General features: G+C 44.2%; 1 protein-coding gene across 3 annotated transcripts; it reads left to right on the top strand.

Moving 5' to 3' along the window:
- Window positions 1–27,292: 27,292 nt before the first annotated feature.
- Window positions 27,293–65,348, top strand: RUBCNL (rubicon like autophagy enhancer). 3 transcript variants are annotated; one of them, XM_022574856.3, is made up of 14 exons: window positions 27,293–27,419; window positions 40,803–41,433; window positions 44,847–44,929; window positions 45,389–45,599; window positions 49,405–49,506; window positions 49,963–50,023; window positions 50,829–50,958; window positions 52,918–53,063; window positions 54,532–54,596; window positions 59,748–59,986; window positions 61,061–61,122; window positions 62,729–62,882; window positions 63,846–63,936; window positions 65,118–65,348. In XM_022574856.3, the coding sequence occupies exons 2-14, from the start codon at window positions 40,896–40,898 to the stop codon at window positions 65,237–65,239; spliced, it is 2,004 nt and encodes a 667-aa protein (XP_022430564.2). In that variant the 5' UTR covers window positions 27,293–27,419; window positions 40,803–40,895; the 3' UTR covers window positions 65,240–65,348. The 3 variants fall into 3 exon arrangements, with proteins under 3 accessions (XP_022430564.2, XP_022430565.2, XP_022430563.2); XM_022574857.2 differs by lacking the exon at window positions 27,293–27,419 and adding an exon at window positions 38,096–39,213 and having other exon boundaries at window positions 61,061–61,110; XM_022574855.2 differs by lacking the exon at window positions 27,293–27,419 and adding an exon at window positions 38,099–39,213.
- The last annotated feature ends 6,442 nt before the right edge of the window (window positions 65,349–71,790 follow it).

The following is a 71,790-nucleotide window of genomic DNA, read 5'->3' as shown; positions in this document are numbered from 1 at the left end:
CCCTCCCCTATCCATCCTCCCCAGGAAACCACTAGTTTGCATTTTCTAGAATTTTATATAATTGAAATCATACAGTATGTACTCTTTTTTAATCTGGTTTCCTTATTTTGAGAATTGGCCTGATTATTTTGAGATTAAGGCTCATCCATGTTGGAGCATATATCAAATAGTCTCTCTCTCTCTCCCCTCCCCCGCCCCGTCTCTCTTTCTTTTTGCTGAGTAGTTTTCCACTGTGAATATACCATGGATATATGGGTATATCTCTATTTGTTTATCCATTCTCCTGTTGGTGGACATTTGGGTTGTTTCCCATCTTCAGTTACTACAAATAAAGCTGGTTTGTATATTCATGTTCATGCCTTTGTGTGAACATATGCTTTCTTTTCTCTTGGGTAAATACCTAGGCTGGCTCATATGGGTATGTGTATATTTAACATTTTTAAGAAATGGTTGTACTGCTTTTCAAAGCGGTTGTACCATTTTACCTTCCCGCCGGCAGTGTTTGAGAATTCCAATTCCTCCATGCCCTTCCCAGCACTTGGTACAGCAGGCTTTTTAACTTCAGCCATTCTAATATATGTTGTCCATGAACTCTGACGATCGAACGTTCTGATAATCTTCAGAAGCGTCTGCATTGTGGGACTTCCCTAGTGGTCCAGTGGGTAAGACTCCGTGCTTTCAATGCAGGGGGCCTGGGTTCGATCCCTAGTCGGGGAACCAGATCCCGCGTGCATGCCACAACTAAGAGTCCACGTGCCACAACTAAGAGTCTGCGTGCCACAGCTAAGACCCGGTGCAGCCAAAAATAAATACATATTTTTAAAAAATGAAACCATCTGCATTATGGCTGTGGGTCCACAAACCAGACAGCAATGGAAGGAGGAGACAATGAATACAGGCAATTTTCAGAGACTTCTTGTTACAAGGGAAGGCTCCAAGTTCATGTGAAAGTCATGGTTATATACTCAAAACTGATCCACTCTACATCTGAATTACAACATTTTAAGGTTTATTATTTGCCAGTTCACAGTGTGGGCAGTTAGGTGGGGCCTTAGAGGATAAAATATTTCTTTTTAAATTTTACCAAATCATAAGGCCACGCTGCTTCTTGAACAGTATCTAAGTATTAAGGTTGGATAAAAATCAGCTGGAGGTCCTCACAGCCCTTTAACCAAGCTATAAGTGTCACATGTGTCTTTATTCTTTTCAACAGGGCACACCCAAACAGAAGACAAACAGGGAGGCTGGAAAGGAGAGACAAAGACAGAATGAGAAACAGGGTGACTGACCATCTGTCCCAGTTTGTGGGGACTGTCCCAGTTTTAGCACAGAGTGTCTTGAGTCTGTGTTCCACTTTAGTCAGAGCTAAAGTGAGTATCAAATCAATACAGCCTGAGGGCTTGAATGGAGGAAAGGAGATGTCACACAATCTCAAACTGGTTTAGAGAATATTTCTCATTGCTCCCTAAAAATGAGAAACGTCACTTTCACAAATCACCAATGTGCTACGTGTGGAAGTCATACAAAAGCTAGGGGTTCATAAGGTGGAAAAGGTTTCAAACCGGTCACTCAAGTGAATTGACGTAGTGGGAGCAGGGACAGGCTGAGTTCAGGGCTGCTCCCCCGCCCACCTCCCTCCATTCTGTGACCACCAGCTTCTCCTGCCCTTTGGGATGTCATTGTGGGTTGAACTGTGTCCTTCCCCCACCTCCAAATATGTCCAAGTCCTAACCCCAGTTACCTGTGAATATGACCTTATTTCAAGATGGGGTCTTCACTGATGTAATCAAGTTAAGATGAGGTCATACTGATTAGGGTGGGCCCAAATCCAATGACTGGTGTCCTTATAGAAAGAGAGAAATTTGGACACAGAAACACACACAAGGGGAGAAGTTCGCGTGACAATAATGGCAGGGATTGGAGTGATGCATCTAGAAGCTAAGGAATGCCAAGGATTGCTGGCAGCCACCAGAAGTTAGGAAAGAGGCATGGAGTCGATTCTCCCTCAGACTTTCCAAAAAGGAAGCAGCCCTGCCCAACACCTGGATTTCGAATTTCTGGCCTCTAGAACTGTGAGAATAACTTTCTGTTGTGTTAAGCCACCCAGTTCTGAGTACTTTGTTGTGGTAGCCTTAGGAAACCAATATAGATGTGCTTCCACATATGAACCCCAGTGATCATTTATGTCCTGAACATTTATTTAACAGTGGTTTAATTGAGTAACTACCATGTTCCAGGGTCCATGTGGGCATTACGGAAGGAGCAAAGTAGAATACCAAGGCCTACCCTCCTCCTTTGCCTGAATTATCACGTGTACTTTCCTAGTCTCCATGCAGCTGTTACCTCTGCTAGAAAGCGATTCCCCCATTATATCTCCCTAGGTGCGTTCCAATGGTTTTCAAGCATCTCTGGGTATCAGAATCACCTGGGGAGCTTTTAAAACACACTCATGCCCTGAGAGCTGAGATTCTGAGTCCCTGAGCTTGGGAGAGAGCCAGGGCATTTTGTAAATTCCACAAGTGCTTCTAACATACAAGGTTGAGACTCTCTGGAAGGGTGCTTCACCTCTGGGCTTTCACAGCACCCCAGGACTGCTTCAGCCATAGCACCCTCCACATTATATTGCAATGATGTGCTTCTTTTCATCTACTAGAAGAACATTTCTCAACTTGGGCTGCACAATCAAGCCAACTAGAAAGTTAAGATTCCCCATGTGCCTGACCAATCCCAGACCAACTGAATCAGAATCTCCCCAGGTGACCGCAATTTGCAGCCAATCTGGAGAATTATTGTACTGGATCACAAACTCCTTGGGGGCAGGCATCTAGCCTTCTTGATCCCAGTAACTCCATTGCCAAAACACTGCTGGTGCTTGTAGCCGCCATTAGCACACCAACAGATGTTCCTTAAGTAACTTAATTCTACCGGAAAATGAGTTTATAACCTAGCAGGGAGGCTAAGTGACCCTCCCAGAATGCATACTTGAATGGCTAAGGGCTCATTTTGAATATGTAAAGAAGCAGGCCATGAGGTAGACAAGGCTGTAAGAGATCACCAACCCTACCCTGTTCGGTTACATGGCTTTCCAAGATCAGTGTTCTAAAAATGTCTTATCAAGAGACTCTGAAAGTAGACGGCTGACAAAATGTGTCTGGACTTCTCTGGAGGCTCAGGGGCTCTACTCTGCTCTTGTCTGTCTCTGTGTGCTCAGGACAAGTGGAATATGGCAGCCATCCTAAGCGAAGAAGAGAGAATCCGGTAGCATCCTCCAACTTTCACGTGCTTTGATGTGCTTCAAGCAGTATGTGATACATCACAGTGAACGCTCCAAATCAGAGATCTGAGGTTTCATTGGGGAAAAGGCAATGGGCTCAGGAAACAGAATCGTGTGACTTCAGTGGAGAATTTTCTGGTTGTGTGGACTGGCTCTGACTTCTGACACGTCCCTGGGATCAAGCTCCAGGTCGACCCCCCTTGAAGTCATGTTCTCTGCTGGGCTTGGCCAAGCCTGGCCCCCTGCCTTGATCATGGGTCCAGTAGTCTCAGCCCTTTTAGGACCAGGCTGTTCCTGATCTTTCCAATTTTCCCAGGTGCTTAGAGTCCTGACCCTGAGCCAAGTTCAACAGCTGAACCTCACTCAACAGGCCTCATCTCTGCTTCTTTTCTGCACTTGACAACTCCTTTCAGAACACGGGTAACGTCTTATCTCGTGGTCTTTCTACTTGCTCTTGTTCTAGGTGAGTATTTCTCATCAGTCTTGAGTACTGCCCCCTCCCCAAGCCACTCTCTATCATCCTGTCTTATTTTCTTGATAGTACTCTGTGGAATTACCTGCTTAGTTGTAGAATTACTTACTTATCAACGGTCTGTCTTGCTACTTCACTACATCCTAGAATATAAGTTCCAGGAATGCACGGATTATTTTGTTTACACTAGATTTCTAGATAAGCATGTTAATGAGGGAATTCCCTGGTGGTCCAGTGGTTATAGGACTCCGCGCTTTCACTGTGGTGGCCTGGATTCAATCCCTGGTTGGGGAACTAAGATCTCACAAGCTGAGTGGCCAAAAAATATATATATAAGTATTTTAATGAATCCTTAGGCTAAACTACCTGTCGCTCTTACAGAGTCTGTCTGCGACCCCAAGTGCTGCTGCCATGACAGTAGGTGTGTAATTTCCAGTTCCCACCTCTCTCTCCCTCCCCAGCTCAGTTGGCCCCATGCCAGGAGGCTCAGCGTCACATCTCCTGAGCACTAAGTTTCCATTCTGACAACTTGCCAATATTCATAGATGTCTGGACCTCTGCTTGCCTGCGTAGCCTTGTTCTTACCAGCAATAGCTCTGCCCAGTGGACCTTCAGCCCCCATCGTGACCTCTGGTCTCCTTGGCTGCACTGTGATTTCTGCCTCATTCACTCCCTCACCTTTCTGCCAACCCTCCTCATTCCAGCTCCTGCCCTTGCTGCCTGGGGTCCCAGGATGGCCATGGAGAAGACGACATCAAGGTCAGTGTCAGTCTCAGCCTCGAGTCCTAAGTATGAAGGGCTTTCAGAGATCTCCAAGTGAGAGCTTCTCTCTGGTACAACCCAAAGTATGTCAGTCACTGAATAGTCAATGGTCTCATCCTTAAGAGAGTGTTTACCTTCCTAGGGATGATTAAAGCATCCATCTGTTTCGTATTCTTTTTTAAAATTGTGAAGTAAAACACACACTCAGAAAAAAATGTATAAAGCACACGTGTCATTTAATAATAATTATATAGCAAACACCTATATGGTTACCACCTAGATTAAAAAATAGAACATGACCAGCAATCAAGCAACCCTCTGATGCTTCTACCCAGTTGCAACCTGTCCCCACCCCAAGTCCTAGTGGGAACCACCACACTAGGTCTATTTCTTCATTTTCCTTTGTAGCTGTACCACTTATGTATACATCCCTAAAAAATAAAGTTGAGTTTTGTCTATTCGGAACTTTATATGAATGGAAACAAAACATATGTATTTTTTATGTCTACTTCTTTGATGGTCACAATTTTTTCTGAGAAAGTTGTTCTTAAAACACATTTTCCTTTTTTGCCATTCTGCCTGTACTAGCAGAATCTAGCAAGAATCACTATTGCTACGTTCACCCTTTTCTCAGTCCAGGCTTCCTTGGAATGTGACCTGCAGTTTCCAGGCGGGGTTTATTGCTACGCTCTCCAGATTGCTTGGTAATAGTAAACCCAGTTCTGCAGCAGACTCTAACTCCCTCCCAGCTGCCTACTACTCACCCCTTCAACCAAACAAAGAACATAAGACGCTCTACATCTGCACATTTGTAATAGAGATCCAAATGCTCAATGACTTGCATTGGCACCTAGTATGTAAATATACAAGCTCTTATTCTGTGGACAAAGAAAGAGAATTCCTGAGGCCATTGTCCTGAGGTAGGAAAAGAATATTGAAGAGTTAGCCAATCTTGGATAAAAACAATCAACGTGGAGCAGCTAACAATTCATCTCTTATAAAGAGGAGCTTTTCTCTAGGGCTTTCAAAGGGAACACACTAATGCATTTTGAAGTACCCCAATTCTAGAGCACATTCATATCTCTTAGAATTGAGATCATCTAATTCTAGACTATAACAATTTTTTTTTTTTTTTTTTGCGGTGCGCGGGCGTCTCACTGCCGTGGCCTCTCCCGTTGCGGAGCACAGGCTCCGGACGCGCAGGCTCAGCGGCCACGGCTCACGGGCCCAGCCGCTCCGCGGCATGTGGGATCTTCCCGGACCAGGGCACGAACCCCTGTCCCCTGCATCGGTAGGCGGACTCTCAACCACTGTGCCACCAGGGAAGCCCCTATAACAATTTTTTAAAAGTAGTGATGTTAGTGAGTTTTTTGATTCAAGCTAAATCTTTTGGGAAGCCTGTTTGCGCAGTTGTATTTATGTCACACAATCTTATAAATAGGGCCTGAGTGTATTCTCTGGGTTGCCATGAGTAACGAAAGTCACGCCTCTTGACCTTGTTCCAAACGTGGCTTTCTGTATCAGTGGTGTCACCCAGAACTGACTTAAACTCTGAGTGTGATCATTCTGAGGCAAAGAATGAATGAATGAATGAATGAATGAATGAATGAATAAAACCCTCTTATGTTGGCAACCAAGTCAGACGCTTCCATTGTGTTTCCAAGAAATTGTTGCATAAATCCACCCACTGCTCTGAGCTCATTCATGCTCTGCACTCGGGTAGTCTGGCCAGTGTGCGGTGGTTACAAAGGGCTGCATCAGCAGGTTCTGTTTCTTACCCAGGCTCCCAGCTGCTGAAGAGTTGGATTTATGCAGTCTTAGCGAACTACTCTTATCCTCAGGCAGACTCGCACAGCCCAGTTGCCTTCGTGTTTCTACCCCTCGCACAGCCAAACATTCTCCTACCAACGAGTTATGGAATGGGCGAGATTAGCTCTCACATAACCATTTGCAGGATACCAAATACAGGAAAAAGGAGGAAATGAAACACGAAGTTTAGACGACCACAAGGTGCTCAGCCAAACTTCCTGTCAAGACCTCTCCTTCCTGGAGCGAAGGCAGTTGGGTAGCTCCATGCGGAGGGAGATTGGGTGACTGCAAAAAGCAGCTGAAGGCTGTCTCCGGCAGCCACAGGTCAGGGTGCCATGGCTTCTGGAGACTGCACGCGGCAGAGTTTAGCGTAAAAAATACCCTTCAAAGAGTCGATGCTGGGAGTTCAACTTCGGAGCTGATTTTACCTCTGCAACCCGGGAACATACCCAGGTGGGGCTGGGAGGTATGTTTTCTCTGTTCTCTCATTTGCAGCCAACAGATTAAAAAAAGACAAATCCCGGACTTCCCTGGTGCTCCAGTGGTTAGGACACCACGCTCCCAATGCCAGGGGTGGGGCGGGAACTAAGATCCCACATGCTGCGCGTCTAGGCCAAAAAAAAAAAAAAAAGAAAAAAAAAAATCCCAGCACAAAGTTAAGTGATTAGACGTCCTTCCTTGCCTCCGCCTACTGCCTTCTCACCCCTCTCCCAAACAAAGTCTCATTTTATTTCCGTTTGCCCTGGATACAATCTAGTCCATGTATTATACATCCCCGTTCCACCAGAATGTAGTGCAGCATTTTTTTTTTTTTCTTAATGAAAGATTCCTTAAATTCTGCAGTGCTTTACAAGTTTCGAAAGTAGTCAGCTTGGTATATGACTTCCTTTTAGTGTTTTGGATATAGGATACTGAGATGTTTGCAGTTATTATGGTTTTAGGGTCAATTCTCATCCTCAGCTGCTCTGTGAATAAGACACGATTATTAAAATGAGAATAGCAGTGAGCAGAGGGCTCCTCATAAACCCATCCCCAGAGGGCCAGGCAGAGCTCACAGCTGAGGGTGCCAGGTATACGGGGCTGGCGTGGGCCAGAGAGTGGGGCTGGCTCAGCGGCAAAGTGGGGCAATGCCAGAAAAAGAGTTTTTATGGAAGAAAATCAGTCCACACCTCACCTTTTGAAAATAAAAGGAAGAGCTAGATATGTTTAGGATTTATGGGAAGAGTTTACATTTTACTTAGTTTTTTTAAAGTTTTGCATTGCTTTTTTAAAAGATATTTTAAAATTTTTATACAATTTCTCAAGGTTACTTTCCATTTACAGCTATTCCAAAATATTGGCTATATTCCCCTAGTTGTATAATACATCACTGAGCTTCTCTTACATTCAGTAGCTTGTACCCCCTACTCCCCCCCTCCCCTGCTCCCCATCGGTACCTATTAGTTTGAGAAGATGTGGTATATATACACAAAAGAATACCAGTCAGCCATAAAAAAAGAATGAAATTTTGCCATTTGCAGTAGCATGGATGAATTTGGAGAGAATTATGCTCAGTGAAATAAGTCAGAGAAAGACAAATACTGTATGATATCACTTGTATGTGGAGTCTAAAATATACATTTCACTTAGTTTGAATATCCCTTTCTTTCAACTGTAAATACAAATCTCCTCTCACATTAGAATTCATTCATCTACAACTCGGCATGGCCAAGAGGAATAGCAACACATGGTAGGAGTTAGTTTATCAAATGAACAAATAATTCATTCACCATCAGGGCTTTTATTCTTTGGGATCCTCTGGGAATATGTGAGTGAAAAACTAAATATGGGAATCAATGTAAAAACTTACCAAGTGTTTATCTCCATAGACGCACACATCGTTCATCATGTGACCCCCTTCAAGGCAAAGTTTTGGGGTTGTGAAAAAATGAAGACCCAGTCAAAGTACTTATTTGCTGTCATTTCTTGTACATCTTCCACTTCAGATATTTAAACCATTAAGGTATCCTTTGGTCTCTAACTATACAAATAGAGCTTGACCCACCCTTTGCATTAAAAGAGCAAATTATATCCCCAGAAAGAGAATATATATTAGGCAGTACCTGAGATACATTTCATTCTTTCTATAAGATTCCCTGTGGTAGAATGATAATTTTATCAGCTGAAGCAGTGAGTGTTGGTTAAATAAATTGTGGATCAGTCATGTGATGGACTATTAACCAGTCACTCAAAATCAGGTTTTTAAAAAGATATTTTTCATGAATTGTAAAAACGCTGATGCTATAATATTATTTTTAAAAACTGGATAATACTGTATATACAAGATAAGTTCCCATTTTGTAATGTGTGTGTATACATATACATATGTAATATAACATATGTACATATAGATGCAAAAATATAAAAGGAATATGACAAAATACTTAGAGTGGCTGTCTATAAGTTGTAAGATTATGTATGATTTAGAAATTTAGAATACTTTTCCATTCCAGCTATCCTACAATGGATATATTTTACTTAAAATTAGGGGGGAAAATTCATGTTTTGAACATTTCAAAGAACTGTAAATCCCAAAGTGTCTAATCTATTTTCTGGAACACTAGTGAAGGTGATTAAAGTAGATGTTGATAAGGCCAGGAAGATAAACTTGATCATTTTTCAAACTATTCCCTTTGGTTTCTCAGCCACATGCTACCCCAAATCTGCAGAGTTGTCTCTAAACAAAAAGCTACTGAAAAGTGCTGGAGAAGCAGCTCGAAGCCTTTTTCCTTTAGTTGGTCAGTGGCATTATCACTGCCAGGAGGTAACTGATGCCCAAGAATAACCTGAAGGTGTTCACTTGCTTACAACTCCATTGAACACCCTCTGTAACTGGTGAACCGCCATGTGCTGGCATTGAGGGGGTTCCTGCCAGGAAGCCTAAAGATCTCAGACTTGCACTGACAGAGTGGGCTTAGACAGGAACTGCAGGGACCTGGTGGCCCTATGCTCTACTTCAACTCTACCTGGATCTACACAAAGGATTGCAGAGTGCTGGAAATGGAGACCACAGGGATAAATGTGTGTTAACTCTATGGGAAATAGGAAGACTTTTTTTCCTATGATTTAGATGCCTTTAATAGATAATTAGTCATCTAAAGAAAAACAGGACTGTACTAAATATTCATACTATCTATTTTAACTTTCAAACTGAGGTTTAGAGACCTTAACCATCTCGCCCAAGATCAAACAAAGACATCATTTGTACTCCGTTGCTTTGTGTCATTGACAAAAAACACAGTTCCTTTCCTAAAAGTATGTGGAGGGGACAAAAAATGTATTGAGTAATTACTCTACTTAGCTGCTTAAACAAATACTTCTTTGTTTAAAAAAAAAGACATTTATTGGGACACATTACCAAGTTACTCATAAATGTAAATATAAAAGTCTACGAAAAAGGATGATGTTGATTCCCTTAGAGGGAAATGACCTGAGGTCTGATGGACTGGGACAAAGACCACACCAGTTGGGCTTTATGAGAAGTTAGATGGGAAGTGACTGGCTTTTTATGACAATGGCTTGAGGAGAGAGAACAGTACTACAGGGAAATGTGTGTTTCAAACAGATTATGTGGTTTATGATTTCCATTTGGATTAGGGAAAAAAATCAATGGACACAGGATAAATAGCTCTAAAAGAGGAAATCAACAGTAACACAATAATACTGGGGACTTTAACACCTCACTTACACCAATGGACAGATCATCCAAACAAAAAATTAATAAGGAAATACAAGATGTAAATGACACAATAGACCACATAGATTTAATTGATATTTATAGGACATTCCATCCAAAAAGAGCAGATTACACTTTCTTCTCAAGTGCATACGGAACATTCTCCAGGATAGATCACATAATCATTTGGGTCACAAATCAAGCCTCAGTAAATTTAAGAAAATTGAAATCATATCAAGTATCTTTTCTAACCACAATGTTATGAGATTAGAAATCAATTACGGGAAAAAAACCCATAAAAAACACAAACACATGAGGTTAAACAATACGTTACTAAATAACCAAGAGATCACTGAAGAAATCAAAGAGGAAATCAAAAAATACCTACAGACAAATTACAATGAAAACACGATGATCCAAAACCTATGGGATGCAGCAAAAGCAGTTCTAAGAGGGAAGTTTATAGCTATACAAGCCTACCTCAAGAAACAAGAAAAATCTCAAGTAAACAATCTAACGTTACACCTAAAGGAACTAGAGAAAGAACAACAAAGAAAACTCAAAGTTAGCAAAAGGAAAGAAATCATAAAGATCAGAGCAGAAATACATGAAATAGAAACAAAGAAAACAATAGCAAAGATCAATAAAACTAAAAGCTGGTTCTTTGAGAAGATAAACAAAATCGATAAACCCTTAGCCAGACTCATGAAGGAAAAGAGGGAGAGGACTCAAATCAATAAAATTAGAAGTGAAAAAGGAGAAGATACAACAGACACCGCAGAAATACAAAGCATCCTAAGAGACTACCATAAGCAACTCTATGCCAATAAAATGGACAACCTGGAAGAAATGGACAAATTCTTAGAAAGGTATAAACTTCCAAGACTGAACCAGGAAGAAACAGAAAATATGAACAGACCAATCACAAGTAATGAAATTGAAACTGTGATTAAAAATCTTCCAACAAACAAAAGTCCAGGACCAGATGGCTTCACAGGTGAATTCTATCAAACATTTAGAGAAGAGCTAACACCCATCCTTCTCAAACTCTTCCAAAAAATTGCAGAGGAAGGAACACTCCCAAACTCGTCCTATGAGGCCACCAGACAAAGATACTACAAACCAGATACCAAAGATACCAAAACCAGACAAAGATACTACAAAAAAGGAAAATTACAGACCAATATCACTGATGAATATAGATGCAGAAATCCTCAACAAAATACTAGCAAACAGAATCCAACAGAACATTAAAAGGATCATACACCATGATCAAGTGGGATTTATCCCAGGGATGCAAGGATTCTTCAATATATGCAAATCAATCGATGTGATACACCATATTAACAAATTGAAGAATAAAACCCATATGATCATCTCAATAGATGCAGAAAAAGCTTTTGACAAAATTCAGCACCCATTTATGATAAAAACTCTCCAGAATGTGGGCATAGAGGGAAACTACCTCAACATAATAAAGGCCATATACGACAAACCCACAGCAAACATCATTCTCAATGGTGAAAAACTGAAAGCATTTCCTCTAAGATCAGAAAGAAGACAAGGATGTCCACTCTCACCACTATTATTCAACATAGTTTTGGAGTCCTAGCCATGGAAATCAGGGAAGAAAAAGAAATAAAAGGAATACAAATTGGAAGAGAAGAAGTAAAACTGTCACTGTTCACAGATGATATGATACTGTACATAGAGAATCCTAAAGATGCCACCAGAAAACTACTAGAGCTAATCAATGAATTTGGTAAAGTTGCAGGATACAAAATTAACGCACAGAAATCTCTTGCATTCCTATACATTAATGATGAAAAATCTGAAAGAGAAATTAAGGAAACACTCCCGTTTACCATTGCAAGAAAAAGAATAAAATACCTAGGAATAAACCTACCTAGGGAGACAAAAGACCTGTATGCAGAAAACTATGACACTGATGAAAGAAATTAAAGATGATACCAACAGATGGAGAGATATACCATGTTCCTGGATTAGAAGAATCAATATTGTGAAAATGACTATACTACCCAAAGCAATCTTCAGATTCAATGCAATCCCTATCAAATCACCAATGGCATTTTTTACAGAACTAGAACAAAAAATCTTAAAATTTGTATGGAGACACAAAAGACCCCAAATAGCCAAAGTAATCTTGAGGGAAAAAAATGGAGATGGAGGAATCAGACTCCCTGACTTCAGACTACACTCCAAAGCTACAGTAATCAAGACAATATGGTACTGGCACAGAAACAGAAATATAGATCAATGGAACAGGATAGAAAGCCCAGAGATAAACCCACGCACCTATGGTCAACTAATCTATGACAAAGGAGGCAAGGATATACAATGGAGAAAAGACAGTCTCTTCAATAAGTGGTGCTGGGAAAAATGGACAGCTACATGTAAAAGAATGGAATTAGAATACTCCCTAACACCATACACAAAAATAAACTCAAAATGGATTAGAGACCTAAATGTAAGACCATGCACTATAAAACTCTTAGAGGAAAACATAGGATGAACGCTCTTTGACATAAATCACAGCAAGATCTTTTTTGATCCACCTCCTAGAGTCATAGAAATAAAAATAAACAAATGGGACCTAATGAAACTTCAAAGTTTTGCACAGCAAAGGAAACCATAAACAAGACAAAAAGACAACCCTCAGAATGGGAGAAAATACTTGCAAATGAATCATCTGACAAAGGATTAATCTCCAAAATATATAAAAAGCTCATGCAGTTCAATATTAGAAAAACAAACAACCCAATCCAAAAATGGGCAGAAGACCTAAATAGACATTTCTCCAAAGAAGACATACAGATGGCCAAGAAGCATGTGAAAAGTTGCTCAACATCACTAATTATTAGAGAAATGCAAATCAAAACTACAATGAGATATCACCTCACACCAGTTAGAATGGGCATCATCAGAAAATCTACAAACAACAAATGCTGGAGAGGGTGTGGAGAAAAGGGGACCCTCTTGCACTGTTGGTGGGAATGTAAATTGATACAGCCACTATGGAGAACAGTATGGAGGTTCCTTAAAGAACTAAAATTAGAATTACCATATGACAGCAATCCCACTACTGGGCATATACCCAGAGAAAACCATAATTCAAAAAGACACATGCACCCCAATGTTCATTGCAGCACTGTTTACAATAGCCAGGTATTGGAAGCAACCTAAATGCCCACTGACAGATGAATTGATAAAGAAGATGTGGTACATATATACAATGGAATATTACTCAGTCATGAAAAGGAATGAAATTGGGTCATTTGTAGTGACATGAAGGGATCTAGAGACTATCATACAGAATGAAGTAAGTCAGAAAGAGAAAAACAAATATCATATATTAACTCATATATGTGGAACCTAGAAAAATGGTACAGATGAAGCAGTTTGCAGGGCAGAAGTTGAGACACAGATGTAGAGAACAAACATATGGACACCAAGGGGGGAAAGTGGCTGGGGGTTGGGGGTGGTGGTGTGATGAATTGGGAGATTGGGATTGACATATATACACTGATGTGTATAAAATGGATGACTAATAAGAAAATAAATAAATAAATACACATAATAAAAAAAAGAGAAACCATAAAGTGAAAGAAACAATTGCAAAAATGTAAAAAAAAAAAAAAGATGAAACTGCCCTTCCGCCACCAAGTATAATATTTTTGTTGGTTCCAGGAATTAATTAATTAATTTGTATTGAAGTAGAGTTGATTTACAACATTGTGTTAGTTATATATATATACATATATATATATATTCTTTTTCAGATTCTTTTCCCTTATAGGTTATTACAAAACCCCCAAGTATAATTTTATTCAAGGAAAAGAATACATTAAAAAGAATACTCATTTTTATCTACCCAATAAGTTTGATGGCACAAATCACTATGACTGGACCTGAGCCTTTCCAAAGACCTCAAGCATTACACAGGTTCATGAAACAACGTGCAGATTTTTCCTCCTTGCTCAACAGTATCAATGCTGACCAGGGGAAATGTGCATGTGTGTGTGTGTGTGTGTGTGTGTGTGTGTGTGTCTACATGGCTAGTGAAGCAAACAACTTACAAAAATTTACTTTAAAAAGCTAACATTTATTAAGTTCTTACAGTGTATCAGAAACTGTACCATGCATATTTTAAAATAGTATCTCATCTAATATTCATAAAAACCTATATAATAGGTATTATTATCCTCTTTTACAGTTGGGGAAATTAAGTTATAATGAAATTATCATCATTAGGAATCAATAATGTTTTGAATGTTTATTATATGATAGGCTATACTAAATATCCATATACCTATTTTAATCTTCATAATCACCCTATTGAAGTAGATACTCTTCTCATGTAGTACGGTTTACAAATAAGAAAATGGAGGCTTAGAGACCTTAAATGTCATGCCCAATGTCAAATAAACATACATCATTTTTACTATTTATTGCTCTGTCCTTGACATAAAAAATTTAGTCTCCATTAGTCCTAAGCCTATCTCAGAGATATACATTCCAATACCAGATAGATAAATTTGGGCAAGTTACTTTTCCATTCTTGATAATCAGTGAAAGGCTGGGTTAAAGAGGATCCCATGTCTTCAAACTTGCATCTCAGTCTATTAAGGCTGCCCATTTTTCTTTAGTTTCCATAATAATGTGATATACACTATTGTTTGGGACACTGGGAAGCATAGATTCTAGGCGTTAAGGAGAGCCTGATTAAACATGAAGCATTTGGGGGGGTTGAATCTTAAGGAGTATGAGTGTAGGGCAAAAATAGAAACATAGCTCTGGTGCACAAAAGAGGTATGATCATCATACGAATAGTTAACTCCCCCTTGCTGGACCCTGTGCTACGGTCTGGATGTCTAATGCTACGTGCTAGATGGTATTAGTATTATGTTCATTTTGCAAAGAAGGGAAGTAAGGCTCAGAGAGAAGTATCTCGCTCAAGGCACGCAGCTGGTAAGTGGCAAAGAGGATGGGAACCTGTAGATGTCTGTCTCTGAGCCCCAGCACTAAACACCCAGCTTAGCATTTCAGAAACTGAACTGAGGGGAAGGCTGCTGGCCGAGGAAGAGGGACTGCGTTTCTATACCAATCCTGTTTCAGCTTCTTCTCATTGTTACCTTCGAAAAGATTTGAGTCAGGAACCAAAAACCATAAGAGGAAGATGAGGATTTATGGAAGAAAATAAAATGGATAAGATGGTAACTGAAGTCAATGAACCAAATGTGTGACATAAATTTTTAGCTTGGAAAAAAGCAGTTAAAGTAATAAAGAATCGGACTTCCCTGGTGGTCCAGTGGTTAAGGCTCCACGATTACACTGCAGGGGGCACAGGTCTGATCCCTGGTGGGGAGGTTCCATATGCCGTGTGGTATGGCCAAAAAAGAAAAAGTCACAGGGCTTTCCGAAATTATCTACCTTATTATCCTCTTTTTCTGATAGAGGAATCCAAAGTACATTGCACAGATGATGGTCTCGCATTTTATTTAAAGACGTCCCCAGAACTACCAACCTTTAAGGTCAATAAGTTCATCCTTACATCTGATGGTGAATCACCTGCTGAAAAAAGTTTGAGAAAAACAAGATCATCACTCCAGTAGCTGGGAGGGTCCCATGACTCAAGTTATGCTGACACTTTCATCAAGAGCTCTATGCACTGAGAGCCTGTTTTCTTCCTATCCTGTGGTCTTTTTAAGGGGATTCTAAAAGCACAACCAATTCCTCTTGTATGTTCTCTCTTGTAAATCATGAGTTGGGAAAGGGTCTGGTATTTTGCAACTGTAATGCAGCCACAAAATCAATGTGAAACGTAAGGCTTTGTGTGTGTGAGCATCTGGGTCCATCTGAGTAGTCGTTCACAATACATTGTGAATCTCTAATAAATACAAACCATAGCTAATATAAAAGACAGCTAAATTGTAGGTATTACTGAATATATTATTTCAAATGCCAATCATATCTTTTATGATTAGTGCCTCTTGTGTCCTGATTATGTAACCTTTGTTCATGTGTTTTTTAAAAGAAGGCTTATTGTTCTACCTTTCCCATTAAGGTCTGTGATCCACCTCAAGCTAATTTTTTGTGTATTGTGTGAGGTGGAGGTCAACGTTCAGTTTGATTCCACATGCAATCAAATTGCCCAGGCACCACCTATATTTATCTGAAAGGACCGTACTTGCCCCACTGAACTGCAGTGGCACCTTTGCTGTCAATCAGGTGACCATAGATCTCTGAGTCTGTGTTTGGACTTTCTCTTTTGTTCCCTTGATCAATTAGTCAATGAAAGCCTTTAGCATTCACTAGTGAGTTATACTGTTTTTCTGAGGTTGGAAGGAAAAGAAGACCTAAGTTTAACACAGTTTAATATAGTAACTAAATTATAAAGCCACATAAAATTTTAAGAAAAGTTCCTGGGAGGTGAAAACGTATATTGAATACAATAATATCTGATGGACCAAAAAATTATCAGCATGTAAGTATTCTGGTCTTTCCTCACCATATGCACCCTGTAAAACAAATCCTGTATTTGCCTGTTTAGTTTCTCCCACTTTGTCACTTATACAAAGAGTCTTGCTTGTTTGGAAAGTGTCTAAAAAGGTTTATATAATGTAAAAGAGAGAAGCCAAAAGTTGTTTGGCTAGTGTGTTGAGAGAGAGTTTAGGTGACCTTTGGAGAGAGAGCGGGCTGCTTGGGAGTAGATTCTGGGTGTAAATGTATTGCGGGTGGTGAAGGAAAGCAATGAAGGGGGTGGATCACCTTTGATGACCCTCAAGAAATGCAAAGAAAGGGTTTTGGTTGCATTACAACTTTTGCTGGTTGTTGAAATGTGTTGAAGTAAATTTGAAGCCATTTAAATTTTATAAGAAAGAAAAAAACAGAGTCACAAGCATATAAGCTGATTTAGGGAATTTGAGCTGCTTTTAGAATTATGCCCATTGGCACTTCAACGAAACCCACACGGGCAAGGTAGCCTTGTTTCATGGATATTCCAGACAAGTGCGATTAAATTCTATTGTTTTCTTTACAATAAAAGCAAATTAGTATGTGTTTAAGCAAGTTTAGCTCAATTTTTATAACTTTATGAATTCTATGATTACAAATCAGAAAATGTCGTTTATCAGACTGTAACTTGATTTTTGTTACCATCATATTTAAAGGGATTGTAAACCTCTCTTGAACTTCCGAATAAGTTTTTTCTTCTTTTTTTTTTTCAGAAGTGTTATCTAATAGCCTACTATATTTGCCTTAGAGACAAATGCCTCTGAGGATTCTGCTGTTGTAATGCGATCCGCGGAAGCAGCGACAGGAGCCTTCTCTCACCAGAATAGCGAGAGTAGGTGTATATGTGTATCTGGGTTGATAGAGGTGAAGAGGAGAGGTTAATTTGCACGGTGGGATTCAATTCCCCTTGGTAAAAACTAGGGGAAAACTAGGTCGTGCACTTTTGGGGAAGAACATCTCATTCCGTCCTAAGGAGTTAGGAGAACTCCAGAGCCGGAGAGCACACAGCATGCTGACTTTCACTGAGGTCACTCCCTGGTCACTGTCTTATTGAATTAATCCAGTAGGATGATAGGATGGGGAAGGACTGATGTGTCATTTTGTCAGGGAGACACCCACGTCCTGTTCCTCGTGCTCTTTTCTGTCTTGGATGGGTGAGAGAGGTGACTGAAGTTGAAGGGTTTATTTTTTATTTTTTTGGTAAGAAATAGCCATTTACTCTAGTACTTTTGGAGTAAGAACTCTGTATTCTGATAAAACTCCATTCAATTTTGCAATTGTTTGCTGAGCCCTCACTATATGATGTGCTCTGTGTCAAACGACGGAAGCCACAGTAAGTTGAGTAACTCGACCCAAAAAGTGGCCTTTGGAGAGAGAGAGGGATGCTCGGGAGTAGATTCTGGGTGTAAATGAATCGGAGGCGAGGGGGAAAAGGAAGGCAATGAAGTGGGGGTGGAGAGTTATGAGTTGGATCACCTTTGATGATGCTCAAGAAATGCCAAGAAAGGGTTTCGGTCATGTTGTGATTATTGTTGGTTGTTGAAATGTGTTTAAGCAAATTACCTTACTTCCTTAATCCTCCCAAAATCTCATCCTAGGGAGGGAATTCTACTGACAGAAGAGGGGACAGAAGTCCATCATCATCATATCCTCTTCCTTCTCGTTATCTTCCTCATCATCACGATTGCTATAGCATGATCGACATCTGCCTTGTGCCGTTCTAAGCGCTTTTCACGCGTTACTTTACTTAACTCTCACGACCTGTCTCTCAAGTATATATTTTGATAATAATAGCTACCATAACAGGGAACTCTACCTAATGCACTGTGGCAACCTAAATGGGTGGGAAGTCCAAAAGGGAGGGGATATCTGTGTGTGTATGTCTCACCTTGTTGTGCAGTGGAGGCCAACACAACATTGTAAAGCAACCACACACGGATAAAAATTAATAAAAAAAAATAAACAAGCTCCATCCCCCACTCAGAGAAGAAAAATACTCCAACTCTTATGGTCACTACTCACTCTTAAAAGATTAATTTAGCAAAACTGAATACCCACCACAGTAATGAATGTAATTCAGCGGGAGAGTGGCTTGAGAAGGCTAGCCATGCTGGAAAGCATTACGTCTTAAATGAATGACAGATCTGAAGATTATTTTCAGATTTGGTCAGCATTTTTGAGAAGTAATGATTAGCCAGGGTGGGAAAAATCCAGATTTGTATTAAGTGTTTGCATGTCATAAGGCAGAATAAGCTAAATCCAAGGCTGGGACTTAATATTCAGCCTCTCACCATCCGCTTTACTCGCCAAAATGGACACACAAGGTCAGACTGTGCTGTAAAACTGGGAGAGTTAATGGCGTTGGTACGTTAAGGCCTCAGTGACGTTGGATCCGTCACAATAAGAGCATGTATGCCACAAAACTATACAATAAAGGAGGTATTATTACTATTATTATTATTATTATTCTCACTTTTAAGATGAGTGACAATATTTAGGAAAAGAGAGGTTGAGTAATTTGCCAATAAACACAGCTGGTACCTGTGGATCCAGAATCTGATTCTGAACAGTATAGCTACAGAGCCCACACCTTTAAGCACTATTCATTGCTGTGGCGAGGATAAAAATGCACACACCCACACGTATACACCTGAAGCTTCTCCTACATTTGTGCAATGTGACAACTCATTTTCACGGGTGTTATCATAGCTAATCCTCCCCTAATAATAATGATAGTCAACATTTACAGAGCCTGACTTTGTTTCAGTCTCTGCTGTAGCACTTCACAGCTATTCATTCACTGAATTCTTAAAACAACTCTATGAGATACCTATTCTTATTAGCCCCATTTCACATATGAGGAAACTGAGGCACAGAGACACTAACTTTCTTGTCCAAGGTCACAGAGCTAAAAGTAGCAGAGCCAGAATTTGAACCCACGAAGTTATGTGAACCTGAAGATGCAAGTAGTATTATGCTTATTTTACGGTTGAGGAAACAAATTCGATAAGACTGGATGTGATTTGTTTCAAAAAGGTGGTGTTAATCTATTGTTGCAAAACATTGAATAAACTAGTATGTCATTGTGTAAAAATAATAATAATAGCCACCATATATTGGATGCTTCCTTTGTGCTAGATAGACACTGTGTTGAAATACTTTACATTTATCATTTCATTTATAGTGTACAATGGTGTGTATATATACTATATTGACCAAGCAAAGGCTCTAAGAGTCCTGTATTTCTCTCTGTAATGTCAATTTAAAGGAACCTAATTTATTTATCTTCAGCCTTCCTTCACATCCCTCAATTATCCAAACCACAGCACGGTGGTCATTTTTGAAGAATGTGATGTTCTTGGCTTGGTGTCATCCTCAAGAATTTGAGAAACCTATCCTGCTAAAGACATCAGGAAAAAGGAATTTCAATGCCTATTTGGTAACTATGCATACAGACGGCAAGATGAGACAGAGAGTTCTGAGCTAAAAGTGCAGAGAGTCGGAGCAATGGTCCAGAACAAGCGAAGCACTCAGAATGAATGACCAAGGAGATTTCCACAATGTTCTCTGCCCGGGCTATTAGGTCACCCCAGGAAAACACACAGGCATTTTGAGGGTGGAAAAGAGCTTTGTGTGTGCCCTTCAGCTGCTCCTTCGTCTTCCTGCAGGCTCTGAAAAAAATCAATGGTGGATGCAGACAAGAAATTCTGTTTAGGCCTTTGCTACCGAAAGCGTGGTCCATGGCTCAGCAGCTCTGGCATCACCCACGAGCTTGTTGCAGCATCTGGGGCCCCACCTGAGAGCTACTGGATCCAAATCTGCATTTTATGAAGATTCAAGGTAATTCCTATGCACATTAAAGTCTGAGAACTTGAGACATATTAGATCACCAAGGAAGGAAAATGCAAACATCAGTCCCATCATTCAGAACCCTTTAGTAGCTCCGACTGCCATGAGGATAAGGCTCCAACTCCTTAATGGGGCTTTAGGCTCAGTCTCTAGGCGCCTCTCCCTCCTCTTCCCTCTTATATTCTCCCCAGACTCAACTTAGAGCAGCTGTGCGAACCAGCCAGGCTTTCTTTTCACTCTATGTGCTGCATATATTTCTGCAAACTGAAATAGGAGCGTTCTAAAGCCAAAGAAATATAGTACCGCTTAGGAACAATGAACACACAAAAAAGCTCTCCCGGCCCGTAGGAGCCTGGCGAGTGTGACTGTGGCCAAGTCAGGGTATCAGCTCCGCACACAGCTCAATGTGAGAAGCACTTCTCTTCCCAGAAGGGTTCTTGAGTCAGCAACTTTCAACTGATGGCATTTTCCAAGGGACCTTTTTATTTACCCTTGGTTTGACTCTCTGGCAGCAGCTCCAATACCGGAGAATGACAACAGGATGCTCCGGAGCTCTTCTTAGCCCACCAAAGGTTGTCATGACTCATTGACATGCTGTACTTGCCTTTCCTTCTTCAAATAGGCCTAGTGTTTAGTGTTGGACATGATACGGGTGTCAGCTGTGTTGACAAGAATGTCACCAGCTCTTTCACCAGCCAGCCTGAAGAGCTTCCACGTGCCTCAGAATAGAAATGAAGCTTCCTCTTGCAGGAGGGAAGTTACTACCCGAGGCTAAGACTAAGCTTTGATTTTTAAATTGAATTCACATTTTCCCTGTAAGTGGAAAAGAGAGCTGGGTATTCTCATCCCAAATTCTCTGTTACTTCAAGTCCGTATAATTTAACTACCAATTTCCTGATAATAGAGGCATTCACTCACAACTAGTTACAGAGAGAGATGGTTAAGCCTTAAATTTTTCAGACTATCAATAACACACCAGTTATGGCTCACCGTCTCTATATTTTGCCAAAAACTCATTGATTCAACAAATATTTTTAAGGGCCTATATTAAGTTCAGAGCACTTTGTTGATCAGAGAGAGGGAAAAATATTGAGATATTTTCAGGGGAGTGCAGGAACCCATTTGGCACGGATACGAGACTGCAGCTCCAGGAACTGCATTTCATCAGTGCAATCAAAATCACTTAATCTCGGGCTTCCCTGGTGGTGCAGTGGTTGAGAATCTGCCTGCCAATGCAGGGGACACGGGTTCGAGCCCTGGTCTGGGAAGATCCCACATGCCGCGGAGCAACTAGGCCCGTGTGCCACAACTACTGAGCCTGTGCATCTGGAGCCTGTGCTCTGCAACAAGAGAGGCCGCGATAGTGAGAGGCCCGCGCACCGCGATGAAGAGGGGCCCCCGCTCGCTGCAACTAGAGAAAGCCCTCGCACAGAAACGAAGACCCAACACCGCCATAAATAAATAAATAAATTTAAAAATAAATAAATCACTCAGTCTCTTGCGGTCTGTACTATAGCAGTAACAATTCCCTATCATAGAGCTGTAGCAGTCTCCTATTGCCGATTCACAGTATTAAGAATTTAGTGGCTTAAAACAATACAAACTTGTTATTGCACAGTTTTGGGGGTCAGAAGTCTAAAATGGGTCTCACAGGGTTAAAATCAAGGTGTCAGCTGGGCTACATTCCTTCTGGAGGCTCCAGGGAAGAATCCATTTCCTGTCTCTCCTAGACAGAGAGGCTCTCTTTGGCTCATGGCCTCCTTTCATCTTCAAAGCCTGCGATGGCTGGTTGAATCTTTGTCGCTTGCATCACTTTGACTCTCCTGCCTCCCTTTTTTACTTATAAGGACGCTCGTGATTACAATGGGCCCATGGGGAATCATCCAAGTCAGCTGATCAGCAGCCTTATTTCTTTTTTTTTTTTTTTTTTGTTGCGGTACGCGGGCCTCTCCCTCTCGTGGCCTCTCCCGTTGCGGAGCACAGGCTCCAGACGCGCAGGCTCAGCGGCCATGGCTCACGGGCCCAGCCGCTCCGCGGCATGTGGGATCTTCCCGGACCGGGGCACAAACTCGTGTCCCCTGCATCGGCAGGCGGACTCTCAACCACTGCGCCGCCAGGGAAGCCCCAGCAGCCTTATTTCTATCTGCAACCTAAACTCCCCCTCGCTATGCAACATAACATAACTACAGGTTCTGGGCATTAGGATGTGGACATCTTTGGGGGGCCACTGCTCTCCCTATCACAGGATCTGATGAAACTCACTGGAGATTTATATATAAGCAAGAACGATAATTTATTACTATTTACTGTGAGAAATGTAACTCTGGGGAAATGGAGTAGGTGGGAATGCCCATATTGGCTGGTCAGCATCTCATTTCCCTGTAGGCAAATTGACACAGAAAATCAATTTTTAAATAGAAGATAGCTTGGAGAGCATGAAATCAGAACATCAAATAAAGCTGAATGATTTTAATGGCTGCTGAAATGAATCAGTGAGAGAGAAGCTGTTGGTTGGATCCATCTATGTTATAGAGACGTAACTTCCGTTCATCCATTGGTATTCATTGTACTGGCACGTTAAATGTTTTTAATTTTTAAATTTCATGTGGCAAAATAATTTTTTAAGAAACTCAGTTTTTCTGTTCTTACTGCTTTGCAGAAAAATCTGAATGAATGAGACCACTTTTCTCTTACCTCCCTGGAAAGGGCCAGCAGGGCTTTGAATCCCCCGGGTCAGAGATAAGAGATTTTTGTATTTGGTGTAATTGTGGTTTTGTCATACGATAAGCAAAAAGGCAGGAGTTGCCTGAGTGGGAAGTAGCTTCTTCAAGTAGGAGCTAAGGAAAAGAGATTCTTTTTATTTACTTTTGACTTTTATTTTTTTATTTTTGATGGGAAGGACAGAGAGGACCTGTGAGAGAGGGTCAGACTCTCTGAAGGGACGTTTGGATGCTGAGCAAGTGCACCCCTAAGAGCTTGGTGAAGGATCCTTGCACCCACGTTTGGTACAGAGTGATGGAACTTCCCAAATTAATAGACTTCAACAATGAGAATCATGCAGTGACCATGATGGAACAAAGACTAGAAACGTCCATCTTTCCTCGGACATTACGTAAGCATCTGGGCTCTTGAGAAAATCTAGGGAGGCAGCAAGGCTCTCTAACACACGACAGATTTTTCTTGCCACTTATTCAGGTAGAGATACCAAGTTAAACTTAATTTAATTTAGAAAAAAAATTTAGAAAAATAAGGTAACTTTGTTATGGTAACAGAATTTTGGAGAAAAATTCAATACCAGCCATACAGGATTTTATTTAGGTGTTTCGGCCTTTCCTTATCAAACCGTCCATGTGGAAAAGAAGGCTCCCACAGAAACTAATGAAATGTCAGGCATGAAACACTGAAGGGTCAGCTCTGGGAAGCAGGTGTGAAAAATATAAGACGTGGTTAATGGCTTGAGTTACAAAAGGTAGGAAAATATGAAGAATTCTCCCAGAGCAGTTGGTGGGCCATTGTGGATCTCAGAGTAATTGAGGCAGGGGTGAAAGAAGAGACTGAAATTTGGGTTGAGACCACAGTAAAGAACACTTTAAATGTTGACTAAGACACTGAACTTTGGACACACTAACTGTCCCCAAACATGGGATAATCTTAGCTGAATGTCTTCCTCTTTTGTAGGATGGCATTCAAATTATACCCCACAAGCCACATGAACAGTTGGAATTTTAATGAAACACCTAAAACATATGAAGTACAGGACTGGGTCCTGGGGAGGAGGCATCGTGGGGGAAGGAATTCAGAAATAAGTAAGGTCCTCTGGGTCCACAATCTAGTGGGCAAGACAGAATGCAAACAACTTAATATTTTTAGTTCTAACGCAGATAACCGTTTACCACTGCACTCATGCGAGACCTCAGAGTTTTGTGCATACCACATTTTTCATCACGAAAAGGGACCAGAGAACAGGTGCAGCTTCCGGTTCTACTCGTCCAGCTGAGAGCATCTTCAGAAAGGAAAAGCAGGAATTGCATGATAAAGAGAGAGAGGAGGAGGAGGAATAGAGGGCAATATTTACTCATTATCTGTCAGGCCAAGGGCACAGGCCCCTCATCCTGACATCTCCGTGGAACAGGCTGACCCTGGGCATCGGGGTTTGCCTGAAGCTGTGGGACTGTCGGTGCCTGGTATTCCTTGAAGCAAAGATTATTTTCACCTGGGGCCACAATCCTTTTGTTTTAGCTGCCTCTGTCTCTTACAGGTAAAGAGGCTCTTTCAGGGCGTGGTATCTCTGAGTATGCCACTAACAAACCCCAGGCTACCTATCACAGCAGAAGCAAATAGCAAAATGGCGGGACTCTTCTTCCTTCCCCAAAGCTGGTCTCTGACACCCCTGAAGGAAAGCAAAAGAGAGCAAGATTTATTAAAATTTAAGAAACTAATCCCCAGAGGTCGGGGCCCCTCTCTTAGCATCGTGCTTTCACTTGGGCTTTTACTCCAAAGAAGTGTCACATCGTGATAGTAGATTTTCAATACGTACGTATGTATTTATTATAATAAAATACATATATATTTCATTATGGTAAATATACATGACACTATTTTAAACATTTTTTAAGAATATAATTCAGTGGCATTTAGTACTTTTGCAGTAATGTGCAACCATCACCGCTATCCATATCCAGAACTTTCTCAGCATCCTAAACAGGTACTCTGTACGCATGAAACAACTCCCCATTTTCCCTCCTCCAGGACCTGGTACCCTCTATTCTATTTTCTGTCTCCATGAATTTGCCTATTCTAGCTTCCTCATGTAAATGGAATCATACAGATTTGGGGTTTTGTGGGTTAAAAAAAGTGGGTATCTCTCAGATCCCCTGGCGTGTGTCCCGGCTTCCCTCCCACACAGGATGGCCCCTTCATCCCTGCACGTCTGCATGGTGACCATACCATTAGGTGCCTTCCTGAAGCTCCTCCTGCTGTTCGTTTCAGCTCAGTTCCTCCCTGCTCTGTACAGAAGCTGATTTCCCCTTTGCTGGCTCTGTCAGCTGAGCTCAAAAGCAGGGTCGCGTCTCTGCTCCCGGCACAAATAACTCCTTGTGCAGCCCGGCTGGGTTTGGACGGGCAGCTGCCAGGCTTCTAGTCTCCTACAAGGCTGTCCCGGTCACAAAGGAGCTTTGTGTGTGACCAACGGGTGCTGGGGGGGAGCCCTGCTGGCTGAAGCGCTAAGTTGTTCCTGGTACTTGTTCTCACTGCCCTTGAGACCTGGGGCCTGGAGGGCACTATGACCTGGCAGATGACCTTCCCCATGAAAAATAAAACTTGCCTCTGCTTCTCCTGCATGGTTCTTGGTTTGTAATTATCTGTGACTTTTTCAGGACTGACCAATCAATAAGGCAGTCTTGGAAAGCCTATCCCTCAGCATTTAGCGACTGGAAAATTCTACTTCCAGATCCCTGAGGGGCCAGGGCAGATTTCCAGTGAGTATTCCTAATTTGAAAAATCTGTCCTCGAATTTTCTTAATTCTAGAGATACTCCTCCAGAACATGGGCTTCCTTTATCTGTGATTAGATGTGGAATGTGTACATTCAAATTTATAGAATGCCCCACACAACAGTGCATAGGCCGGGCTATTTACCTCTTTACCTGTTAGTAAAGATGATTTCAAAGTGGCTTCAGAGGGAACTGACCAAACCTTATCGTCTTGGTGCAAAATCTCCTGGTCTCTCTACAAGAATACTTTTCTTGCCTGAGACTCTGTGCAGTCTAGTACCTACTCAGTTTTTCTTGTTGTTGTTGTTTTTTGTTTGTTTGTTTGATTTTGACTAGTAGACTCTCTGATTTACTTTGCATGACATTTGCCCTTGTTTTAAGATTCTTTCTCTCAGCTTCCTCCTGATTCCTCCTTTAAATATTCCTTAGAAAGGCTCTGGCTTGGCCCCTTCTGTGTCATTTCATTCTTCCTCTGTGTCTTGCTAGTGGCACAGTGGCAATTGGACATGGGGTTTTGTGTTAGATACATCTGCTTTCAAAGCCTGACTGTGCTACTTCCTGGCTGTGTGACCTTGGGCAAGTGACTTAACCTCTCTAAGCCACAGATCCCTCCTCTGTGAAATGGGAATAAATGATTTGTTATTCCCGGGGATGTTGAAAATAATCAGGAAAAGTACCTGGCACATAGCAGAGACTTGGCAAACGTTAGCACACATCCCATGCCCTTTCCTTTCTTGATCTAGTTTAGTGTAAGCCCTTCCCAGTCGGCCTTCAGCAGACGTGAATTCCTGAGACAGAACCCCAAATGTCTAGAGCTCTTCCAGGTCTAAGCCAAACTAGGCTCCACACCGGCTGCCCTCAATGGAAGCGGGTGACTGACAGCTAGCGTTCACCGGGCTTTTGATCTTGATTCTCCCTTAGGTCTTCATCAGAAGAAGCAGCGTCTACGCGGCGCCGCCCCTTAACTAACTCCACGCCAGGCTGCGCCAAGGAGGGGGATGTTTCAGAGAGACCCCCGGCAAATAAAGCCAAAAATACCTCTGACATGGTTCCACAATGTCACTTCCATGTTCCTGGAAGTGACAAAGGACAAAGCCAAGGAACCAAAAGGATTGCGGTGCGGGTTTGGTTCTACCGAGCAGAAGGGCCAGGACTGGCTCACCTGCGTGTTGTTACCGGAGCAGGTAACTGGGAGATTCTTTCCCCTAGAGACGTTAGGGCGCTGCTGGAGCGCGCTGAAGCTCCCTAGGGGCCGAGGGACGCCGTGCACTCAGCCGTACTGTCAGGGCTTAGGTTTCTATTTGTGAAAACTTTCTGTATTGGTTGGCTGCTTCTCGCCAGCCTCCACCGCGATCTGCGTGCTCTGCGCGGCACAGCTGTGATGGGTTTCCAAACCCTCGCTGCAGGCGGACAAGGACGATTAGGTTGAACGAATGCTGGCGGTGGCGTCCTCGGAGTGGGGTTCCGCGGGGAGCAGCCCGCTGAGGTCAGAAAGACGCGGCTCGCGCTCCGGGTAAGTTGCAGGTCCCCGCTGGGCCCATTGATTGCAGTGCAGACTTGAATCCAAATTACTAAGGAAGATCATTTCAGGCCATAGCACTGACGCTGAAGATGAATGCTTTGAGCTTTGGGGTTGGACATCTAAGTCCGCAAGGTGTGTGATTATCTCGTTTCGACCCCGGAAAGCGCGGTTCCATCTGGGCCCCCAGCGAGGGGTAGGGTGGGATTTCCGGAGGGAACCGAGGGAGAAGGGAGCACAGCTGCTCCGGCGGTCCCCAGCCCGCATCACCCAGGGCCCGGTGTCGGGGGGAGCGCAGGGGGCCCGAGTGGCTTCCAGCTCGCCTCTTTGGCGTCTTCCCGCGAGCAGCAGGCCGGGGAGTGGCGCTTCGCTTCCCTGGGGGGCTTCTCGGATTGCTGCCGGAGCCCCGGATTTTTTGGTTGGCGCGGGGAGATGGGGGTGGCGGCGTCAGGGCGCCGCTTCCCCCTCCTCGTTCCCTCTCTCGGCCGCTTGGGGGCGCAGTGACCGCGCAACGCGGCTCGGAGCCGCGCCAGAGACGAGACGCCGCGCGGCGCCCACATGGTTTTCCGCCGCTTGGTTGAGCCAGGCGGGGCCGGGGACGCGAGAGCTGCGGGAGGTGCGGGGAGAGGGGGAGGGACGCCAGATAGGCGAGCACAGAGCGGAGATTCGAGGGACCCCAAGGTAGGTCAGGGAAGTGCCGAGTCCCGCCTCCCCGCCCCGCCCCCGGGAGAAGGTAGGAGGGGGCATCTCGGTAAGGGTGGCGGATTTTTGTGGAGTTGCCTTGCAGGGGGTGGGGGTCGGGACGACCCTGTGCTCGGCTTGGGTCCGAGGGGCGCAGGAGCCGGATCACCAGGCACTTTTGCGCAGGGCGACTCTCAGTAAGCGCGAATCCTGCGCCCTGCGTGGTCCCGGACGCTGGGCTCCGGACTCGGTGGCTTTTCCCGGTTCCACAAAAAGCGCCCACACAGCAGGCGAAGGTCTGCGGAGGAGCACCCGCCTAACACGCCCAAACCTGGTGGCAAGCAACTTTTGGCTGCTTAACTGAACTACGTTAGAGTGCGAAAGCGCCGCGCAAGGTTTCGTCCGGGCGCCAGGTGTGACATCCACCTGCTGAGATTGCAGCGGGGATAGCGGATGCTGCGTTTCACCCTCACCCCGCCTGCCCGTGGCCGCGCGGGAGGTTTGCTACCGACCTCCTGCGAAATTGATGCTGTCGGCTTGGAGAAGGTAGAGCACCTTCAGAAGAGGGGTCCTTTAGCCTTAATGGGAACGAAGACTCAAAGGAAAGGGGATATTCAAGAGCTTCCCTGTGTTATGCCAGTGCAATTTGGAAGGATCTTTAAATTGAAGATGTGCAGGCAAAGTGCAAAGGACTGAGGGTCGGCAGACTTGGGTTTCTTAGACCCTGTCCTGAGGCCGAATAGCAGAGGTCTCAGCAAGTCAGGAAACCTCTTTGAACTTCAGTGTGAGAAGCGTGGGGATGGTTCCTGCCCCACCTCACTGGGTGGTTTGGAAGAGAATTGGAGGGAGGGTGGTATTTTGAAAAGTATAAAGTGTGGTTTGTACAAATTAAGCATTGCTGCCCACACCTTTTTCCTGGACACCGACGGAACCTTGCTCATAGCCGAGTTAAGGCAGGAACTTCGCGGCAGTGAGGGCCTTTTCCTGGTTACCTGTCAGAGGGGCGAGATGCGTCTGTTTCTCAATCTCTTGTTGCAGTTCCTCTTCACGGCACAGCCGTCGTGAAACTGCCCAGCACAGTGTGACATCAGGGGACAGGAACTTTGTCTTGTTCATCAGCTTCTTTAGGGCGGGTACAAAGCGGGGGAGGTGCTCGGAGAGTGCACGAAAGTTGAAAGTCTTTGTTGGAGCGGCTGGGGGGTTAGATTTGATTGCACGTGTTCTTCAGGAGAACAGGTTTAGCTCCGAAAACATTGTTGGCTTTCTGAAGTTGGAGTTCTTGTTTTCTGACGCGGGGAAAATTCTGTCAGAGCCAAGGATAGACATCCAAGAATAAGCATTTTAATTCGAATGCTTTTAGAGGAAGCTAGGTAAAGAGCTCCGGAAATGTTTCCCACACAAATCATAGCACATATTAGCAAGGACAAGTTAGAAGAGTTTCTCTTATTACCAAATTTAGATTCATATATCTAATACTGAAAGGAGAGATTCGCATGGTTGGTTGTGTTACTGTTAAAATTTAAGCAGTCCATTTGAGATAAGCGTGTCCAGCCCTTCCAGAGGCTATAAAAGTGAGCAATGCTAGAGCCTGTATGTCATATTGTATCTTTTCATGATACCAAACAAGACCTCTGACTGGCTTTTCCATTTTAACTAAAAGGAGTTGAAAGATGACTCATTTAAGAGATTGGGAAATAAAACTAGATTGTCTAGGGGCTTCCCTGGTGGCGCAGTGGTTAAGAATCCGCCTGCCAATGCAGGGGACACGGGTTCGAGCCCTGGTCCGGGAGGATCCCACATGCCGCGGAGCAACTAAGCCCGTGCGCCACAACTACTGAGCCTGCGCTCTAGAGCCCGCGAGCCACAACTACTGAAGCCCGCGCGCCTAGAGCCTGTGCTCCGCAACAAGAGAAGCCACCGCAATGAGGAGCCTGCGCCCCGCAACAAAGAGTAGCCCCCGCTCACCGCAACTAGAGTAAAGCCCGCGTGCAGCAGCGAAGACCCAATGCAGCCAAAAATTAAATAAATGAATAAATAAATAAGTTTATAAAAAAACTAGATTGTCTAATACTTTATAAAATAACACAAAGGGTGATAATAAAGCTAACTTTTATAGACTATTGTGTGCCAGACTCTGATATGCATGTTACAATCCATTTAGTTCTCACAAAAGTCTGTAAAGAAACTGAAGCACAGAGACGTTGAGTGCCTTGCCCAAGGTCACACAGCTAGTAGTGGAGAATTTCTCTCAGGTTGGCATAACAATTACATTTGATTGGTACTCTTGTGTTTGTTTCTTAACTTCTGCGCTGGGTTTTCTCCCACACATACAGGTGGTCAGGAGTGAGACTAAGGGCTCTGGAGCAGGGATTCAGGACCCTGAGCTTGCTGCCAAGTTGCTGTGTGGTCTTTACTTCTTTTTTCTGAGCCTCGGTTTTCTCATCCACAAAATAGTGATAATAATTCCAAATTGAGCGAATGCTTTATTTCTCACGTGAACATGGAGCGTGAACTGTGAAAGAAATACTTCTCAGCATGTAAAGGGAAGTTTCAGAGTCAAAGTGTTTTTGTCATCGGTTAACAGTAGGCTGGCAGGTGGCAAATGAGTAAAAGCTGGAGGAGACTACACACAATGTGATTTACCCAACAATTAGGTTTGAAATTTGTTTTAAAAAATTCTTGAGTTCTGTTCTTGGATCCTTAGCATTATGTTTATTAAAAGAGATAAATGCAAATTAGACCTCAGAGTTTTTCTGGCAAGTAACATTGAATAACACTCACAGCCAGCACGTGCTTTTCTCTGGTTGAGTTCAGGTGATGAAAATTGGAGGGTGGAGGGTTTGTTTGTTTTTTAATCCTTACATTCTACATCCTTTTATTCCAACAAGCTATAGTGGGTCAGAGAACAACCGAGTCCTGAAAATATATGTAAGTTACTTCCCTATCCTCTCTTTCTTTGTTTGGAAATTGTTCTTAGAAGACAGCTTTTGGGACAGCCAGTTTAAATCTGGTGGGTGAGGAAACTTGAATTTCCATATATGCTTATATTAAGGGTATTTTAAACAATACGGTTCAGTTGTCAAATCATTTGAACTGTCCTGTGACCTACGTAAAATCTTTTTTGGGGGGAGGTTCTCACTCTTAATTTAGAGTGTGGTCTCGATGGAGATTTGGGCTGAGGGAGGTAACCGTGTCAGTGTTACTGATGTGGCCAGGCTCACAGCAGCCGGTCCGCGCTTGGTGAATTTTGATGATCTGGAGTGATGTTTGGATCCGTGCTATTTAAAGGTCTTCCCTTCACCCCTGTGCTGTTGTAGGTTAGAATGTGGATTTGGAGCGAGACTGCCTGGCTGGGAAACTGGCTCCATTGACTAACCATGCCTCAATTTCTCATCTGTAAGATAAAGACAGTGTTGTCATATCTACCTCATAGGTTGTTAGGAGGATCAGGGGTGTGTATGTGTGTGTGTGTGTGTAGAAAGCTTGGAACAGCGTCAGGCACATAGTAAACGCCATCTAAGTGTTAGTAATGAACGGATAATGAGTGCTATGGAAAAAGAAACAGCGCAGGTACTTCCCTGGTGGTCCAGTGGTTAAGACTCCACGCTTCTACTGCATGGAGCACGGGTTCAATCCCTGGTCAGGGAACTAAGATCCCACATGCTGTGCAGTGTGGAAAAAAAAAAAAAAAGGCAGTAAATGGGGATAGGGTATACTTGTAGGGATGCAGTTTTTAACAGGGTGATAGGGAAATTCTCAACCCAAAGGTAAATTTGAGTAAGACCGGGGGGGGTAGGAGGGTGTAGGGGTGTAAAGGGGTATAGTGGTGTAGGGTTGCAGAGGGGTATAGAGGTGTAGGGGTACAGAGGTAAATAAGGGGGTCAGAGAGGTAACTTAGGGACACAGACAGATATAGCACATGTTGAAGGTTTTTTTTTTAACTTGGGAATTTTCTTATGGAAAATTTCAACCATTAAGTAGAGAGAACAGTCTATGTGCCCTTCTCCCACCTTCAACAATGATCAAAATGGCCAATTGTGTTTCATCCATATCCACCTCCCTGGCACTGTTTTATTTTAAAGCAAATTCAAGAAATTCTATCAATTATTTCTAAATCCTTCTGTATATATTTCTAAAAGGTAGGCACTTAACCAAACATGACCATGATACTTAATCTCTTTGACTTTGTTTTCCCATCTCTAAATTGGGACCAGCAGAACCTCCCCTGCAGTGCTTGTGTAAAGATAAGGGTGGATGCTTGGAGCCCTCAGTGTAGACAATCGGTTCCCCATTATTCAGCCATCATGCTGATGGTATTGTCCTTACTCTCCCTTGGGTGTTTTTTTTTCCTACATAGTTCAGTCATGGCATTTTCACTTCTACTTACTCTCTCCCTTCTCCATGCCTACTTTAGGCACATTTATTCCGTACTCCCTTTATCTACTCTCTTTTTCCCCTTTTAGCTTTCAGTGCTTTTTTTCTCAGCCTGACTTACAGCTTGTGCTCCTTTGACCCCTGTGGCACACGGAATACCAGTGCTCTATAGTCTTCTCAGACCTTTTTGAAGGGAGATGCGTACTTGGCCCATTTCATTTTTTCAACAGCATTATTGAGATTGAGATAGAATTGACATAACATAGAATTCACCCAATTAAAGTGTACAATCCAGTGGTTTTAGTGTCTTCACAGGTATGTGCCAGGATTCCCACAGTTGGTTTGAGAACATTTAGAACCTCAAAAAGATACCTTTGACCTGTTACTCCCTATCTTCCCATCCCCCAAAGCAACGGCTAATCCGCTTTCTGTCCTATGGATTTGCCTATCTGGACATTTCATTCATTCATAAATAAATAAATACATAAGAAATATTTTTGTCACTGGCTTCTTTCACTTCGTAGGATGTTTTCAGGGCTCATCCATGTTGTAGCATGCATTAGTACTTCCCTTCTTAGGATGGCTGAATAATATTACATTATATGGCTGTAGTGTACTTTGTTTATCCATTTTTCAGTCGATGAACATTTGGGTTGTTTCCACTTTTTAGCTATTATGAATAATACTGCCATTAACATTCACGTAGGTATAGAAACATCAAATCACTGTTTTGTAACGGGAACTAACATAGTGTTGTAGGTCAATTATACTTCAAAAACAAACAAATTTATAGAGAAAGAGATCAGACTTGTGGTTGCCAGTGATGAGGTTGGAGGGGGAGGGGAGGGGGATTGGATGAAGATAGTCAAAAGGTACAAACTTCCAGCTATAACACAAATAAGTGCTAGTGATGTAATGTACAACATGATTATAATAGAATTAACACGTCTGTATGTTATATATGAAAATTGTTAAGAGAGGAAATTCGAAGAGTTCTCATCAGAAGAAAAAACGTTTTTTTCTATTTCTTTGATTTTGTACCTATACGAGAGGATGGATGTTCCCTAAACATACTGTGATCATTGCTTCACAGTGTATGTAAATCAAATCATTATGCTGTAAACCTTAAACTTATACGGAGCTGTGTGTCAATTACATCTTGATTTTTAAAATTCATGTGTAAATTTTTGTGGTAACATATACTTTCATTTCTCTTGGGTATATAGCCAGGAGTGGAATTGCTTGTTCAAATGGTAACTGGATGTTGAACCATCTGAGGAACTGTCAGACTGTTTTCTTTCAATAATATAGCTCCCCAGTTTATTTTGCCCAAATATGGGAATCTAGCTATCTTTCAAGTGCAGGTACCCACCCTTACTTTGGGTAAATTTTTGTATTCATATTTTTCTAAGTCTTATTTAGTTATCTAATTATATTCATGTAGATGCCTTTTTGTTATTGATGTTTTTTGTTGTTTCTTTTTTTAAAATTATATTTTGGCTGCGTTGGGTCTTCGCTGCTATGCGCGTGCTTTCTCTAGTTGCGGCGAGAAGGGGCTACTCTTTGTTACAATGCGTGGGCTTCTCAATGTGGTGGCTTCTCTTGTTGCAGAGCACGGGCTCTAGGTGCGCGGGCTTCAGTAGTTGTGGCGCACGGGTTCAGTAGTTGTGGCTTGCGGACTCTAGAGCACAGGCTCAGTAGTTGTGGTGCGTGGCCTCAGTTGCTCAGTGGCACATGGGATCTTCCTGGACCACGGCTTGACCGCGTGTCCCCTGCATTGGCGGGAGGATTCTTAACCACTGCGCCACCAGGGAAGCCCCTGTTATTGATTTTTGAGTAAAGCATTACTTGAGCAGTGGTCCCCAAAGTGGAAGTTATGTACCTTTAGGGTACAAGATGATTCATTGGAAAACAAGAACAAAATGCTATGTTCTTGCATCTTTTCAATGATGCTTTATAATTATACAATGTATTAGAATATCTGTGTATATGTAAGGTTTATAAGTAAATAGTCCTATATTGGAGATGTAAATGCAAAGGTTTTTTTTTTTTACAAGTAGGAAGTCATATAAAATTCTGGGGACAACTGTTCTAAAGGCATGGGATCAAATATATGTAGCTGTGTGGTCATTAATCCCATGCTTTGTGACAATTTTGATGGGGAAATTCTTAAAATTACTTTGCTAAAGAAATTGAAAATATCCTGCTAATTTCAGCCCAAATGGAACATGTAAATACCAGTGGAAGGAGCTTTGGATCAGGTGTTGGACTTTTATTTTTATTCTACTTCTGCGGATCACTAATGGTGAGGCTTTGGGCAAGTCCCCTAAAGGTCTGCATTTCAGCTCCCAAACTGGCCTAATAACACGCGAAATATCATAAATTTTCATTGTGCAGAACGAGAGTGGTGAGTATGACGGATGCAGTGGCCACAGAAAGTTAGTCATCTGTGCATCTTGTGCAACCCTGCAGTTTTCTTAGGCAAATATCTGGGTTTCCTTGACCTTTTCCCCGGCTGGGTCTTCCCCTTCCCACCCCACCCTGCTTTCTGTCCTTCCTCTGTGTTCTTCTGACAACAGACCTTCAAAATGAAGGGTCATTGCCAAAGGTTGACTTGGACGGAGAGGAGTCCTGTGATGTCACCAGCCACCATTGAGGTGTGGCACTGTTTCCTTCCTGGTGCTTTTCGTATGAGAACACAGCATTCAGCGCATGTGCAGTGAAGGTGCAGCTGTCTCAAAACTGCAGTTTACTCTGATTCCTGGCCACTGTCATGGAAGCTATGGAGTTGCATTATTGGGCATCTTAAAGGTTTCTGTGTGATCTGTGATCGCTTGAGTCTGTAGACATCCTTGGGGGATATTAGCCTTTGCTTAAAGTCAAAGCACGAAGGGAAGTAGATACAGAAAGATGGGAAGAGGTCCTGGGAACTGTGTTAACCAAAGAGCTCACATGCTGTGGTTAAAGGTCATTTCATTCTCTGCTTGCTTTTGTCTCTCACCTGGTATATGCTCAGCAAAACACCATGAAACTGAGAGAAATGAATTTGACCTTTCACCCTCAACTCTCGTTTGTGATTTCTCTAATACCCTTTATTCTAAGGAAATGGTTGGCAGGTATTTTAGGTCGTGATCTCCAGTTTCTTCTACAGGGTGACGTCTGTTCTTGGCTTCCTTTCTTGGGCAACAGAAATAACCAGTATAACCATACTTAGGTACTGTTGGTTAGTTTGTTCATTCTTTTATTCATATACTCAATATATTTATTGAGTACCTATGATATGCCCCTGTTCTAGATACTAGGGACAGATCATTGAAGAAAATTAAAAGTTTTTAAAATGCCCTCAAAGATTTTACATTCTAGTGGGTGTTAGTCACTGAGGTTAAATGAAATGAGGGGTAGCGCTGAGGAGTAAGGAGAGAAAGATAGTTGCGAAGGGGGAGAGGAACTGCGGGGGAGGGGCAGTTGCCATTATTTATAGGGTGACCAGGGAGGCCTCACAGAGAAGGTCACATTTAAGATGAGTCTTTGATGCTCCCAGTTATGTATTCAGGTACTAGTGCTGAGGCAGAGAAAATCCTAAATCCTAAACCTGACATGCTTGCTCCTAGCCCTGAAGGATCTTTAAGATTCTTAGGGGTATTAGGAGCTAAAGCCATCTCCTCGCTACCATCAAAACGCTGGCTGCTTAAGGTCTGCAAGACTTTTGTCTTGCAGGTCTCTATAGAGGTTCACGGTGAGTCATCCGCCCCTCTTGCAAAGGTTGCATCTTTGCAGCGGCCACTGTACCTCAGCAGTGGCCCTAGTAATGCAGTCATTCTCAATGGGACCAATGACTCCAGTGCTCAGGGACCTTCCAGAATGACTTGGGGTGTTGCGGGTCGAGTCCTGGAGTCTTTCCTTTGTCTAGGGCCTTTGCTGCGGCACATGTGTTAACTAGTAATCTGTGTTTACGTTCAGTAGGAAAATCTCAATAGAACCGACAGTAAGCTTTGCAACTGGCTTTCTCTTCCTTTGAAATGTGTTTGGAAATTGATTTTATCTTTGCGCCTCAGCATCTCTGATTCAAGGGAGCTCATTTGTGACAGCGGGAAGGACTTTGAGAAGATGCCAAGCATTCCTTAGATCCATGTTACCTGCTGTCAGTCAGTGCCTGAAATTTATGAATGTGTTTAGTCCCTGTCTCCCCTCCACCAGAATGTAAGCTACTGGAGGGCAGGAAACTTACTTCAGTCACCACTGTTACGCCAGTGCTACCAGAACAAAAACACTGCCAGTCGTGTAGTAGACGCTCAATGAATATTGGTTTAATTGAATAACAGACTACAAGCAATGTGGCAATAAGCAACACAACCAGCAACAATATCTTGGTATCTCCTGAATTATCTGTTGCCCCAAAGATCAAGAAATGGAGATGATCTCTCATCTCCAGGGTCTGGACTTTATATCCAGTCATTGCTCTCTCCTCTGTGTCAGTCTGCATGTCAGAGAAACGCACGCTTCCTAATGAGTGTCCAACCTGGCTTGTCATCCTTTCTCTGCCACTACCCAGCTGTGACCTTAGATATGGCTTTGACTTTCTGTGGGCCTATTGCAGCTCTAAAATGTTCTTATTCTATAACCTGGCAAAGCCAGCACCTGCCGGCTATTTGTGTGAAGCAAGAACATCTTTCTAGAAGGAAGTGGAACAAACACCTGCTTATGAAAAGTACTCTTCATAAGGAAGTCTGTTTTTGCTCAGTGCAGTTGATTCCATATCTGGGAGGCTCATAAATAACGTCATTCTCTTTGAATTGTTAACTTTAAACTGTTTATAAAAACACAGGTATCACTACTGCTTACCATTTGTTTGAGGTTGTGTGTTTTTCATATGATTTCATATCTGTAATCATCTCTCACACACAAAACCAGATATGATGTGCAGAAAATTGAGAATAAAACATGACTGACATAGCTTCATTCTCTTGGAAATAGTGAAATTATCATGGGCTATGGACTCAGAACTAAAATTGGCACTAGTGAAAGAAAAGATCTAGTAAAAGAAAGTCAATCAAAAGCAACATGATTGAAGATGTTCATTGCTGTATATTTTATAATAGTGAAAAACTGAAAAGTTTCATCAATAGGAGTCTGGCTAAGAACTTATGATATATTTGTACCATAAAAAGTGGTAAAATAGTTAAGGTAAAGAATATACACCCTCAATGGGACTTCCCTGGTGGCGCAGTGGTTAAGAGTCTGCCTGCCAGTGCAGGGGACATGGGTCCTGGTCCGGGAAGATCCCACATGCCGCAGAGCAGCTAAGCCCATGCGCCACAACTACTGAGCCTGTGCTCTAGAGCCCATGAGCCACAACTACTGAGCCTGCACTCTAGAGCCCACGAGCCACAACTACTGAGCCCGTGTGCTGCAACTACTGAAGCCTGCGTGCCTAGAGCCCGTGCTCCGCAACAAGAGAAGCCACCTCCCGCGCACCGCAACGAAGAGTAGCCTCCGCTTGCTACAAATAGAGAAAGCCCTCATGCAGCAATGAAGACCCAACACAGCCATAAATAATTTAAAAAAAGAATATATACCCTCAAGACATGTTGATGAGAGAAAAAGAAGGTATGTTTAGAGTACGTTTAGTATGATCTCGTGTGTATATAAAAAAGAAAATAAGACATATCTTCTGATCTGACATATGTATGTTAATTCATAGAAAAAGGTCTGGATGGAATAAAATGGTTGACGATGTTATTTCTGGGAAAGAAGTAGGATTGGTGGGGGCTTGGTGCAGTGACACTGCTTCACTTTTTACTCCAGGTTTCTGTGTTTTTGGCATTTTATAAAACCATAGTCATGAGTGGGGTTTTTGGTAATTATAACACTCGAAATTACTAGAGAGGAAAATATGTGCGACAAAGAGAAATTGGTGCACAAAGTGAGATTTGAGGTCGGAAGAATGAAGATGAAACACTTCAGGTAGTGAGCGCTGGCCATTCTCACCAAATCCTGTGATATTTTGCGACTGGTGAGTTGGAGCTTGTGCTGTGTTCTCAGGATGATATATATACATAGATGTCCTACATCACTCCAAAAACTATGACCTACAATGGAGGACCCACAAATCAAGAAAACCCAGTTTCCACATTACCTTCTTTTGGTCTATTTGTAAGCATTGGGTGAGAAAAATTTTGTATCTTTAGGAAATATTGATTCACTCCCATCCCTGATGAGTAAATCTGCTACCATAATAGAGCAGTTGTATCGACCACAGACGTCTTTCCTCTACCCATGACTTTATTTCCACTTTGTTGGATTTATTCATTCAGTCTGTAACTTTTATTGAGCCCCCATCTGCCACTCTTAGACAAGGCCCCTGCTCTCCTGGAGCTCCTAGTCAGGGGGCTGGGCAGAGATGACAGGAAGTATCAGGAAGTGAGAACTACTGTGATGAAAATTAAGCAAAGTGATATGAGAAGGCGTAACCAGGGAACTACGTTAAGAGAGGTAGTTAGGAAAGACTTCTTTGAGGAAGTCATTCATAAACCCAGGCACTCATAAGACAGGAAGGAGCCAGATGTGTGATCATTTGAGGGAAGAGTGGTCCGAGCAGAGAGATTACAACGGGGCCCAGAGAGTGGGCAAGGGCGTGTGGGACTCAAGAGTTTGCTGCGTGGTTGGGACTTCCGGAGGTTAGCCAGGCGAGAGAGGTCTGCAGGACAAGATCATGTCATGCCTGGAGGACAAGGTAAGGATTTTGGATTTTATTCCAGATTTGATGGGAAGCTATGGGGGGGGTCGATTAGGGGAATGATTTAGGTTTATAAAAGATATCTCTGAATAACTTGATTATAAATAGGTGAGAGCGGAAGCACAGAGACCATTGGGAAGATGGTGGGAGATCCAGTGGGAGAAGATGCTGACTTACACTAGGGTGGTGGCTGTAGATATAAGCTTGCTGGTAGGTTAAAGATGGAGAGCCTGGGAAGGTAGGGTCAGTACTGACTCCTACATTCGGGGCTTCAGCAACTAGGGGGTTGCTGAGATGGGGAAAACCAGGCAGGAGCAGATTTGGGGGGGAAAAATCAGTGTCTCTTTTGAATATATCAGGTTGTGATGCCTTCTTGACAAACGTCAAATAAGCAGTAAGATACACTAGCCCAGAGTTCAGGGGAGGTCAGGAATAGAGATCCATGTGGGAGCTGCCTATACATAATGATGGTGTTTAAAGCCCTGGAACTTTTTTTTTTTTTTTTTTTGCAATACGCGGGCCTCTCACTGTTGTGGCCTCTCCCGCTGCGGAGCACAGGCTCCGGACGCGCAGGCTTAGCGGCCATGGCTCACGGGCCCAGCCGCTCCACTGCATGTGGGATCTTCCCAGACCGGGGCATGAACCCGTGTCCTCTGCATCGGCAGGCGGACTCTCAACCACTGCGCCACCAGGGAAGCCCAAAGCCCTGGAACTTTATGAGGACCAAAGTCGGAGGCTCACTGCAGTGTGCCCATGGATTTCACCCTTCCTTTAGGGTCACTGCCCAAGCAGACACCTCCATCTCTAAACCTTCCCCCTGCCAACCTTGCTTTGGCTGTTGAAGGCTGTTTGGAGCTTGACAACGTGAAGGACAGTGGGAGAACATTAGGAAGACACATGTGCTGGGCCTGTAATTAGTGACGAGAGCGCTTCTCATTTGTGTGGCTCTCAACATTGTAATCACTGCCTAATTTACTAAAGCTAAAGACAGGGCTGAAAAGTGAGCGGACCATTTTAAAGACAGAGTCTAGGTTTGTAGTGTGGTCTTTAGATATTGTAAGCTAATCGTAAATTTGTATTGCTGTTATAATCTAAGTAAGTATTACAGGCTTATGTAAAGTTATACAAAACAAAAGTTTTTGGTGCTATTGGTTGTTCTCAGTTTCACATGCCTACTTTGTTGAAATACAAACACAAACTAAATAGAAATAAGAAACTATGAACATGTATCTTTACTTCCAGATGGCATTTCCATTTTGAGTTTGACATTTAATGCATGGATGTTTTACATTTTTACCTGTTTTTTTATCAGCAGTATCCTTATACGACTTTATCCTGGTATAAAAATAATATTTTTATGCTTTGAAATCCCTTTCCTATCCCAATGTCATATCCCTTACATTTGCTTCTAGTTTTATGGCTGATTCATTTATTAATTTTTTCCTTTTAAATCCAAGCAGAATTTACTGTGTTGTATAGGACGAAGTACAAACTTTATTTCTTGTTTCTTAGCTTCCTTAAAAGAATTTGGAGTTAAAAATATGATCAAGCCCTTGTTTATCGTGAATGATTCTTGCTCATTGCAGGTAAGCTCCCCAGCCCTCTAGCTGACCAGGTGGTGAGTTCAAGGTCCTAATCTAACAGCACAAGGGAATTCACACCAGCCCTGAGCCTCGAAGATGGTGTCACAGTCGGCGGGCCGGCAGGACTCTCCTGTGGACCCCTGGGAAGGAATCAGCAATGACCCTGGCGACATTGATGGTTCGCCCAGCCTCCTGGACACGGACCACCTCTCTTGCGCATCAAACATCAGGTTTACGAGGCACAGAGCTGCCTGGATTAACCCCCAGTGTGAGCAGCAACAGCTGCAGGACTTGCCCCCCCAGGTGCCAGCAGTGGGGAACAGAGAGAGCCGTGTTGCCTGGGACACTGCCTCTCCCTTGGGCCCTTCACCGTTATCTCTTGGGGACTCCGTGGCGGAGACATCATTGTCGAAGGGCACTGTGGACTCCGTGGGCAGCTCCTCTGCCCGGGGCTCAGCTGAAATAGGCGGTGACTTCTCTCTTACTTCAAAGGAAGAACGGGCAGTGCTCCCAGGACGCTGTCCTTGGACGCCTCTGTTCACAAGCTCCAAGATTGACTTGGCTGCCTCCCCGTGTCGTGAGGCTGACAATACTTTTTTCAAGCCTTCCCAGCTGACACCTTCCACTGATGCAGGTAACTCTGGTGGGGACTGCCCTCCTTCCTGTCTGTTCTCACACCAGCTCTGCCCGGGGCTGAGGCCAGGTGTTCCTCGCGAGGGAAAAGCTCCTGGGTTTCCACTGTGCCCACGATCCAGGGCATGGGCTCAGTTCATGCTGTCTTTGGCCCAGCACCATGGGTCACGATGGGCAGAGTCAAGGATACCCCTTCTCCTTAGACTGCAGGGAACTGTCATCTTAGCTCAACTTAGTTGATAATCAGTGTCACCTGCCATCTTGGAGCAGGTATGTGCCCTGCAGGAGAGCACCAGAAGTGCTCTGCGTTCAGTGTGGTGATGGAAGGTGGTCCGGACAGAGTGGGCTCCGGTTCACACCAGTGCTGATGTAGGAGAGGAACTCGCCTCCCCTGTTAGATTTACCTGGACAGGGTGTGGCTAGAAAAAAAGTAAGACTTAAACACAGTAACCACAATTCCTCCAAACTGGAGAAACCTTTTCCTGTTAAAACCAGGGCTATGAGGTGACACACATATTCCTAAAATACTGAAATTCCTAAAATGGGATAATCCATACCAAACGCCACTCAAGAGTCAATAAATTAGCAATTCTTGTTAAAATTTGTGGCATGCTTAGTTTATTTTTAAATACTCATTATGCTATATTCACACTTCTCACTGTCGTGGCCCCTCCCGCTGCGGAGCGCAGGCTCCGGAAGCGCAGGCTCAGCGGCCATGGCTCACGGGCCCAGCCGCTCTGCAGCATGTGGGATCCTCCCGGACCGGGGCACGAACCCGCGTCCCCTGCATCGGCAGGCGGACTCTCAACCACTGCGCCACCAGGGAAGCCCTTTATTCACACTTTGCATTAACGTGTATTTCTGTTGGAATCCTAGTTCAAATAGTCAATGAAGTTTTTTCTTTCAAAACAGTTTTAAAAGCTGCCTGCCTTTGTAAATGTGTGTGTGTGTGTGTGTGTGTGTATTTATTTCTCACTAGCAGGAACCAGTCCTCCCCCTTTCCTAAAATACGGGGTTTATTTGTTCTATTGAAACTTTTGAAAAGTCAAAGATGGTGACCATCTTTAACATATTATTAATAGTTTAAGAGGAGCAGATTTTGGACAGTCTCCGTGGGCTAAGTTTGAGTTCAGAACCAAATTTGAGCAAAATGGCACAGTCTGACTATAGGCCTTTTTTCTCTTTTCACTCACCTGGCCGGATAGCTCTCAGGAAAAGAGTGACTTGTAAATCCACTGGTTGAAAAGTGAGAAATTAGTTTCCTACTAGGTTGTCTCAGGGGAGAGTGAGGAAAAAACAGAGAAAATTGAAAGGCCTCTCTCCCGCAGGCCACCACCACGACAACTTATAAAGTGACGGAAGATGACCTGGAGGGCCTAGTGTACCCCTGCCCCAAATCATTTTTTGTATTCCTCTACAAGAAGTGGTTCTGCAATTTCAAGTTATCCTTTCTCCAAGAAAGAAAACAGGCACCCCAGCCGCTTTGTCCAAAAACAGTGATTCCCAGCAATCTAAGTACCTTTAAAAACCACTCTGTCTTTTGAGAGTATCTCTTAAACTTGGTAAGGGGATTCATTCCATGGGCTTAAGAAAAAGAAGTCCCGAGTGAGATGGTTCTTTCTTTCTTTGATATGGGGGCAACAGTGGGGAGAGCAGGCATTTGCCACAAGGCCTGGGATTTTCCTGGATCTGCTGCCTCTCAAAGGGCAGCAGCAGGGTTTTCCTTTTTTAGATTATTTGGGAGGGAAAGACACCTGAGCCTGTCAGCATTTCCTGGGGCTGTAAGAAACAATTCCTTTTGTCTGCATAGGATCTACACGTTTACAAAGTGGTTTCACATTCCTTATCTCCTTCAGTTTCCTAATAAGGTAAATATGCCAATAATAATAATTATCCCAATTCCAGGGATGAGGAAATTTTACTGCAGAGGCATAGCTGGTGAACGCGGGTGGGGTGGGGGGGGTGGGCCTGGAACCGGAATCCACTGTCTGATTTTGCTCTGTGCTTTTTCCTCTATCCTCAGGGTCCCCAAACTATGACCTGTAGCCAAACCCCGCCAGACTCCTGATTTTACAAATACCGTTGTGTTTGTTTTGTCTGTAGCTGCTTTCTCAGGACAGTGGCAGAACTGAGTAGTAATTGCAACGAATGCTGTGTGGCCCTCAGATCCTACAATATTTACTACCTAGTCCTTTTCAGGAAAAGTTTGCCCACCCCAGATAGCTTCTGAAACTAAGAGGTCCAAAGTTTTCATGCAAGAGTGGAGTTCTTGAAGACGAGGCAGAGGGGTTGGAGGGATCCTGCTTGACTCTGTTTGCCACCCCGAGAGCTGTAAAGCCTTCAAAACATCTGTAGCATTCAGTTCTGATTCACCAGGTTGGGACAACAGCGCTTATGGCTCTCACAGAAATGTTTTGCCTTACAAACTGCAATAAGATGTCACATGAAAGGCCTCATTTTTGTCTTGGTGGTGTTCATTGCCAGTAATGGAGTGGCTTAATAAGGACGCAGAATGGATGAGTCAGCCGAATTTATCCTCTGCAGCTTCTTCTTGTTTTTGACTGGAGGAAGAACGTTTTAGAGAAGCAGTGCTGACCTTTTTCAGATAGATTTTGTTTCTGTAAACAGGAAGTTTTAGGTCAAATGCAGTGAGTTGGAGGAATGAGCCCACAATTCTTAAGGCCCTGCTTCTAGACTGTTCCTTCTCACCCTCCATCTCCTGTAGGTAGATTCCATGATCTTCTTCTCTTTCTACCCTCTTTCCTCATTGGTCTCCTCCATTCCCATGGCTCTCTGGGAATCCTTCTCTGAGGATTCCTCCCAAGTTACTCCAGAAGCTTCTTGCAGAAATGATGACCCTCTGCCATCTGCAAAGTCTACCATCAGAAGGCTCTTTCTTCTTCTGTCGTCCTAATTTATTCTAGAATTGTGCTGATTTTTATTTTTTATATTTATTTATTTTACTTTTTGTTTTATTTATTTGGCTGCATCGGGTCTTAGTTGTGGCATGCAGGATCTTTCCTTGCGGTACACAGGCTCTTTGTTGCAGCGCGAGGGCTTCTCTCTAGTTGTGGCGTGTGGGTTTTCTCTCTCTAGTGGTGGCGCATGGCGCACAGGCTCCAGAGCATGTGGGCCCCGTAGTTTGCGGCACGCGGGCTCTCTCGTTGAAGTGCGCGAGCTCAGTAGTTGTGGTGCTCGGGCTTAGTTGCCCCGCGGCATGTGGGATGTTAGTTCCCTGACCAGGGATCGAACCTGCGTCCCCTGCATTGCAAGGCAGATTCTTTACCACTGGACCACCAGGGAAGACCCTGTGCTGATTTTTAAAACAGCATTTAAAAACCACTCCCTAGAATTGTTCTTAGATAACCTTTGAACTTCTTTTTCTCTATTTTTAATAACTTGCTGTATTGGCAGGTGCTATTCAAGTCGGTGGAAGAACCGTTTCTTCAAATTCCTTCTCACCAGAGGCATTCGTGCTCCCTGTGGATGTAGAAAAGGTGAACACAGCTTCTTTTTTCTTTTTAAAACCACCGAGAGTGTTAATCCCTTAGAATGTGCTGTTCTGATTTCAGTCTGGAAGCTTCACTGGATGAGACATGGCAAATAAGTTTCATTTCAGCATTCGATTGGTAGTGTGTGCACTCAGCTGGGAAGTTTTCCATGATTGATGAATGATGTCTCCCACTGAGGCACCACCAGTCTAGGGTTTCATATCACAAGAAATTCAACTTGGGTCATCTTTTGGTTGGAGTGGGCTAAATCTTCTGTCTCTGGAAGATATGGGCTGTACTTGATGTAATGACCTATGATAACGCAGTTAAATAAACATTTATATGTCTACGCATTAACTCCGCTTAAATACGACTTCTTGATTTTTCAATCTAATACACCCTCAGTGGAAAAAAAAAGTTGATTATGCTTGTGAGAATTTTAACTGATCATCTTTTCTTCTGCAGGAAAATGCCCACTTTTACATCGCAGATATGATTATCTCAGTCATGGAGAATATGAAGTGTAGTATTCTGAGTCAACAGCACACAGAGACCTGGAGTACAGGAGGGGCCAGCGGGTCGCTCGGGAATGAGCCAGCAGACTTGGAAGTGATGTTTTATAGCCACATAAAGCAGGAATCCGGCTCTTCCACTTCGTCCGACAGTGGCTCTGAAGGCAAGTGGGGCAAATATGAGAAAGCTTCCTGCTGTATTTGCCACGTGCATCCCCTCTGTCTAAAGCTTCTGGAGTAACCTGTACAGTACCCACCATTTCTGCCGCTTGCCTTGGGATTGGTCACTGTGCTCCATTCAGTTATGAAATCGATGTGCTTTTTTCTTGGGCGCCATCCTGCTTTCCCTCTTCCTCTGTCTTGTCATTCAGCATCCCTCTTACACAGGCTTCCATCCCCCCGCCACCCCGTAGACCTCTTTCATTCATCCCGATAACAAGGAGCCCATGATGCGCTGGGTGCTGAGAATCCGCAGGCAACAGGATGTGCTCCTTTCCCCAGGGAGCTGTCACGCCGGAGCAGAGGCTGAGAAAGGGATGCGTGATCACTGGGCTAACAGAAGCAAGGGCCCAGCGTGGCGAGTCACGGGCTCAGGGCATCTCTCTTTATTCTGGGATCCAGGGAGCCTTCCTGGACTGGAGGGGACCTAAGCTGAGAACTGAAGTTAGGACTTAACCATTTTCTTCCCATTTCCTAAGTCTGAGTCCTGCTTCAGTCCTAGATTCTTTCTCTATATTTACTTCCTGGGAGATTCCATCCGCTGCAATGCTTTTCCATTATTCCTTCTCCCTTGATATCTCCCCAGTTTCTTCCCAGCCCTTCACCTCTCTTCTAAGGGCTTGCTTCACAAGCCTGGGAGCTGTTGAACACGTTTACCTGGTGGGCAGGTAACTAACTTAACTTGTCTAAGCTAGTCATCTATCACTCCCTTACAACCCCCCTCCTTTCAAAAAAAAAGATGAAAACTAAAGCCTCCTTTTCGCTGGGACTGCCTTTACTTAGCATCTTAATCAGGAACCTTCCAGTGACGAGGGAGGCACCGGCTCTGTGTGTAGCACAACGCCTGGCACAAAACAGGTGCGCGATCAATAGATGTCAAATATACTACCTCGCTCAAATTTACAGGGATTTTTTAAAAAAAGGATACAAAGCATCCTCATCGAACCCAGTGGTGGCCAGTACAGAACTGACCAGTAGAGAGGCAGCTCTGGTATCTGTCTTTTCTGGGGTTTTGTGGCTTCTCATTACTTCTCTTCGTGCAGTTGTTTCATTCTCCTTTTCCTGCGGCTAGACTTCTACCCTCCCCCTAGCATCTGGTTTCAGCTCGGCAGTCCCCCTGATGGCTCAGTCAGGGTCTCACAGCTCAACCTAGCCTTTCAGGACCCCAAGTCCACATTCCCAGGGAACGGCACCTGGCTGGGCCTGCTTTGACTGGGTGTCCACAACTGGTCAGCCAGCGATGGCCAGGGGAGCCGGGGAATGTGATATGGACCATTGTCCCCCTTGAGGCCACCCGTGGGGAGAAAAGAAGGGATTCGTATTCCTGTACACGGGGCTCTACCTGTGCCTCTTCTTCCTCATGCCCATGCTCCGTCCTGTTTCTACAAGGGAAAAAAATCAGTCCTGACTTAACAGTAATACAACATCCTGCCACCTGTGCCCCAGTCCCACCTTTCACCTGGACCATCACAGCAGCCTCTGGCCAGTCATTCTGTAACAGCTGCATCTAGGTCCTCCGTGTATGTTTGCTGCCTTTGATTTTCTCTCTTTACTTTCAGCCTCTTTCCCCTCGTTTATTCTACACACATCTGTTCTCCTAGAACACAGCTTCTAATCCTCTAAAATGGCCTGCTGCGTTTGTTCCACATTTTACCCTGGGATTTCAGCCTTTGGGGTCCACCTGCTCCCTGCCTCTCCAAACAGGCATCTCCCGCCATTTGCTTCCCTGTGCTTCCCTGGGCTCCCCTGGATTGCCGGTTCCCCAGGAACAGCACACTAGTTCCTTCCTCCTTCTCATTCTTCAAAAGCAATCTCCCAGTACGAGCTCTGTGGCATGCTCCCTGATTTGTATCACAGGGCAGAGGTACCATTCATGGGAAATGAATCATAAGCTGTGCTCCAGGATGCTCTGTGATTATCTATGTGCATGGCTCCCCCGACCTCTGAACTTCTGAAGGCCTACGATACACACCTTGCTTTCTTGTGGTTAAATGTGTCGGTGTCTCAGCCCCCTCATGAGGTCTTAAGCTCTTTGAGAGATTAGAATTTGTCTTATTTATATTTGCATTCAATATAGTGCCTGGCCTGAAATATTTTATAAATATTTGTTGAATGGTTGACTGGAAGCTCATGCTTAGCTGAAATTTTGTTTTTGTTGTTTTTGTTTTTGCAGTAAGCGGGCCTCTCACTGCTGTGGCCTCTCCCGTTGCGGAGCACAGGCTCCGGACGCGCAGGCTCAGCGGCCATGGCTCACGGGCCCAGCCGCTCCGCGGCATGTGGGATCTTCCCGGACCGGGGCACGAACCCGTGTCCCCTGCATCGGCAGGCGGACTCTCAACCACTGCGCCACCAGGGAAGCCCTTAGCTGAAATTTTTTAAAAATATGAATATGTGAAATGAAATTTTAAAATATTTCTACCACACAGATAAAAATATTTATCTTTTATCACTCTTGTGACATTTATGGTCATAGAGGTTACTCCATGAGGTAAGGCAGGCGTTCAACAAATTGCAGGTTGATCAAGAGAGTATTAAAAACAAAAAACAAAAAACTAGACAGTATCAGCATGCACTTCACATAGGGTGAGCGATGCTTCCTGGAACTTTATCAGTTAAGTCTATTTTTGTGCCTGTACTAGGTTGCTATGTAAATTGTATGTTACTGCTGACCATGATCGAAAGAGTGTGAGAAACACAGAGGTGGGTGAAATTGTCCCCATTTAACCCATGAGGAAAGCAAGCTGAGAAGTTGATTGTCCCCCAGCTAGAATGGTTTTTTAATGATCACATTTTTCAGTGAGGGTGTTTCTTGAGGTAATGGCGTGATTTGCAAAATCATTTCCCAATTCTTTGGCGTTTAGGTAGCTTTCAATATTTTAACACTTTAAAAGGACTGCAGATAGCTCCTTTGTGATCAAAACCTTCCTCTTTCACTTTTTTTCCTCTGTTTAATGACATTCTTAGGATAATTCCCCAAACTGGTATTAGGGATAGAAAAGCATAAACGTATTTGTATTCGTTTCCTGGGACTCCTGTAGCCAAATATGACAAACTGGGTGACGTAAGACGACAGAAATTTATCCTCTCACAGTCGTGGAGGCCAGAGGTCAGCCATGAAGTTGTTGGAAAGGTTGGTTCCTTCCAGAGGCTCTGGTCCACGCCTGTCTCCTGGCTTCTAGCAGTTGCTGGGGATCCTTGATGTTCCTTGGTGTGTAGACACATCCCTCCAGTCTCTGCCTCCATCTTCACAGGATGTTCTTTCTCCGAATATCTGTGTCTGTGTCCAAATCTCCCTCTTTTTATGACACCAGTCGTATTGGATCTAGGGCTTGCCCTGATCCAGTACGACCTCAGCTTAACTTGATTACAATTCAATGACCCTATTTCCAAATCACGTCACATTCACAGGTTCTGGGTAGACACGATGTTGGGGGACATGTTCAACCCAGTACAATGTTTGTCACCTATACTCTTTGCCTCACTGTGAAAAAAAAAGTGTTTTTCCCCCTCTTTCATTTTGTAAAACTTTGTATTATGGACATTTTCAAACTTACATAAAAGTAGGCAGAATACTCCTATGGACCCCACAAAAAGAGCTCCCTGTACTTTTTAATTCTTACAGCTAAATTTTAAAATTAAAAAAAAAATCAACTAGCCCTTTCATTCCCCAATTTCGATTTAGCTGGGTGTTGCAGGTTGGGCAGTCCTTTTTCTTCTTGTTGGTGAAATCTCCTTCCTTTCTTCTTCTAGGTTGTGCTGTGTTACAGGTCAGCCCAGGGGTTGAAACACCTACTTACTGTGATGTGATGAAAGAGGACTGCAAATGTGACTTGGATGAATTCGTTATCGTAGGTAAGATTCGGAAACTCATGATCTGTGACTAGGTACCCTCCTCCCCACATACATATTGACACTCTTCACACACAGTACCACCTTACGTGGCATTCAGAGAAGCTCCTCCCAAGATCAGACAATGTCCCTGATATAAAAAATAAGATGTCTCGATATTAATCTCTCATCTCATTTGTAGATTTGAATGCAAAAGCAGGTGCTCGTTATGGTCTGATATCTGTTTGGCGCCTCAGTTATATTTTGATGAAATTTCAGATGGGCATATTTTGAAATCCCATCTTTGGTCATTAGCTGTAGTCTCATAGTAGAAACACAAAAGAATGTGAAGTATGGAGATGCTGAATAATTGGTCCCTTCTGAGATGCAGGCAGCTCTTTCTGTGTTCTCATAAACTTGACTACGATGAGGTGAAACAGATTAAAAGACCTCACTACCCTTTCTTTGATTTTCCCGCAGAACTTGGAGATTTCAGCAATACCACAGAGGCCTGTGGATGTTCCTGCAGCTCCTCTAAGAGGTACCATCTACACACAGACCCCCGGGCCATCACCTCTGAGGCACCGTAGACCCCAGGCCTCTGACATCTTGGGCCAAATTCAGCCAGTTCCAATAACAAGGATTACTGCTTAGAAATGAAGCCATCACTACTAAAGTTCCTACAGTGTTTTTAGAGTGTTTCAAATACTTTTTATTTTTAAGTGTTTTTTTTTTTTGGCGGTACGCGGGCCTCTCACTGTTGTGGCCTCTCCCGTTGCGGAGCACAGGCTCCGGATGCGCAGGCTCAGCGGCCATGGCTCACGGGTCCAGCCGCTCCGCGGCATGTGGGATGTTCCCGGACCGGGGCACGAACCCGCGTCCACCTGCATCGGCAGGCGGACTCTCAACCACTGCGCCACCAGGGAAGCCCCTTTCAAAGACTCTTGTACACATTCTCATTAATCCTCATGGGTGGGATGGGTGGGTTTTCTTAAACCCCATTTTATGGATGCAGAAACTGAGGTTCGGACGAGATGTGCCTCAGGACGCCGTGCTGTTAAAGAGCAGAGGTAGGGCTTTGCGCTCAGGTCTTCTGACTCTACATCTGGTGCTCTTTTCACCACCCCTCCCCTTGGTACCCTCAACAAACACAAGCTGCCCTGTTGAGCGTGGAGGCATTGAGTCGAGTAAGATAACCGTCGGTGGGCACGGTAAGATGCACGGTCTGTTGTATGACACCTCCTCTGGTTTTTGGTGAGGGAAGGATAGTTGAAAACCTGAAGCACAAGACCGTAAAACACTCCTCGTGAATATAGTGTTCCATTTTTGCATCTCTTACATTTTAGTGTCGTTTATGAGCCAAACTTCAATTCGGCTGAGCTAATAGCCAAAGAGTTATACCACCTCTTCAAGAAGTGCTGGATGTCAGAAGTTAATTATCAGCTGGCAGGCTCCCTGAATGCAGCTGGCTCCATAGTAAGTATCAACAGAAGTTGACCTTGAATCAAAGGTCCCTGAATTCTCATTTTGCCTGCTGTTCACCTCAGATGTTTCTGTCTTTCTTTGTTGCTGGGTGCTGATGGATCTGATGTTTATTGAGCGCTTGTGATGCGCCAGGGTCTGTGCTCAGCAATTCATGTTTTAATCCTCACAAGTCTCCTATTAGGTAGATGCTACTGTTATTTTAATTTTAAAGTGTTAGTTCCAGACCCTCAGTGGGGCTGGTCAGTGGTAGAGCGGCGGGAGTCGAGCCCCAGGCTGCCTCGTTTGAAAGCCCAGGCTGGTTCCCTTCCACACTGCCTGCCGAGCAGGCCACCCACCGCGGCAGAGGACTCTGTGGCAGAGGCTAAAGTCGGGGTGGGAGAAAAGTACTCTGGAAGTGCAGGGAAGGCAGTGTTCCATTTCATCAGGGGAACTTGGGAAGGCTGATAGGCGATCTCAGAATTCAAGGTAATCGTCAGGCCAGGCAGAATTGTAGCAGGTAGGGGTACGTGAAGGGCACTCTTGGCAAAGGGCAGCTGCAGCAAAAGTGACAGGGAGGTGCCGGGTGTGTTTCCCTTTTTTTTTGGCCATGCCACAGGGCATGCGAGATCTTAGTTCCCCGACCAGGGATCAAACCTGCGCCCCCTGCCGTGGAAGCTCAGAGTCTTAACCACTGGACCGCCAGGGAAGTCCGCGTGGTGTGTTTCTTTTTTTTCTTAATATTTTTTAAAATTAATTAGTTTAGTTATCTTTGGCTGCATTGGGTCTTTGTTTCTTCGGGCGGGCTTTTCTCTAGTTGCAGTGAGTGGGGGCTGCTCTTTGTTGCGGTTTGTGGGCTTCTCATTGCGGTGGCTTCTCTTGTTGCAGAGCACAGGCTCTAGGGGTGCGGGCTTCAGTAGTTGTGACACGTGGGCTCAGTAGTTGTGACTCGTGGGCTCAGTAGTTGTGACTCGCGGGCTCTAGAGCGCAGGCTCAGTAGTTGTGGCGCACAGGCTTAGTTGCTCCGCGGCATGTGGGACCTTCCCGGACCAGGCATTGAACCTGTGTCCCCCACATTGGCAGGCGGATTCTTAACTGCTGCTCCACCAGGGAAGTCCACATGGTGTGTTTCTTGAGCAGAGTGATTCGGTGTGGTTGGAAAACGTGTGTTTGTGTGTAGCTGGGTGTGTTTTGGGGACAGTTAATCTTAATCTTCCTTGGAAATTAAGCTCAAAAACGACCAAACTATGGAGGGCATAGATGCTAAGTTCAGGAGTTTGGATTTTAGATGCTAAGAGGAAAGGATAATGGTAGGGAGAGGTGCCTCTGCACCTGTATAAGCCGGGAAGTGTCTGCAGAGAGCTGCTTCTGGAAAGGTCTGACTACAGCAGGGGATTCTGATCCGCACCCTTTGTCAGCCTATTGACTAAGCAGGGTAAGGTTCTGCTGTGCAGGAAAGCATTCCAGGTCACACTGACCTACTTACAGCAATTTGAAGTCTGGAAACAAAAGAACTAACTGAAAATACCAAGCGAAGTGATCTCAGCTGTGTGATGTCTTAAGCAATTCTCCTGCAGAGGGTTTCAGATACAGGGAAGGCTCTGCCCAGGCCCTTTAGTTCAGATGAAAGCACTTTTCATTTCTCAAGGTAAATTTTAATGTTGGGAACACATTTGAATGTTCTTTTTTTTTTTTTTCTTTTTCTTTTTTGCGGTACGCGGGCCTCTCACCATTGTGGCCTCTCCCGTTGCGGAGCACAGGCTCCGGACGCGCAGGCTCGGCGGCCATGGCTCACGGGCCCAGCCGCTCCGCGGCATGCGGGATCTTCCCAGACCGGGGCACGAACCCGTGTCCCCTGCATCGGCAGGCAGACTCTCAACCACTGCCCCACCAGGGAAGCCCTGAATGTTCTTTTATTTCAGTTCCTGAAATATGCCTGTTGCTCCTAAATCCTCTTCTGGGTTATTTATGCAGGTTGTAAATGAAGAATGTGTCCGGAAAGACTTTGAATCCAGCACGGATATAGTACAGGAAATTAAATTGAAGTCGAGGATCAGAGGGACTGGAGACTGGGCGCCCCCTAGGTTTCAAATCATATTTAATGTTCATCCACCACTCAAGTAAGTCTGGGTTGCTGCTTGGACCCTCCAGTCCAGTTAAAACAAGTTGTTATGGGTCCCACCTGACTCGTTCTGAAAATAGGTGAAGGCAAAAAATAATATACCAAGGGACAAAGAAAAATTTGTTTTAGGAAGAGTAGAGTTGGGTATATTTTTCTGAGTTAGCTTTCTTGGCACCCTGTTTATCATGGGCTTTTGGGTTCTGTAAGTTTTGACAACTTGAGAATTTAACTATGTGTCCTTAATTATGAACATTACATAACAATTGAAAAGTAAATAGGCTCATATTAAGTGGCTAATAGTGAGCCTTAAAAATTACATACAATAATTTGAAGACTAGCCCACTATTTTCCAGTGCAATGTGAAGTAAAAATCAATGAATTACTTTTTTTAAAGGAAAATTTAATCTTGAAAAGCGCACCTATAGTTAAGAAACATAACAGAATGCAAATAAAAACATCTTTGTTCTCTATGAAGTAACAAAATCCTAAAAGACAAAAAAACTAAGATGGTGCAAAAAAAGGAAATAAATACATTGTATATAAATATATATAATAATTTAAAGTAGTGTTTATTCTGAGACTAGATGACATTGTAGACAAAGGGACATTGTAACGAAATACAGTTTTTTTCATTCCTCTTGGTTGGTATTTAAAACAGTGTACAAACTGCAGTGTTATGAAGGGACTGGTAAGGGTCATTGCCTTCCCTGTGGAGGTGCCTTATAGACTGACTTTATTTTTTTCTTTCAAGAGAATGCCAGGAAGTTCTCTGGGGCTGCTTGGGCAGAAAAGCCCCCTCTCCAAGCCTTGTTGAGGGGTCATTTCCCTTGGTGTGGGATGTCTTTCCTCTGGGATTTCACTGGGTCCTCTCAAAGGCACATGAGTAGGGTTCCACATATTTTTACCGTGGCCACTTTTGCTGACCCTAAACTGTATTAAAAATTTACAACTTTCTCCATATTTCCAAATCCCATGTGGAACTGTGACACTAACAGTTCAATAGCAAACACTTCAGTAGACTATCTTTCACCAAAAATGTTTGATAGCATTGCCTTATATTACCTCTTATTCATCTAAATGTCTTTGGGTCCATCTGTAAACTGCCCGAGTGCATCATCTCTTGGTGTCTCGTACCCCTGAACGTTCTCCTGTGTATTACGTGCCTCTAGTTCTCCGTGGAGAGAGAATTCTGTGTATGCCCAGTGAGAAGTCTCTAAAGACCCCTCGGTGGAATAGTTACTCGTGATACCGACTTCTGCTTTGGTGGTAGCAGGGGCTTTTAAAAGACCGAGAGATTTCAACTAGAAAACTCTACTGAATAATTCTATTTCTTTCCCAAATGAAAAATGATAAAATTAAGCCCCCATGCCAAGAAAAGTATGATGATGTCAATTTCTCTTCCAATCAGTGAAAAATGCCCCCTTGGCCTTTTCTGAAATGTAACTCTTATCATTTTCTGCCCTCAGGAGGGATCTCATGGTAGCGGCCCAAAATTTTTTCTGTGCTGGCTGTGGAACTCCGATAGAACCTAGTAAGTATGGAGAATGGGTTGCCTGCTTATTAGGTGATAACATTGTTTTCTTAAAACATAAGTATGGGTATATTTTTCTCTCAAATGCATACAAGCAATAATTACACAGCAACAAATCTTCTGTTCAACAATGATTTGATTCATAAGCATGTGAATGAAATTTACATAATTTCGTATCCATACCCTTGCATTTTTAAATACTGTAAGTTAAAAAGCACCCCCAAATAACCAATTCTTATATTTCCTGTTTATCCCTCTATACATCAGAGTTGGGCGGTGCATTGTTTTTGTCAGAGATGCCTTTGATGAGAAGTTATAGGCGCTTCATGATGCTGCCCTCTCTTTCATGAAGAGGCCACCGTGACGTACAAGGCTCTGTGACTGCCCATTACCTCTCCGACTCTTATCTCCTAACTTTCTCCCCGTCGGGCATTGAGCTCCAGCCACAAGGCCTCCCTGTTGGTCCTTGAAGGCGGCAGGCTCTCTCCTGACTCCGGGATTTGCATTTGTGCTTCTCTCTCCCTGGAATGCCCTCCCTACAGCGTCCCCCTGACTGGTTCTCTTCCTTCCGTCCCATCTTCATTCACAGATCTTCCCTGGCTACCCTATCGAAACTGTCCACCTCACCACCCTCCTGGCCACAAACACACACATACACACTTTATATTCCCCTTCCTTTCTATTTTTTATTCAACCACTTATCTCCCTAAAATATTCTTTCCTATTTTACTGATTTTTCTTATTATTGTCTGTCTCCGTCAGAAGACTCTAGTTCCGTGAGGACAGATATGTGGTCTGTTTTATCCATTGCTTTATCTGTTGCTCCTACAAGCGTACCTGGCACACAGTTGGGACTCAGAAGATATTTGTTGAATGACTGAATGGCTTATGCAGGAGCTAGCCAGACTCCTCTAAGAGGGTTTCAGGGAGTGGCCCCAGGGCCTAGAAAATTAGGTTTCACCCCGTCAGAAAGGTGAGTTGCTCTCCTGAGACTGGGAATCACTTGTTTTGCTGTGAAGGCATCCATAGGTCTAACCTGAGAAGGCTGGGAAAGGAGCTTTGTGGGAAAGCATTCCTTTGATAGGCAATCTTGGAAGGAAAAAGACTTTGAGCATCTCCACTTTAAGAAATAAAAATAGAAAGCAGAAATCTATCTGAACTTCCTTCTGCCATGCTGAATGATAATGCCTGCCATGCATCACAGTTGTAACTAATTTTCTTTGAATGACCCTCTTCCCCGCTAGTCTAGTGGGGACCATGTCTCTTTGGTTAACCACTGTATCCTGGTGCCTCAGTAAATATTGAATGCATGACTCAGAAAGTGTGAATGCGTGCCTATGATTCCACCAACTTTTAAAGTACTTCCCAGAGTTTTTTCACATGTGGAGACGTAGGCCTGCACCACTGATAATAGCATGGTCCTTCCCTCATGGAGCTTGCTGACAGGAAGTCATCAGCCAAGTAAATAACAGGGTGATGCCTGCGACAAAAGAGAAAGGGAAGAGTGCTATGGGAACTTAAGCCAGGGAACTTAATCTGGGCTCAGGGGGCTGGGAGTGAAAGGTTTCATAAGGAAGTGATTGTCCCCAAAGGAGAGAGAGAGAGAGGGGGAGGGGGAGGGGAGGGGAAGAGATAGTGTGTGTGTGTGTGTGTGTGTGTGTGTGTGTGTGTATACGGGTTGGGGGGGGTCACGATATGTAAAGGGCCCAAGGCTACTGCAAAGAAGTCCTGTATGACTGGAGAGTAGGAACAAGATCAGACAACATGCCACAGAGGTAGGCAGAGCACAGACGGCAGGAGCGTTAGCAACCGTGGAAATCATTTTGGACTTTTCCCGTGAACTTCCTATAGTTCTTAGGATAATTTTAACTTTTCATTTTGAGATATTTTTAGACTTACAGAGGAGTTGCAAAAATAGTACAGGCACAACCCATATACCCTTCACCCACCCTTCACCTTATAATAATCATAGTATAATTATTAAAACTGATACATTAGCATTGATACAATCCTAGTAACTAACCTACAGTGTTTATTTGGGTTTCACTAATGACCGCTATCCGTTCCAGGGTCCAATCCAGAATTCCACACTCAATTTAGTTGTCGTGTCTTCTTACTCTCCTCCAATCTCACACAAACTGAATCATTTGAAACGTAAGCAGCAGAAAGGATGGTATTTTACCCTTTAGCAGGTCCTAAAAATAAGGATGATGAACAGTTATCCCACCAAAGAAAATTAATAACGATTCTCTAATATTGTCTAATACTAGTCCAGATTCATTCGTGGTCCTCAAGATGATGTTTGTAGCTAATTGTCCACCCAGTTTCCAACCAAGTTTCATACATTGCATTTCGTCATTGTTTCTCTTTAGTCAGCTTTATTCTAGAACTGCACTGTCCAGTATGGTAGCCACTAGCCCCTGCGGCTACTGAAAATTAAAATTAATTAAAATAAAAAATCCAGTTTCTCAAGCACACGGGTCACATTTCAAGTGCCTAGCAGCCACCTCTGGCCAGTAGTGACTGTATCGGACAGCACAGATCAAGAACGTTTCTGTCCTCACAGAGAGCTCTGTTGGACAGCGCTGTTCTAGAATTTTTCCCTCTTATTTTTTTTCTATGACACTGACTTTTCCTGAGATGAGGACGACTGTGGTTCAGAGCAGAGTTTCTCAACCTCAGTGCTGCTGACTTTGTTATGTGTGGGGGATGGGGTGGGAGAGACTATGCTGTGCGTTGTTGGGAGGGGCATGGGGGAGACTACCCCGTGAGTTGTAGGAAGTTGGGCAGCATCCCTAGATGCCTCTAGCAGCTCCCCAGTGGTGACAACCAAAGTTGTCTAGACATTTCCAAATGTCCCTTAGGGGGAAAATCACTCCTGGTCGAGAACCGCTGGTTTAGGGTGCTTTGTTTTGTTCTGTTTTAATTCAAGGACTGAGGAAACCAAAAGAGATGGACGTAATTCATTCTGTATTGATAGTATAATGCTTAGTATGTATTCAATGAAATTTGGTGAATGAGTGGCTGGATGTTGAAACGTTAGGATTTTAGATGTTAGAGAAAGATGCACTCTGACAGGAAAATGCACTGGCCCCTTCTGTCCTCCTCTGTCTTCACATCTTGCTAAGTTCGATCAGGAAAATAGAGTTCAGGGGCCAGGATATCCCTGTGTTTTTCCCGTTTAATATAAAACGTGTTGAGGCCCTATCATACGCAGAATAATACTCATTATTCTTCATATCAGAGCTCTTAATCCAAGGTGGGAAATAGACACAGTACAGTAGACTTTTCAAAGTTTCAAATTTGAGAGCTCAGACATGAATCATTAAGCACTTAATAAGTTCTTCACAAATAATTTGTCAACCCTAGGGAAGTGTCATATGTTAATTTAGAGCTTGATAATAGCGTGTGTACATATGTACTTACTGTTGACCCATCACTCACGAATTCCGTATTTGCAAATTTGCCTACTCCCTAAAATTTACTTGTGACTCCAAAATCAGTGCTCACGGTGTTTGCACAGGCATTCACAGGTATGTGCAAAGCACCGAAAAATTTATCGCCTGAAATGTGAGTTGCCCGATGCACTTGCTCTCAGCTGAAATTGAACAAGGCAGCTCTGCCTCCTTGTTTCAGCTCTCATGCTGTAAACAAGTCCTTTTCACAGTTTGTTTAGTGCCATGTGTTTTTACATTTTTGCATTTTGGGGTGGTTTCAGCTGTTTAAAATGGCCCCCAAGCATAGTGCTGAAATGCTGTCCAGTGTTCCTAAGCACAGGAAGGCTGTGATGTGCCTTAAGGAGAAAATCAGCTTCCTTCATGAATGATAAATGTCAGCCTCGGCTCATCTTAGACCCTAGTCTTGAGGGAGGAGCGCACAGGAGGCTTAACTGAACTGCCATTTTCTTTCTTAAGCCAGGGGGTGGGCACCCAGGTATTGGTTGCATTAATTTCTATACCTTTTGTTTGTCAATATGTTCTATTAACAATATTTCCAAAAGCAATGCATGTTCATTTTAGCAAATTAAAAAGTGCAAAGAGCAAAACTCCTTTCTTTCCCCCACCCTCTAGAAGTATTCAGTGATGGCTTTTTGGTGGGCACTTTTTCGGACTTTGTATGGTTATTTTTAAAAACAAAATACAGATCACATAATACACACCTATACCTGCACGGCCACTGCCCACACTCTTCCCTGTATTTCATAGACCCCCGGGCATCTCACTGTTGAGTGCTCCATGCTTATCTAACCAGTTGCTTCTTAATGGATATTTAGATCGCCCCCCCCATCTATTATAAATGTGCTGTAATGAACGCTTTTCTCTATTGCCACACGTGCAAGTTAGCATTTCTGTCTAATGCTGCAGAATTAAGATTACTGCCTCATGTTTAAGAATTGAACTGTATCACGGAAATGTCCTAAAAGGTAGCCTCTCCTGTCAGCCCTGTGAGTGAGTGCCCACCACTCTACACCTCACCAGCTCTGGATCTCTTAAATGTGTGACAGTCTGAGGCAAAGCCAAGTATTTCACTCATTTTATATGCATGTCTTTGTACACTGAGACTGAGTGTTTTTTACATCTTTACTGGCTGTGTTTCCTCTTCCTATGTATTCCCAGCCTTTGTGCGTGTTTTTATATTTTTCCTCACTGATTTATTCAGGAACTCTTTGGGGTGCTACTTCCTAACAGTCTACATAGAGTGCGTTATCATTTCCAAAGCATTTTTCATATGTGTGATATCGCGGAATCCAGTTCTGAGTTGTTTTCGTGGCTTCAGGACAGTTAGCCCGAAGAGATTCGGGCTTATGAGAGTCTTCCTGCCAGTAAGGGGTTGAGACTGGACTCCCACCAAATCCCCAGACCCTGAATCTCATATTCTTTTGACCACACGTCAGTTTAAAAGGCCCATCTTCCAAATCCAAGAGTGTTTCGGGAGGGTTCTATTTCCCAACATCTGTTACACAAAAGCAAAGCTCATGAATGGCCATGACTCAAGGCCTCCGGTGTCTGCCAGAGCTTCCCCAGCACGGCTTCAGCGTCGTGAAAACAGCGAGCTGAGTCTTGCCCTTGGGAGGGAATTGGAGGTGGGGACAGGCAAGGGTGGGTTTCCAGCGTCAGGTGATCAGTGCTCATCCTTCCGTGTGTCCTGCAGAATTTGTGAAGCGGCTCCGGTACTGCGAATACCTGGGCAAGTATTTCTGTGACTGCTGCCACTCGTACGCGGAGTCGTGCATCCCTGCCCGCATCCTCAGGATGTGGGACTTCAGGAGGTACTATGTCAGCAATTTCTCCAAACGGCTGCTGGATAGCATATGGCACCAGCCTATCTTCAACTTGCTGCACGTCGGCCACGGCCTGTATACGAAGGCCAAGGAGCTGGACAGAGTGAGGGTGAGCAACTGCCTTTCCGGGGAAGGGAGTCCAGTGGCTGAAAGGGTCCCGTGGCAGTAAATGGACATCTCCCCCAGCTCAGGGCATCCAGACAGACCCTCAAAGGGGCGGATTTACCATCCAGCGGATGGAGCTTATGCTTCAGAGACCCTCGCCTGCTTGGGCTCTTTCCGTGGTCCCAAACCAAATTTCACATTTATGCGTAGTTTTCATTTATACCTAGCTTTTGAATTTTATTCTCTTTTGAATAAAAATTGTATGTGTTTAAGGTGTACAACATGACGATTTGGTATACATATACGTGGTGAAATGATTGCTAGTCAAGCTAATGAACATATCCATCCCCACACACAGTTACCTGTTGGGTGTGTGTGGTAAGAACACCTGAAATTTACTCTCTCAGCAGATTTCCACTATTTAATATAGTCTCGCGAACTGTAGTCATCATGCTATACGTGAGGTCTCTAGACTTTTCCTACGTAACTGCAACTCTGTACCCTGGAGCAGCATCTCCCCATTTCCCTCACTTCTTCCCCCTTAGGAACCACCCTTCTAGTCTCTGCTTTTATGTACCTGACTTTTTTAGATTCCACATATAAGTGAGATCATGCAGTTTTCGTCTTTCTGTGTCTGGTTTATCTCACTTAGCATAATGTCCTCCAGGTTCATCCATGGTGTCTCAAATCGCAGGACCTCCTCCTTTTGTATATAGTTTGGTGTTTTTCTTAAAGAAGGCCCCCAACATTGTATAAGCTTCAGGTTCCCCGAGACTTGGGTCCCCCCTGGACCCTCTGTAGATCTCTGGACTCAGTAATGAACCTCTGCTATAAAGACTGTGTATTTCAAAAGCTTATTTTCTAGAGTTGTAGCATTTCAAGGTTAGAAATAACATTTAATTTTGACTTGTACATTTCCAGTGTTTTTTTTTTAAACATCTTTAATGGAGTAGAATTGCTTTACAATGGTGTGTTAGTTTCTGCTGTATCACAAAGTGAATCAGCTACACGTGTACATACATCCTCCAGTGTTATTTTATCACATTTACTTTTCCCCCCGTTTGGTTCCTCACATCAGGAAATCCAGGAGCAGCTATTTCATATCAGGAAGCTGTTGAAGACCTGCAGGTTTGCTGAAAGGTGCTACTGCTGGCTGGGCGGGCGGGCGGGCCTGTGAATGGGAGGTCTGATAACCCTACGCACTTGCTGATCCTTTGTGCCTCCAGGCCCAGCTCCTCCAGTACATAGCAGTCACCTTGTGACTCTCCTTGGGGATGAGGAGCCCCTCTTGAGTGTTGCTAAGCCTTCTAACTCACTAGCAGGGAATTTAACATGTTAAGAAGAATGGACCAGTATAAGGATGAAACAGCTCTAACAAGTGGGCTATTATTATTATTATCATTATTTTAAATTGCGATAAAATACACATAACATAAAATTTACCATCCTAACCCTTTGTAAGTGTCCAGTTAAGGGGTTAAGTACGTTCACATTGCTGGCCAACCATCACCACCATCCATCCACAGAACTCTTTTCATCTTGTAAAACTGAAGCTCTGTACCCATTCAACACCATCTCCCCAGCCTCCATTCCCCCAGCCCGTGGGAACCACCCTTCTCTTTTCTGCCTCTATGATTTTGACTATTCCAAGTACCTCATATGAGTGGAATCAAACAGTTTTTGTCATTTTGTGACTGGCTTATTTCATGTAGTATCATGTCTTTGAGCTTCACCCCACGCTGTGGCCTGTGTCAGGATGTCCTTCTTTTGTAAGGCTGAATGACACTGCATTGTATGTATATTCCACCTGTTGTGGACCCATCCACCCTTCTTGGGTTGCTTTCTTTTGCTTGTTGTGACGAGTGTTGCTATGCTGATAGAGAGGCATGTCAACTTTTATTGGCTGTGTTATAGTCTGTACTATGATGTGGTATTAAGTATTGTCCTATTACTGAACACCTCATACATTTTAAATATCTTTTGTTATTAAAAAAAAAAAAAGCACTAAGCTTTAGCTGAATCTCTGACCACATCCATAGGTATAGCCTGAGGATGAACTTCTGAAGGCCATGTCCATAAAGGCACAGGCATGAATTTAGCAGAGATTTTTGCAGTACGCGGGCCTCTCACTGTTGTGGCCTCTCCCATTGCGGAGCACAGGCTCCGGACGCGCAGGCTCAGCGGCCATGGCTCACGGGCCCAGCTGCTCCGCGGCATGTGGGATCCTCCCGGACCGGGGCACGAACCCGCGTCCCCTGCATCGGCAGGCGGATTCTCAACCGCTGCGCCACCAGGGAAGCACTGGATGCCTGCCTCTTAATCTCAGTGCTGGACCAGTGGTTTGGGAGTCATAGTAACCCTCCTGAGGCATCACTCAGTGATGCTGATGGACTTGAAATTTAGCGGAAATGAATTAAGTGGTAATTTTTATCTCAGTACACGTTTTCAGGACTGGAAAAACAGATTTTCAGTTTTCTTTTGCTCAACGTGCACATGGGCAGGCTGCCAGAGACACTTTTCTTGTTCAGCTTTTTGAAATTCGGCGTTTATGGAATTTTAACTTCCTGGCTTCCAAGCAGATTGGCAAAATGTAAAGTGGGGAGTAAAGTTAACTTGTTCCTGGGGCAATTTTTTAAAAAGTTGAATTCAAAATATTCAGTGTGAGTGCCAGGAAAAAGCACCCCCCTGTTTCTGCCCTTGCCTGTGTCAGGTGGGTTTGATTTCCCCTTGGTTTCCTTTCCGGCAGCACGTTAAAGGAGTTTGAACAGGTGCCAGGACACTTGACTGATGAGCTTAACCTGTTCTCCCTGGAGGACCTGGTCCGGGTCAAGAAAGGGCTGCTGGCGCCCTTGCTCAAGGACATTCTGAAAGTTTCCCTCGCGCACGTGGCCAGCTGTGAGGTGAGGTTTGTCTGCCCTGGTGGGTGCATCCCTGAACTGTCCCTTCTGTGGCCAGGCCTGGGCAGGGTGTTCTGCACTTGCCTCGTTTAACCCTCACAAACTCTGAGGAAAGTACCAGCAACACTATTTGCAGATGAGAAAAAATGAGGTTCAGAGCTGTTAAGTACCAGACCAAGAGCATCTTACTGGGATGCAAGCCTGGGCCAAGCGACTTGTCGTCTGGGCGCCCAGCGCTGTGTGGGGGCCTCCCTCGACTCCCATCTGCCCTGACGTGCCAAATGCAGCTGTGTAGACTCAGGATCCAGTGGATCAGGACCTCTGTGTCTTCAGAGCCTGACAAGTTGCAGGGGAGCTATCAGAAACAAAATGAGATCCTACTTAAAATCATGATCTTTCTCTGGTGCCTCAAACTGCCCTGATGTGCAATTTCTCCAGACAAAACAAATGCACATTTATTGTTCTGATTCTTCCTTTGTGGCAGGTTATAGCATCCCGTTCCTTCTAGAGGCTAGAATCATAGACATTTAAACATTGGTGTTTACAGAGCTCTGTATGTCATTAGAACTCTTGTATAGTAAGAGCAGTGTACAGTCTTGGCTTATAGAATACCAAACTGAAATCTTTACATCATCCGCCATGGACAAGCTTTTTAATTGTTACGTATGTCCACGGCATTCAGTGGCCTTGTGCAAATATGATACGTTGCGTAGGCATATCTTTTGTCCTATGCAGAATGTTTCATTTGACTTCTATGAAAATTGCAATTCATGAATTTATATAAACGTTTTAAGTGCAGAAACTTGTTACTTCCACAGTCAATCTGGGGGATGCTAGAATAAAAGATTTCAATACCTGGGGAAAAAACTGGTGTTTATAAAGTTCTGTGAAAGTGGTAACGCAGCTTCTGCGTCAGGAGAAACATTACCAATGAGGACTCTCACTTTTTGACTCCTATTCTTACAGCTGTGTCAAGGAAAGGGTTTCATTTGTGAATTTTGCCGGAGTACAGCTGTCATCTTCCCATTTCAGACCGCAACGTGTAGAAGATGTTCAGGTATCATAACGCGATAATACCTTAAGCTTTATAGTGGCTTAATAACTTAAGTGCAAAGTTAAGTTTGATGACTTAAGCACAAAATTAACTTAAGCTTAAAAACAGCTTAATGACTAAATCACTGTGTTATTTCTTTAAAGTATAATAATGCTGGTGTGTGCTTCTGTGTTGAATTGGAGCCTATAAAGGTTTGGGTGCACAGGGGGGAGAATTTGAGTGGGGCAGAGCTAAAGGATGATGTCTTATGGAACAGGGTTTGGAGAGAGGAGGTGGTCCCTGTTTGGCCTGTCCCCCAATTCTTCTACATCAGGGCAAGTTACAGCTGCCCCTGTTTTGTTTTGTTTTGTTTTGTTGTGGTACGCGGGCCTCTCACTGTTGTGGCCTCTCCCGTTGCGGAGCACAGGCTCCGGACGCACAGGCTCAGCAGCAATGACTCACGGGCCCAGCCGCTCCACAGCATGTGGGATCTTCCCGGACCGGGGCACGAACCCGCGTCCCCTGCCTCGGCAGGAGGACTCCCAACCACTGTGCCACCAGGGAAGCCCCAGCTGCCCCCCTGTTTTGTAATTGAATCACAGTCAATCCCAAGTTCACTAGGGCACTTCTCAGGTTCAACACCTGCGAGAGTATGAAGGCAGCCGGGTTGGGCAGAGGGAGAAGTTGAACTGTGGTGGGGTAGCCATGAAGACTCAGTGCATCTCAGGGGAGCTGGGATGGTTTTGCGGCATTTTGCCAAACTGGAGACAAGAGAGCCAGCCAGGTCTTTAAACCTCATATTGACCAGTCTCTAGATGCGGGCTGGGGCCAGCGAGGGGGCATGACCTTGATCAATCCAGCTCTCTTTAGTCAGGGCCATTTCCAGAGAAGGGATGCTTCCTCCTGAGCCATCAGCCATTGATGTGGTGATGCACTCTTAGCACCCTGGGGGGTGGTCTTTGGACAGATCTGGGAGGCACTGCAGCATCCACGACATCAAGCTGTCTGAGCCTCATGTTCTACTGGCCCTCATGACCTACTGGGGACTTTATAGTCCCTCTGAGTTTCAACCTGCCTGACTTCTCTTTGGAAGACTCTGGTTTCTGGGTTCAGATCCCCTCTCTCCCCGGGATGGGCATAAGCGTCTGTACATATTTGAGAAAACCAGCTACCTGTTAGCTGACGGCTGTCCTCCTTGCTTGCAGCATGCAGGGCTTGCTTTCACAAGCAGTGCTTCCAGGCCTCCGAGTGCCCCCGGTGTGCGAGGATCGCAGCAAGGAGAAGACTTTTGGAAAGTTTGCCCTCTGTGGCGACATCATGCCCTTGACTGTCGTGAGAAAGACTGTGAAACACTTGTTATGATCACGTCTCCTGTTGATAAGATTGTTTTATTATTTTATTTTATTTATTTTTTTTTTTTGCGGTACGCGGGCCTCTCACCGCTGTGGCCTCTCCCGTTGCGGAGCACAGGCTCCAGACGCGCAGGCTCAGCGGCCATGGCTCACGGACCCAGCCGCTCCGCGGCATGCGGGATCTTCCCGGACTGGGGCACGAACCCGCGTCCCCTGCATCGGCACGCGGACTCTCAACCACTGCGCCACCAGGGAAGCCCAAGATTGTTTTATTATTGAGTGTTGTCTATTAAGAAAAAAGATGGCCAATATTCTCTTCGTTATGTATATTTAATATTTTACAAGAATGCAGATCCTTTGTTATTAAGCCTAGGGTTGTTACTGGTGATTTTGTTTACAGATGTTCAATGTTTTTGCTGCTACTGGTTTTTTAAGGTTTTTTTTTCTTTTGATACTTCTTAAATTGTATTTGAATAGTTGTATTTAGCTAATGGTGGAGCCTATTTTTTATGAATTGTAACTGACAAGGCAAATGACTCAGTTCCTCTTCCCGTGAAGCTTGTTTTGTGAAAGGGATTGGTACTTGCAAGGAACCAAAAGGCAACCAAAAATCTGTTTGCTCAGGCATTTTTTTCCAACTTAAATTCCATTTTGTAATTGTATCAGTCTTACAGATTTACTTATTCCAGGGTTTGTACAGAGGGTACGTATTACTTTTGCAGTTACATCTGTGTCAAGATGAGTTTATGCTTAGCGGTGAACGCAGGTGCCGTTTGAAGTAGTTGCCTCTAGATGGCGCTCTTTCAGGTGGCACAAATCAAACCTGTATTTGTCACCTTTGTTCCACAAAGTCAAGGGACGCATGGGTGGGTAGAACTTTCAGTGTTTTGTCTCATAGACATAAAATTGACCATAAGATATTTGAAGAGTTAAATACGCTGTGGGGAAATGCTGTTAATGAACACAATGTGATTATAGTAATAACTTTAAAATCATAGACATTCCATTAACAAGGTTAAGTGAATCACAAAACCTTTATAAATTTCTTTTTCCTAATATTTCTTATATTTACATGCTTTTCTTCCACCTCCTATATACTTTCTCCTGCTTCAGAAAGGGCCCTGGGGCTGGGTCCCTTCTCGGCACATCTTTAGTCTGGAACGTGGTGCCATGTCCCCAGGATTCTCACGCCCTAAGGAAACCTACTCAGAATGAACTTGTCAAACAGCACAGGCAAGCAATAAAGTGGGACAGGTCGTTCCCTCACCTCATCCAGTGTTGTGTGTGTGTGTGTGTATGTGTGTGTGTTTCATTCAGTGGGATGATATTGGGTACTTGCAAGAAATGAGTGTCTACTATAAATCTGGCATCTTCTCATCCTATCAATTGTTTTCCCGTCCCAGATGCCCCTGCTGGAGCTGTGCCCCCATTCATTATTTAAGCTAGGTCTCTTTTATTTATTTATTTTTTAATTAAAAAAAATCTCAGTGTGTTTTAATTAATTAATTAATTAATTTGGCTGTGCTGGGTCTTAGTTGCAGCACGCGGGATCTTTGTTGCCACGTGTGGGGTCTTTAGTTGTGGCATGCGGGCTCTTAGTTGTGGCATGCATGCGGGATCTAGTTCCCCGACCAGGCATCAAACCGGGCACCCCTGCATTGGGAGCGGGGAGTCTTAACCACTGGGTACTGGGGAAGTCCAAGCTAGGTCTCTTTTAAATAGAAATTCAGGCACATAGGATAAGATAAATGAGATGAAATTTAAGACACTGTTTCATTTTTACCCATAGCTTATATTCTGTCTTAGGAATCTAGGATCCGAGGGGCATGTTGATATTCCTTATAACAGTCCTACGAGGTTCATGTCAATATCTCCATTTTACAGGTAAGGGCACTGAGGCTTAGAGAAGAGGAGTAACTTACCTAGGTTCCCACAAGTTATGCATGCTGCCTGCCTCCAAAGACCATGTTCCAACTCCCACTTCTTCCGTGGCATCTTTCTTAGATTATACAAAAAAAACACTTTAACTTCTAAGTGCTGGTCAAACCTCAGCTGGTGGCATTGGCTGAGTATTTTCTCACATTCTTCCCTTGCGTTGATTTGAGGGAGTTGCTGTGGCTTATGCATTGCTTGAAGGGCTTTGTGTTCAGGCTGCCAGGTCTGTAAGGCACTGGTGAGTGTGTGTGTGTGTGTGTGTGTGTGTGTGTGCATGTGTGTATGGGTGTGAGACACATTTTTGATGTTGAGGAAGAGTGCACAGGAGCTACCAGGAAGTGATGCTTTTGGTTCTTTATTTTGAGGAAGAATGAGGCCATTTAAATCACCAGTCTACAGGTTTGACTGGGCTGTGGTTCCTCCCTGCCCTGGTAACAGAGGCTCCTTCCCAGTAAGGTACCTGTTGGAACAGAGAAGTGGCCTCAGCCCACCCCGGAGGGAAGTAATTAGTTGTGACATATTTTGCTCTTTAATGGGATTTACTCCTTGCCTGGTTTTCCCATGGCTGCTGGAAGGTAGACGAAGACATAGCATTTCTCATCAGGCCATCGCCCACCGTGAGGCACTGGGGTTCAGTCCCAGGATCTCAGGGATCAATCTTCTGCCTTTATACTCTTTACTGGGAAAATCCCAATAACATGTCCTTTACAGTCGTGATTCTCAGCTGCAAGTAGGGAGTTATACCAGGGGACATGGGGCAAGGAGGCTGAGCCATCCCAAAGTCGTCCTGGTGTGATGACTTGGGTAAGAATCTTTGGCCAGAACTATGGACCGAATCCCAGATCTGCCACTTCCTACCTGTGTGACTCTGACCGCGCTACTTAAATTATCAGTACCTGAGCTTCTGTTTGAAAACTGGGGGATAATAACGATCTGTAGTGGATATGAGGATTTGACATGAAAATGAAGCATCCAGCAGAGGCAAGGAGCATGGAGGCAGGAACGCAGCAAGATGAAGGTCAGGAGGGGCCCTGGGAGGAGAGATGCCTGGAGGTGCAGGCAGGAGCCTGACAAAATGCAGAGAGAAGCACAGGATTTGCCTCAACTCTGGGGTTAATCTCTCACATCCTTAGTCCTGTCGGCCAGGAGAGCTGGCCCTACGTGTGTGAGGAAGTGAAGAAGCGTGTTTTCTCAGTTTTAGGCTGAGGTTTTCCAGTTGTGTTTGCAGTCTGCCATCTGTGACATCACTCATGAAAGCACTATTTTAGTTTCTGGTGAAGTGAAAAAGAGAACTCTGATTCCTCTTTCCAAACCAGTTGGGGGATTATTTAAAGATAGAGCTCCTTATAAGGAAGCACCTTATAAAGGATGTTGACAATGAGACAGTGAGATTCTCTCCCACGTCCCCCTTCGGAAATGACCTTGAGAAGTCTCGTGACGGAGGCTTCGTGTATGTGATATCTGGTTGGCATGAAACCAGCTGAGCCGTGGCGGCAGGGACTGAGGTTCCCAACACCTCACTCACATGTCTACACTGTTCCTTTCAGCGAGAAGAGGAAGGCGGCTGCAGGGAGGCCGCCAGGATGCACTAGGTCTGGTCTTGGCGTCCAGAGCCATGAGCCCGCAAAGCAGCCTTCCGCCCACAGAGCCCTCCTGCCACAGCTAGGCAGAGGCAGAGAAGCTTCTACTTGCTCATTTGGGAAGTGTCCCCTTCTGCCACCGCCCTATCCCCACTCTGTTGTTTTTGCCCTCGGTCCCATTCACTTTAAACAAATTTCAACATTGAAAACAAATTAACGATGCTATTCCATAGGCCATTTGTTGGGGGGTGCATTTGCCAGGCACATAAAGGTACCTTTGGGAAAGGGCTAGAGCCCAGACTCTAGTTACCAGGATCTGAATTCCTTCCCCTGAACTCTTCTCATTATGGACTCCACAAGTGGCAGACAAGAGCACCGTGCCTTCCCACTGAAGGGGGAGGCCTCTGGGGACAGCTTCTCTATTAATATTGAACAGAAGATGGCTTATTAGTAGCTGGTGGGCAATCTTTATTACATCAAGTTAATGGACAGTGGCTCCCGTGAACCATGAGTCTATTAAAAAAAAAACAGAAAGAAAGATGTGTCTCCAGCTTGTAGCATGTCCATCAGTATTGCTCTTCTCTTCCTGGGCACATGGTCCTAGCCCCATGCATCTGGCTCAGCCAATGTAGCAAAAGAGGGACCAGTGAAATTCAAGTGGAGATGGTGCCCATTACTTCCGGTCTGGCCTTGAAACATCCTCTTTCCTTCCACTCTCTCGTTTCTCTCTGTCCCAAGACCCCTCTCTGATATTCAGCCTGAGAGGAGAGACCTAATCTGGAGGTGTTTGTTTTTATAAACGTGGATTGGTGGTAGCAGTAGGGGACCCAGGGTGTGGGTAACTGTAAGGGTGAACAGGCAGGTGTGTAGGGGGAGGATGGCTATGGACCCCGGCCTTCCCTTAGTGTAGTCCAGTTCCTTTAACGAGGTCCTCTGATGCTCCAACTAGACCTCCGTGTCCCGAGGGCCTCAGCCTCACATCGACACAAGCCAAACTCACCTACTTATGACTATCCCCTCAGCCTTCCCAGCTACACTAACTTATGCTAACAGGTTATTGGGTTCTCCCAGTTTTGTACCAACTTCAGAGCTGGGGGCAGGTAAGGACTTCAAACGATAAATCTTTTGCCCCCAGCTTTGTCTGTGTTAACAGCACCAGAGCCTGGGATGTCTGGAAAAAGGGAGAAAATGAATATTTACTGTGCATCTGTTATGTGGTAGAGACTGAGGTTTTCTATCTTAAAAATAAATGGCCGGAGAAATTCTCTCTGGGGCAATGACGTTGATTCTGAGCCTTAAATAGCAAAGAGCAGAAGGACATGCAAAGATCCGTGGCCTGAGCATTCTTTGGCAGGAAAAATGGCAAAGGCTGAAGACCCAAAGTGCCGAGGAGCCTGCTGTGTCCAAAAGCCAGAAGATCATGGCTAAAGCAACCCAGGCAGCAATCAGAGAGCAGGCAGGAGCTGGAGCACGTGAGGCTGCCGAGGCCATGGGAAGGAGTCTGGATTTCGTTCTGTGTGAAGCAGAAGCCCATTGGAGGATTGCGTGAAGGGGAGTAGCATGGTCTGCTCTACATTTAAAAGTGATCATCGTGGGCTTCCCTGGTGGCGCAGTGGTTGAGAGTCCGCCTGCCGATGCAGGGGACGCGGGTTCGTGCCCCGGTCCAGGAAGATCCCACATGCCGCGGAGCGGCTGGGCCCGTGAGCCATGGCCGCTGAGCCTGCGCGTCCGGAGCCTGTGCTCCGCAACGGGAGAGGCCACAACAGTGAGAGGCCCGCGTACCGCAAAAAAAAAAAAAAAAAGTGATCATCGATGTTACGTGGCAACCTGGATGGGAGGGGAGCCTGGGGGAGAATGGGTACATGTACATGTATGGCTGAGTCCCTTTGCTTTGCTTCTGAAACTATCACAGCATTGTTAATCGGCTATGCTCCAGTATAAAATAAAAAGTTAAATAAATAAATAAAGTGATCACCCCGGAGAAGGGCATGTTTAGGGGAAGAAGTGGTGGCTGAGCTGGAGGCAACCCAAGTCCAGGCAAGAGCCAATGGTGCCGAAAACTGCAATGGCAGCAGTGGAGTTGAGAGAAGTTGATGGTCTGTTGTCCAGGCATCAATGTTGTGAGTATACTTAGGCTCCATTGTGAGAAGAAATGCAGTAGCAAAATTACATCTTTGGCCATGACCCACTAGGCACCCCACTCAGCACTTGGGGAGATCGGTTGAGACTGATCATCTCCTCTCTCCCTCCTTTGTTTCTATGACTGTTAACGTGGTTGAGGAAAGAGAAAAAAAGAAGAAAAAATATCATCCATCTCTACAGCAGGTGGCAGCACGGCTTTGAGTTTGAGCCTCAAGCAGTGAAGCGTGCACATCAAAGCTACCAAAATCAACAGCATTTCAAGCTCACTTTGGTGTCTCCACAGGCAAAGAAGCAGCGAATCAATCATTATCATCATCTAGAAAATCACCCTTTAGGAAGGTGGTCGATCAGATTGTAATTTAAACATGTCATTTCCCCATAAGGACAACATATCACTTTTTATAAGGAAGAGTTGGTTTAGCCTATCTTTCCAGCCATTACAAAGCACCACACTGCACCAGGAGTGATTTCCTCGTTAAATCTACAGTGTCTTTACCTCTTTAAAGGTGGAACTCCCAGGGCTGTTCTTAGACCTGGGGCTGGGGTGGGGGGGGTGGAGAAGGGGCGATGGGCAGAGCAAAGCTTAAGAGCCTCAGGATCCAGACCACTTGAGTTTCAAAGCTGTCTCATACTTACTAGTTCTATGACCTTGTGCAAGTTATGTAATGCTTGTGTCTCAGTTTCCTCATCTGTAAAATGTACATAACAGCCAGCGTCTGTCATATGGGGTTGTTGTGAAGATTAAATGGGTTGTAAGTGTAAAGCATCAGAGCAGTACTGGCTGCATTGGGAAGCACGATACAATTGATGGTGAATATTGTCGCTATTGCGTGTGTGCGTTTTAAGGGTGAGAACAGCTTTGCAGAGCA

This window comes from Delphinapterus leucas, chromosome 18 (assembly GCF_059928025.1).
Source record: "Delphinapterus leucas isolate spDelLeu-1000000601 "Yukka" chromosome 18, BTC_Dleu_Yukka2, whole genome shotgun sequence".
Classification (NCBI taxonomy): Eukaryota; Metazoa; Chordata; class Mammalia; order Artiodactyla; family Monodontidae; genus Delphinapterus; species Delphinapterus leucas.
Note: the sequence above shows the minus strand (reverse complement) of the source record. Positions and strands in the feature narration are given on the sequence as shown.

What these genes read in the sequence shown, in the direction of transcription:
- RUBCNL (XM_022574856.3), top strand. Translation starts at nt 40,896, where the DNA reads ATGGTGTCACAGTCGGCGGGCCGGCAGGACTCTCCTGTGGACCCCTGG. An exon ending in AGGAGCTGGACAGAGTGAGG is followed by an intron (nt 59,987 to 61,060) that starts GTGAGCAACTGC and finishes TCCTCACATCAG; the next exon opens with GAAATCCAGGAGCAGCTATT. An exon ending in CGCACGTGGCCAGCTGTGAG is followed by an intron (nt 62,883 to 63,845) that starts GTGAGGTTTGTC and finishes CTATTCTTACAG; the next exon opens with CTGTGTCAAGGAAAGGGTTT.